This window comes from Benincasa hispida, chromosome 3 (genome assembly GCF_009727055.1).
Source record: "Benincasa hispida cultivar B227 chromosome 3, ASM972705v1, whole genome shotgun sequence".
Taxonomy (NCBI): Eukaryota; Viridiplantae; Streptophyta; class Magnoliopsida; order Cucurbitales; family Cucurbitaceae; genus Benincasa; species Benincasa hispida.
This window is the reverse complement of record NC_052351.1, coordinates 4708040-4780128: the sequence shown is the minus strand read 5'-3', so window position 1 is coordinate 4780128 and position 72089 is coordinate 4708040. Positions and strand designations below refer to the sequence as shown.

Genomic DNA, 72089 nt, shown 5'->3' with positions numbered 1-72089 from the left:
AACTTATCTAGAGGTTTTGAAAGTCATACAACTCATTCAATATAAAATGTTGAAGTAGATAGTATAGAGAGTAATGTTGTCAAGAAAATGAGATGTTGAATCTTATAAACGATTTACAAGTTCTAATTGAAAACGAAAATGCAAATGAAGAAAGGATTGAGAATGAAAGGTCCTCTAATGGTCAAGAAAGAGATACCACGAACTTATTCGAGGATTTAATGACCGAAGCACGTAATAAATTATACCCTAGTTGTTTACAATTTTCATCCTTGAACTTTTTAGTGAAGTCGATGCATATCAATCTTCTCAACGGCTGGCTACAAATCGTTTGACATGTTGTTGGAATTGTTAAAACCAACGTTTGCAGCTGGCACCGCTATACCTACTTCCTTTTATGAAACCAAGCGAAAATTGCGTGAATTAGACCTAGGTTATGAGTTTATTCATGCATGCAAATATGATCGTGTATTGTATTGGAAAGTTTGCAGATTTGCAATAATGCCCCATTTGTGGTTAGTCTCGGTACAAAGTTAATGTTGGCAAGGGTAAAAAAATACCACATAAGATATTGCATCATTTTTCCATTGATACCGAGATTAAAACGATTGTTTGAATCAAAAGAAGGCGTTTCTGACATGAGATGACATAAGGATAAGCGAGTTGAAACGGAGGATGTATTGCAACATCCAATTGATGGAGAGGGGTGGAAACATTTTGATCGTGAATTTCCTCATTTCACTTTAGATCCCTGAAATGTTCGTTTGGGACTAGCTTTAGATGGGTACAATCCATTTTGAAATATGAGCACTTCTTATAGTATGTGGCTTGTGGTGATAATTCCTTATAATTTGCCCCATTGGAAATGCATGAAGGAAACAAACTTCTTCATGTCTTTGCTCATACCTGGTCCAAAATCTCCTGGAAAGAAAATTGATATTTACTTGAAGTCGTTGATTGAAGAGTTGAAAGAGTTATGGACAACTGATGTGCGAACTTATGATTCTATTACTGGTGAGTTTTTTCAACTATATGCTACCTTATTATGGATGATTAATGACTTCCCTGCATATGGTGACCTATTTGGGTGGAGCATAAAAGGTTGTCAAGCATGTCCAATATGCAAAGAAGATAAATCGTCCTTCGGGATAAGAGGGAAAATATCATTTATGGGACATCGACGTTATCTTCCAGAGAATCATAGTTGGCGTCGAAGTAGGCAACATGATGGTAAAGTTGAACGTAGACCTCCTCCAGTCGTAATGAATAGAGAAGAGATCTTAAAACAAATAGATATGTTAAACTTTTCTATACTTAGCAAATATCCATGGAAGAGAAAGAAAATGAATTCTAAACTAGACTAAGAAAAGTATTTTTTTCCAACTTCCATATTGGTCCAGACTATTGTTACGACATAAATTTGATGTAATGCATATGGAAAAAAACATATGCAACAATTTGGTAAGCACATTGTTAAATATTGAAGGAAAGACAAAGGATACAACGAACGCTCGATTAGACTTACAAGATTTGAAGATGAGAAAGAACCTATACTTGATACAGGTCGATAACAAATTTGTAAAACTACACGCAACATACATATTAACTAAGGTTGAACGGATTTCGTTTTGTAAGTATTTGAAATCAGTGAAATTTCCTGATGGATTTGTGTCTAACATAGCACGATGTGTGAATGATAAAGATGGAAAAATATCAGGGTTGAAAACACACGATTGTCATGTGTTGCTTCAAAGACTACTCCCTATTGGTATTCAAGCATACTTACCGAAGAACGTATCCACTGCTATTGTTGAATTGTGTACATTCTTTCATGACTTATGTGCAAAGACAATATGTGTAAGTGATTTGAACATATTACAAGCAGACATCATAGTCATAATTTGTAAGTTTGAGAAAATATTTTCGCCTGCCTTCTTCGATGTGATGGTACATCTTGCAGTTCATCTACCATATAAAACCAAAGTGGTGGGTCTAGTTAGTTACAATTGGAAGTATCCTATTGAAAGAAGTTTATGAACATTAAAACAATTTGTATGGAACAAAGCACATCCCGAGGGGTCTATAGCGGAAGCATATGCAATGAATGAATCATGGAACTTCTACTCACGATATCTAAGTGGGATTGAAACGAGATTCAATAGAGATGAACGAAATGATAATAACATTCTCGATCATGAGATATTTGTTGAATTTGAATTATTTAGGCAGAGTGTACGACCATTAGGGGCGTCAACTTTATGGACGCTATCAGCGGAGGAAAAATGTATCGCTTGGTATATTCTCAACAATTGTAAAGAAATAACAAACTATCGCAAGTACGTTTTAAACTTTTTCCTTTTCTAACTTATAGGGTAAATCCTTTAATATAACTTTCAAATGATCAATTTTGTAGGCAACACTTGAGGTTAATTCATCGTGAAGCTCAAAGCGCCTCTGACTTATATATAAAGCATCAACGCAAATTTCATGATTGGTTCAAATCTTAGGTATACATAGTCATTTTGTAGGCAACAGTTGAGAGATTATTAATTTTTCGTAATAATTTTTAATGTATAATTAATTATTAGGTTCAACAACGGAACGAGAGAGAAGATATCTCCGATGATTTCTTTTCACTTGAAATGGGACCTTCGTCTAAGGTGCACTCTTACAATGCATGCATTGTTAATGAAATACGGTTTCACACTGTCGAGCGTGATAATCATCGAGCTACCAAAATAGTGGAGTCCTAGTGGCCGGGGAGATCAGTAGGAATGGAAGTGTGGATAACAATTTCTACAGTGTTGTAGACGAAGTATTAGATTTCCAATATTCGAACAAAAGATGTGTTTTTTTGTTGAAGTTTAAATGGTTTGACACAGATAACAATAAAAGTAATATGACACACGTGGATTTAGGATACAAACCGATCAATACATCACTCTTTTTGGTATGTCGATATGCCTTTCATCTTTGCTATCTAAGCACAACAAATCTTTTACATTGATGACATCAAATATGGTCGCAATTGGAAAGTTGTTCAAGTAGTCCAAAATAAGCGAATATAGGATGTACCAGAAGTGGATGATGTTGAAAACACACAACTAGATTTACTAGAAATTGTTGGTGGAGTCCGAGTGGATGAAACCATTGAGGAGGTTACTTTATATAGAGTGGACGTTGATCCTATAGTTATGGAAAGACCAATTATAGGACATGGCAATCATGACTTCATAAACGATGATGATGAAGAACAATTATCTCCCAATAACAATTCAAGTGTTGATGAATAATTTGAATTAGATTACGATGATGAGTAATGATGTATCTACTCAATTCTCTATTTACACGTATTTCATATTAATTTAATATTATTTTGTCTTTTTTGTGTTTATTGATAACTTGTAAAAAATACAAGTTATCTTTGCTCTTAAGTTAGGACAATTAGGGTTTTTAATGATAAATTCTCCTCATTTTTGTTAGAAACGCATGGATTTAAGTGAACAATAGCAAATTCATGTAAGAAAAGTTTTATCAATGATTATCGCGGTGCTAACGCACTGTCATCCAGGAGTTGAACGCAGAAACTAACATTAATGCGTTAAGACAAATGCCGCAGGGAAAACTTAAACGCATGAGCCATGCATCGAAGGGAACTCAACGCATAGAAGATTCATTGCTTCGGGCTGATTGTGTCACATCATCACTTGCAAGCATGGGCACCTGCAATAGGTGGCGTCTGAAAAGCTCCCAAAGGTCAAGCGGCCAACTAAGATATGGAATTTAATGATGATTAGGGCATGGACTTAAATGTAGCCCATCCTTCAAATGGACGAGACCAACGCCTATAAATACTTGAAGACCCTCCGAAATCAAGAGTTCGGACAATTAGATACTCCATACTCTCTGTAAACTTGTAAACTTAGTTTTAGTTGTAGAAGCTATGCCACGGTGCAAGCCTATCGAAGGAGCTAAGAACCACCACCACCACTGGCCAAGGAGTAGAGAAAGTCATTCTTGAGATAGATACTCTGTCCATTACTCTTAAAAGTGATTGTACACAACAAAGTTGAGCCAAAGAACTACAAGAGATTGTATTCTTTGGCTTGACGTAGTTTTCTTCTTAATATCATTTCCATTTCATCTTGATTGAATAGTTCTTTGTAAAGACTCATTTGATCCTTTATAAAATTCATATATTTGATCATCACTTTTGCTATTGTTTATCCTCTGTCTATCTTGAACGCATTAATACTTCATGCATAATTCTGTTATAACGCCTAAACCAACTTGACAACTTGGTGAAAGCATCTTTAACTTAGTTGTTTGAAAGAATAGCTAAGTTGCATTAAGAAGAACGCCTAGTACAGCTAGAGATAGACTTACTGGTGTTTCTTGAATTCTAAAGTTAGACGCATACATCCTAGAGATAGACTTGTATGTCATTTGCATTGAGAAATGTTAAATGAAGTCTAACGCATGAACAGAAAGATAGGCAAACCATCCCATTCCATCCACATCATTTAAGTTGTGTGCAATTATCTTTAACCGACGCGTCCACTTACTAAAATTCCATTCTCATATGAACCATCATTTTCCACTTAGCTCTTTTTGACTCGTGTTGCACAGGCATGGCATGCTAATGTAAATAATACATCTTTTGCATTGTTTTAGAAAACACCCCCTACTGCAAGTACGACGCATTTTCTGTGTTTAGTGAAATGAATCCCTGTGATCGACCCTGGACTTGCCAGGAACTTAGATTAGATTTATACTTGGGTTTAATCTAGGAAAACTTGAACGCCGCCATTTTAAGGAGTTGTGCGCTTTCTGTGAATAATTCTAACGCCCCGACGCGTTGCACATGTTTGGACGCATCAAGGCATAATACAGCACTCATACTTAGAATTTATTTTTCCAATCTGTTCTATTCTAGACACTCTTAACGCACCACACGATAGCAAGCGAACAAGTTTTTGGCGCCGTTGCCGGAGATTCAGCAACAAGAACTAACCAGAAATTTCGTTTGTATTTGTTGTACGAACACTTCAATTAAAGGAAGTATTACAAGCTACGCCTAGGCTTGTGAACGTGTATGAACAGGAATGACACTTCTGAATTCACATACGACCTCAAGATTGAACGAACCTTCCGACGTCGGAATCGATCCAACCGTCGACGAAGGTTAAGGCAACAATTACTCAGACAGCAAGAAAGGGAAAGAGCAATGGCGGAAGAACAACAAAAACAAAAAACTAGCTCAGCAACTGTCTCGAGCTGCCCAGAACCCAATCCTGATGGCAAATAACAGCACGCATCCTATGAGAGAATACGCGTCCCCTGTGCTATATGATTTCTCTCCAGGAATCATGTATCCAACGCCTGATGGAACCAGGTTTGAGATGAAATCTGTGATGCTCAACGCCTGATGGAAACACTTTATTATAAGAAAAGTTCAACTGATAATTATGTTCCAAAAGACACTTTACAGAAACTAAGTTTCTTTTTAAATCAGGAACAATAAATACATAATTTAGAATGAGAAATTTATTCTGTAAACATAACTAAAGACCTTCCACTGCCATAGTTGAAACAACTGCCCATTCAAACTCGCATTATCATCTCACCAGCATCAAGTTTCCACTAGGAACTAATTCTTGAAACGAAGAATAAACATAGTTTGTGGCCCTAGAGTCAATAATCCAAGCAGAATCGTCATTCTCCACTAAACAAGTTTCCAAAACAAGCAAATCACATTTACCTTATTTTGCCTTCTTCTTCCAAATATCTGGGACAGTTTCTCTTCAAGTGTCCATCCTGGTTGCAATGGAAATATTTTTCCTTGTCTACCCCTTGAAGCAGCAACTCCTGGGTTACCAGCAACCATCCCTTTTCCACCCTTCTTCTCCTTCCACTTTTTGGTACTGGAGGAAGAAGGTACAAACTTAGTTTCTGAGGTTGAACCTTTATAGAATTGTTTAGATGATGAAGCAACATTTGCTTCACCTTTATTCTCCTTGCTTTTCAACAAGGACTGGAAAGTTTGCAGCTCTCATTGAGCAGGGCAGACAGGTTATAGTCAATCTTGTTCAGAATAGCATTACTACGAAAGTGCAGGAAGCTTTCTGGTAAAGATTCCAGTATGATGCTAACCTGGCTGGCCTCATCGATGCTTGAACCGTTCATCTCCGCCACGTTGAAGTGGATCATCATGTTGAGAACATGTTCCCAAACAGACAACTCTTCTTGCATATATGAATTGAAGATGTACTTGAGAGCGTCGTGCCTGAGCTGTATGGACGGTTGTTCGAACATTCCCCTCAGGGACTCCATGATCTCACGTGCAATGACCATGGATCATGCTTCGTGGCCAATACTTTGTTAAGGTTTTCCAAGATATACACTCGGATCTTTTCGTTTACCCTTGTCCATCGGCCATATGCTTCCCGAATATTTTGAGTAGTAGTAGGAGGTGGAATGGGAGGACACTTCTACATCAGGACAAAACGTAAGTCATCGATGATTAAAATCGTGTTTATGGTGTTTCATCAATGATTAAAATCGTGTTTATGGTATTTTTCCAACCAGCGTAATTTTCACCAGTTAATTTATCGATGACAAGCAAACTAAGAGTAGTTGTAGCCATTTAAATTGCTGGAAAAAAAAAAACTTAATTAAGTCTACTTGCATTGAACCACTTTTAGAAAAACCAATCAAGTTTTAGCAAAATAGTCTAGTGTACCCTAAGTGACATCCATTTTGCAACGATGCTCAGTGAGACAGGACAAAAATCACCATAGGGTGATCAAGTGCCCCTTCACTGAAATGAGACATTCTCAACCATTAGACTGAAACAACTCCTTGTAACTGTAACTGATAGTCACTATTGTTCAGTCCATAATTTGTTAACATCCTTAACAATTTTGTATAAGTGTAACCCCTCATTTTAGGTTATAGAGTCCTGCCTTAATGAGCCAACCTTAGGAAAAAGCCAATTAGAACAAGAGACTAAAGCAACCCTATCCATTTATGGAGATCAAATAAAGCATAATGCAAAATTGCCATCCTTTAGGAAGATACCCATGATGCCTCGAGGCGATGCATGATAGTTTATCCAACCTAATGAGAGAGATCGGAGGATATATTATCACACGTCCCACTCTCAATTATTATAAACACTCTCTCCATTCACCTTGATATTGACCTACCCAAACACCACCCGCAGAAGGACACCCATGGTGCCTCGAGGCCGAGAGTAGAAGTCACGGTGTGAACTTTTAGAGAGAAACGTGTAAAGGTTAAAGTGAAGTGTCATATACCCTATTTTCCTCTCACGAGTGTTCTACTTAGGGTTAATTAACTTAGAAAATCTGGCTACTGATTTTATCTAAGTATTTGTTTAATTTGCTAAAAAACAACTCGTGTCTTTGATGATTAAACAACTTTGATTCAAGTCTTATTAAAATCTTTAACAGACTATCATCAAATTTGCATGCATGTAACAAATCTATCTAATTCACCTTTTCAGGTAGGTTCCTAGGTAAGGGTGCGACGTTTCCATCGACTTAAGTACCTCAGCCTAGCCATAACCAACCTTAAATAAAAGGTCCCTTATAGATATATTTGTTATATATTTAATCCTTTATTAGGAATCAATTTAATCCTATTAAATCGATTTAAAATATTAAACTTAGATTTCTAATCTCATCAGAAATGTGATCTTAGGTCTATCTCAATCAAATTTTAAAACACTTTTAAAAAAAGATTATAGCCTTAAATTTGCATGCAATTCTTTATTATTGATTTTAATTCTAATTTCATTTATTATAACACTTATAAGTAAATGAAACAATTAAAACCAATCATTGCAAACTAGACATACATAAATTATTTATAACAATTACAAATTAACTTAAGGTAATGTCATGCTTCATGCAATGTTCATTCATTACCAATATATAACTTTTATATAAATAAGTAATGAACTATGCTATAGCATACATTCCATACAACCATTCAACCTTATATTATAGCATTTATAATATAAATGATGTATGGATATGCTATAATGCATGCGTACATATACTATAACTCTTATATTATATGATGCATGAGCATGCTTTATGTAATTTAAATCATGCATTCTAATATATTATAACATTTACAATATAAAATGATGCATGAAAATAAATGCATAACCTATGGTGGGTTTTAAAACTATATGATATACATTATGGCATATAAAATAAACATACATCACATATATATTTACACTATAGTTGATGGGCTGGAATAGACAATCTCTAAAACCAGAAATTAAAGGCTAACGTATTACAAAATTTTGAGTCCACCGGTTTGGAACAAGTGAACCAGGTCTTGAACCACTCCACCAAAAACCCGTGCAGCTTATCGTGTAGCAAACTCCTGATCGTCGAGCAGTGAGGCGTCGAGTATAGACAATTGTTTATATGCGATCATGTAGCTTTTGACTATGTGATGAGCATGAAAGTCTACACAATCGTGTAGCGTGCATTGAGTATCATATACCATGCGATCGTGTAGATAATGATTATGTGATGAGCATGATAGTCTTCACGATCGTTTAGCACACACGCTTGCGTCGAGTATCATATACTGTGCGACCTTCTATCCATCGAGCGCCTTTGCGATCATGCAACCAACGCAACACGATCGTGTAGCAAACTCTACACGATCATGTAGCATTAGCTATGTGATCGTTTAGCAAATGTTACACAATCGTGTAGTAAACTCTACACGATCACATAACAAAATCTAAACAATCGTTTAGCTCTAGCTACAGATGCGACAACCACTGTTTTGTCTTCTCCATCGAAAAACATTGCAACCCTTCTTCTGAAGCCTCACGAGCGACTCAAAACTTAAACAAATACATACTCTATTGCAATTTATTGCCCAAAAACGCATGGCCCCTTACAAATTAACTTTATCAAATCAAATAGAAAGTCATAAACAGAGACTTCTATCCCATCAACAAACCATCCACATACATTTATCATATAAACGCAATGCAGAAACTAAAACCCACCACTACTGTAAATGAATTCAATACAAAAATGGAATTTGGAATCAGAACTACAACCTGGCTATGATACTAATTGAAGGAACTCGTATTGAAGGAGATCCTTGAGCGAAAGTGGATCGTCCAAATTCCATTTTTATTAAAAAACTAAATTTACAATAAACATACAAGATATGCATTCAAAATATATTACAGTATGCTTAAACAATAAATGGTTCAAGAGATATCACATTTGAAGAACCTTTCTTCGTGTAATTCCCTTCAATAGTTACGAGCCTCGAACTCAGCAACTTCTTGAAGACCTTCTTCAAGAACTTCACGAACCAAATAGATAGGATACTACCACAGTAAGCCTTTGGTATTCTAAGGGTGAGAACCCAAGAGTGGTGGACTCTGACTATTTTGGTTAAGAGGGATTGTTTGAGTTTGAAGGAGGAAGAAGATTGAAGAAACACACAAAATGATTGTGCAAAATTCAATTGTACAGCCAATTGCAATGCTCAAAACGTTGAGGAAGAGGAAAAAACTATTTTTTTATTCCTTTTGCCACAAAATTGAATAACCACCCATTAAGGTGGTTGGAAAGAAAATATGATAGATATTATTCAAAAATAATAAAATAATATAAATAAATATAATAACTAATTTATCATATTATATTTATATTAAACTATATGTTATATTAAATATAACATATAACCTCTAGTTTTAATATTGTATCATATATAATATAGACTATAGTTTTTTTTTCTCTATTTCATGGCATTTAATATAAATCATATTTATATTAAATTTAACAACTATGAATCTCATTTATAGAAAATATATTTGAATCTCATTCAAATACTGTTTCCTCCATTAAACTATAATGTATCAAATACATTATAACAATTATATCATATATAATTGAATCAATTTAATTGTATTATATATAATGAAATTCCCTCTTATTAATTTGAACAATTCAAATTAACCAAAAAACTGATTCTCAACTAAATCCTTTAAGCTACCAAGGGGACCTTATGGACCTGTAGCTTGAAACTCCAATGGTACGTGAATAATTAATTAAACTCTTTAATTACATTATCCACCATCCGTTAACTGTCGGACATCCCACTAAAGATCGACAACTGCATTCTTTATACTACAAATATATTTATGTGTCAATTGGATATAACCAATCAACAGTACGATGACCATTCACAAATTGCTCGTAAGTACAGCTGGCCAAATTACCGTTTTTCCCCTGTAGTTACATCTAACTCCTTAAGTACCACTGATCCCTCTAATGAACAATGGATCATAGTCTTATTGTGACTAAACCCCTATCGGGCCAAGAGAGGGTGTGACATCACATTGTTCAAGACCCGAAATTAGCCCTTAAATGAGCAATTTATCTACTTATCCATACTCCAGGGAAGGAGTGAATTCCATCGTGTGTAGTTGTATTCCTAGCTCCCCAATCAGACGAATCTCCAAAATGGTAGGTTTGTTGAGTCGACAATCTAGCAATTCTCACCCATACAAATCAAAGGACTGCCCTCATAGGCAGGAGTTTACAACTCACTTAGGATTTAGGTCATGTTACCTATGATCATTATGGTGAAATGAAAGTCTCTATTATGAACGGTGTTATATAATGAGACTAAACATTTTGTGGTCGGTCTTATAAAAACTCCTTTGTATAGAATATCCCCGTTCGCATGTCCAATACATGAATGATTGGGATCGGATCATTTGTAGTACTTTACAACAATTGTAACACCTACAGAGCGGGTCATACTCGTAGTGTCACTAAGATAAGGTACCCAACCTTATCTATATACTACATACCATTTAGATTATCACTTAAACATGATCCACCTATAGGTCTACATGTTTAAGTTACAAGGATAACCTTGGATGTTAGTTTATTGGTTTGTGATTAATGCAAGTTTATTGGTTTGTGATTAATGCAACTAAAACATCACATATTTCATAGACAAAGTGAATAAAATATCATATATTATTAATCACATAAGAGTTTGTTCATACAATGTTTACAAACTATAGGACCCTATGAGATTTAGGCCATCAACCCTAACACTATCATCAAGTCGTCATCTATAGTCATTGAGGTTAAGCTATGAACACAGAGTTACTTGCTATGGAAACTAATAAAACCTAGACTATTGTTCCATTACCAAATAGCGATCATTCTATAAGGTGCAAATGGGTTTATAAGGTTAAACACAAAGTCGATGGTTCGATAGAGAGGTATAAAGCTCGTATTGTAGCTAAAGGATATACTTAACAAGAGAGACTTGACTATATTGAAACTTTTCTCCCGTTGCCAAGCTTGTCACTGACAAGTCAAGGTTTTACTTAATATTGTTGCATCGATGAATTGGCCTTTAATTCAACTAGATGTGAACAATGCATCTTTACATGGAGACATAATAGAGGATGTTTATATGGATTTACCTCTAGGGTACAAACATAACATGGCTGCTAGAAAGGAGAGCACTTTTTTTTTGCAAATTGTATAAGTCAATATATGGACTTAAGCAAGCTTCTAGCCAATGGTTTGATAAGTTCTCCCATGTCTATTGTTGATTGGTTTCTTACAGTCAAAGTCCGACTATTCATTATCTAATCGTGGTACCAATGCAACGTTTATTGCTCTCCTTGTCTATGTTGATGATATCATAACCATTGGGGCTTATTCTGATGTTATCAATACCTAAGATCTCGACTCATTGAAGTACTTTTTTGGTTTAAAGTAAGCTTGTTCTTTCAAAGTTATTGCTATTTCTCAATGGAATTATGTTCTCCAACTATTGAAAGATACAAGTTTACTGACTTTTAAACCAACCTCTCTGCCCATGGACCCTTGTTTAAAGTTGAAGTCTAATGATAGTAAACATTTGATTGATGCTTATTCCTATCAGTAGTTGGTTGGCAGATCACTTTATCTCGTGATTAGCCGGCCAAATATCATATTTATCGTTTATAAACTCATCCAATACGTTGCTCTTCCATGTCAGTCCCACATGGCTGATGCTAATCACTTGCTACACTATTTAAAAAGTACTCCTAGTTAAGGATTTTTTATTAAGCTCTTACTATCATTCCAGCTTCAAACTTTTAGTGATGTAGATTTGGCATCATGCCTTGATTGTCGGAAGTCTACCACCGGTTTTTGTGTCTTCCTTGGTAATTCTTTGGTTTCTTGGATGCCTAAGAAGCAAACTACAGTATCTCGATCTTCAGCTGAAGCCAAATATCGAGCCTTAGCCGCCACTACAAGTGAAATCACTTGGCTTGTTCAACTTCTGAAGGATTTACAGGTTCCTATTGCTTCCTCTTCACTCATATTTTGTAACAGTACTACGATTATACATATTGCTTATAATCCTACTTTTTACGAGCGCACTAAACATATTGAGCTAGACTGTCATTTTATCTGAGATCAAATCGTCAAAGGTGCTGTCAAGTTGCTACCAGTTTGAACACATCATCAACTAGCTGATATTTTCACCAAGACACTGCCTTTGTCTTATTTCAAGCTTTTGTTGTCCAAGATGGGCATTATTGGCACTATAAGGCCATTTTGAGGGGGAGTATTAAGATATAGTTTAAGTTTTTGTTAGTTTGTTATATTCTTGTTATTAGTGGTCTATCCACGTGTACTGCCATTGGTTATTTATAGTCCAAACTTTTCATCCATAGGTTTTTGAGCAAGTTAATTTACTCTTGAGGTGCTTATAGTACTGAAAATTTAGAATTAGATTGATACGAATCCTAAACTTTACTAAACTTGAAAGCTAATCATTGAATTTGTATGTTGTTAAATCACCATTGAATGTTAAATTCGTAGCCAAGTCGGTAAAGTTTCCATTGAGGTGACTCCTTTTAAACAAGTTTAAATCATGGCCTTACCTCCAACCTTTTGCTTTAGCTTTCAAGCTGTATTTATGCACACTCTATTGCTGTTAACTTTTAATTGACCGCTTTATTACCGTCCAAAACTATTTTAAAATTTTCACTTTCAGAACTCCTACGAACTTCAAGTCATGTTTTATTTGCACATACATCACAAAATCATATAAAAAATAATAAGGATTTCATTTACGTGTGTTGAAGTGCAAACATAATTTTACCTCAGTTATAAACATGAGCAAATGTCAATTTACATCTCTAACCTTAGGATTGTACAAATAAAAAACATTAATTAAAATTGTATAAATTTAAAACCTGAAATTTCACAAGTATATGAATTTATATCATCCTCCATAATTTGTTCGATCAATGTAAAGTCGCGTAAAATTTATAATTTAAGTAGATCAAACTTCTAACTTTTCATTACGTAATCAATTTAGATCATTCATCAGAATTTTTTATGAAAATTATCAATGCATTAATTCTCGAACGTGTGTAGACTTATCTTCAAACGTCGATTTTACAAAATGAATGATGGTAATTAACACATGGATGAGTTTTAAAGAAAATTTTATCTAACAATTTAAATTGATTCATTTATGGTTAATAACTTAATTGACACAATTAATTATAAGTTTGACACCAAGTTTTTATAAAACGAAACATAATTAAGGATGCAAATCGATATACTTATAAAAATTCAAGATATAAATTTAGATAAATATATAATAGTTCATGAATTAGATTGATACAACTCCTAAAATTTAATGATATAAAGTGATATTTTTCAGGCAAACAATATAAAACTTTTGCAAAATGGGCAGAGTCAATACATTATACTGATTCAGTCACATTATCCTTGGAAAGATAGAAAAATGAATACAAACTTATGTATATAATAACATCATAAAATACTCGGGAGAAAAAAAGGTTGCAAAAACTCTGGAAATAAAGTCCAACGTCGTACTTGCATGGTAACATAGTTGGGTCAACTAAGTCAAACAAACATTCATTACATTGTAAAAATATCAAAATAATTTTCTAATAATCCATAACTTAGGTTAATAACCCACAATTTGTTTCTACTCATTTAACGAGGTGTTTGATGCACATTCTAAGAAGTTAATAAAACATGAAATTGACGTTATTTAGTTATGAGTCACAGATTATTTTAGATAAAAAAAATAGTAGAATTGACAACTCAACGTCTCGTAAACTCTCGTATAAATCACATATATTGTATTGATGGACATTGATATTAAATATTTGAATTTAAAATGTATGAGATATTAATGTCGTGTTTAAATATGTAATATAATTAATGTAGTTTAATGTATGTGTTTATTTTTTCCATTTTTTATATGGAAACAAAAATTAAATAATTACAGATGAAATATTAAATTAATATAAATGTATAATGCATGTATGGAAATCTTTGGCAAAACATATGAAATAATGAAGGCTTTAGAGTTAGCAATTAACATTACAAGTGTCCTTACCTTTGATATCTGATGTTATATCTTTCGAATCAATTTGTGATGCAACTCGGTTAATTGATAATTAAAAAAGACAATCAACTTGGAATCATCAAAAAACTAATGACGATTATATATGAGATTAAGTAGGGGTGTTCATCGGTTGGGTTAAAAGACTTTTGAGACCCAACCCAATTGTTCGGTTTGTAAATTTCTTCAATCCAAATAACCCTCATTAAAAAATGAACTCAACCGAGACCCAACCCAATTGTTCGGTTTGTAAATTTCTTCAATCCAAATAACCCTCATTAAAAAATGAACTCAACCAAATCCAACCATGAAATATTTAGGTTGGGTTGGTTCGGGTTAATCGGGTCATTTAATTAAAATTTTGTTCTAAAAAGAAGCATAACGTAAATATGTAAGAATCTTATTTAATTATTTTCATATATTGAACTAAGATTAACAACTCAATTTGAATTTATATAGTGAAAATTTTCTTTCTAAAGTACAAAGAAACTACTTTTAAGAGTTGTTGAATAATAAATTATTAAACAAATATTAAAATTAAATAAAATTAAAATCAATATATGTATAAATAATTGTGTTATATGTAATAAAAAAATATTAAAGTTAATAATAAATTCGAGTTGGTCGGGTTAGTTTGGGTTATATTAGGTAAACTCATTAACCAACCCAACCCATAAAATTTGTATTTGTCCCCACCACACGAGTTGGATTGGGTTGATTGGTTTTTTGAACACCCCTAAGATTAAGGTAATTATTAGATGTAGCATGGATATTAAAGTGTACTCAATATATATATATTTTTAAATTGGAAGTTTAAATCTTTGTGTTGCATAAAAAAAAAAAGAAAATCTAATTCCCAAATAAGATCAACTACTCCTAATTATTATTGTTATCGGTATTTTAAATCGAAGTGTCCAAAGTTTACTATATTAAAAATTAGAAGTAGAATAAATTAAATTAAGAAATCACAATTAAAAATAAAAGACAATTCACTTGAGAAAAAAAAAAGTTGTTTTCTAGGAAAATGAAAAAAATATTTACAAATAATAACAAAATATAACGATTTATTTATGATAGACCGCGATAGATAACAATAAATTACTATTTGTGTCTACTTTAGTTGTAAATATATTTAACAGTCTTGACATTCAAAATAATTTATTTGAGAAAAAAATATTTTTTAAAGAATTCATTTTATTTAAACAACTTTTTGCAAAAACGGATTAAAAGGCATTCGAAAATCTATTTTGAATAATTTAAATGCTTCAATTTCATTAAAAAATAATTTATTTTTTAAATCAAAATGTATTTTAAGAATACCCAAAATAAAATTAAGAACTCAACACATTCACATAATTCAGGGATATTCAATGCAGTCAAGAAAAAAAATTGGAAACAATAATATAAAACAAGGGTCAATCATGTCACATGCACCAAAGGAGACAAATCTGTCATTTGAAATTTTTGAAAATTAAATCATCAACCATGGTTGCTAATTCACCATACCAACTCCATACTTTCAAATTACGGAAAGAAAATAAAAATAAAAAAAATCCCATAAATCCCAAATAACGAGTGAATGACATTTTATTTAACTTTGTTTAAATGGTACAAATCACTACGATGATAGTTATCATTATAACTTAAAACTTTGAATCATAAAAATCGAATCCTCAAACTTTTATAAGTATTAAAATGATTGCAGCTATCACCTAAATCACATCAATAAACTCTAGAACTTATCCCTGTTTATCAAATTTTCAATTTTTATATTGTGCGGGTATGTATACATACACTATACATGTAACAAAAAGTTCATAGACTATTTTTATGATGGGTAAAGTTCAATACCAAACTGATACAAAATTTTGAGGGTTTTTTTCTTTTTTTTTTTTTTTCTTTTTTTTTTTAAAATTTTAGTTGTAGATGAATTTGCATTACAAATTTACTGGATAAGATTTTAGATGTGTCTAACTAGTATGTAATTTCAATAAAAAAAACTAATGAAAATGATTATATGTTTTCAAATTGAAAAAAAATATATTTTAAAGGACAAAACTGTTGAAAATATCTATAAGTAATAGTAAAATATCAAAATTTATCTTTGATAGATGACTATTGTATATAGCATGATCTAAATATTTTGCTATTACTTGTAAGTATTTTGATTCATTTTTTATATATTTGAAAATAACTAAAAAAATATATGGATACTTATATAATTAAACAAAATAAACAACTAACGAAAACAAATGAATGCTATAAAATTTTATAAACACCATTTATATACACTCAACACGGTATAAATTGGCCAATATAGATATCAATTTCGAGATTTGAAGTTCGATCTCATCTTATGTATGGTAAAATTAGTATAAAAGTACGATTTAAAAATGTACCAAACTTCTGCAAAACTTACAATCTTTTTCTTTGTTTTCTCGAACTATATAGGCAAATATTCAAACTTTTGATTTATTCATTGATATATACATCTTATAATTAAATTAACAATTAATTTGATAAGTTGAATTACGTTATCGTGTAGAGAAGGCAGTTAAATAATAATAAGAGAAGCGATAGTGATGAAATTTAAAATAGGATTTGAATAATATTGGAGAAATGCGAGTGCTGTTAATTTGAAAAATGGGCATTTGGGAACTTTTCCAGGAGTTTGATTTGAAAACGCCGGTGGCCTGATTTAAATAATCTCAATTAATACAAAAAGAAAATCCAACGGGCAGTTCAATTAGATCAGTATCCGCTCCCCTTCAAGTCTCACTATAGTCTTGTTTATAGCTTTGTTTCGGACCCCACCAGAGGACCCTACAATTTGAACCGCTCAACCATTGTAAAATTCAATATAAATTACATCACGCGCTAAGAGGAATGTTGGTAAAACACGCGCTTTCCACTGCCACGCTGTCACTTTTGATTGGTTGGTACGGACACGAGTGCAGGCCGACGAGTGGGAATGGCTTTCCCCAAATGCGTACACCCGAAAATACCCTTCTGTCTCACAGAGAATGAGAAACGAAAAAAAGGAAGAGCAAAATCTCTTTCTTCCACTCTCCCCCCATCGCTTCTTCTCTCTCCCTCCCCCTCCCCTCTCTGTCTCTTTGCTCTGATTTAGGGCATCGCTTCGCAGCATTTCTTCGTCGAGACTCGCGTGTTCTACCTGTTGCAGGTATTTGCCGTATAGGAATATAGAGGTAGAGACAATTCTGCATTTGCTTTTTTGTAGATAGGATCAATAGTTAGTAAAAATGTCGGAGGAAGAGAAACTGCTTAAGGAGGCGAAGAAACTACCGTGGGAGGATCGGCTGTCGCACAAGAATTGGAAGGTCAGGAACGAAGCCAACATTGATCTAGCAGCCGTTTGCGACTCCATTACGGATCCTAAGGATTCTCGTCTCCGTGAATTTGGTGAGTCCACTTAGGTTCATTTCCACTTATTAGATCTGGTATCATGGCTTTGTAGCTCAGTGTTGACGATCGAGTGCACTGATTGGTATAGATCTTTGCTCATGCATTTTGTTTCTGATTTCTTTAGGCCCGTTATTTAGGAAGACCGTCGCGGATTCTAATGCACCAGTGCAAGAGAAGGCACTGGATGCGTTAATTGCTTACTTACGAGCTGCTGACGCAGATGCGGGGAGGTGGGAATTCTTTTGTTTCTCTATCTGAACCCGTAACTTATTTTGTCATCCACATTTGTGTTTCTGGTTCTTTAGAGTTATCAGTTAACATTCTGATTGTGTTTGCTTTTTGGAAATTGTCGTTTATAGATTTGCCAAAGAAATTTGTGACGCAATTGTTGCAAAATGCTTAACTGGTAGACCTAAGACCGTGGAGAAGGCCCAAGCAGTGTTTATGCTATGGGTAGAACTCGAAGCCGTGGATGTTTTCCTGGTATTTTTTTATGCATCCCATAGCTTCGATCGTTGATTTCAGCATGTAGCCTTTTGATTTCAGCTGCTATTCTTCCATGGTGCACGTTGGATAGTTAGAAAGTGTACTTTCATTATATACAGTTTCTTGAGGATTGCAAGTGGCTTATATGAGACCCATAGAGAATATTACTTTTTGGATGTGTACATATGCTTCCTCCTAGATTTTCATGTTATATATGGAGGTTTTGGTTTTTATTTCTTAGGGGTAAAACCTAAAAGTTTCTTTGTCAGTTTAATGTAGTAATCGATGTTAATTTTGAAACTACTTGTATATTTCCAATAATAATAATTATATTGTTAATAGCATAAAGTATTCATATGTCATTCCACCGGAATTGTCTCCACTGTGAGGGTGTAGTTTCATGGTGGAGGAGGAGCTTCTTCATCGGCCCCCTTGTGTGAGAAGGGTGCTTCCTGTGGTCTGCTATCCTTTGCTATTTGATGGGGCCTTCAGGGAGAAACACATAATGAAATTTTAGAGGGCTTGAGAGGCCTTATGGTGTGGCCTGGCTAGATATCAATCTTCTCTTTGTGCTAAGAATCCCTTGTTAGTTTAATTGGGCTCCTTGTCTTTCCATTTTTTTTTAAAAAAATAATGGTAAATTTTTGGTTTGTAATGTGCCTATTATTTTTTCGTTTGATCTTAATGAGAACGTGGTCTCTTATAAAGAAAATGATAATGATGTCTATATGCCTTCAAAAGATTTCCCTTTTATAAATATTCACAATAGACGAGAGTACTTGGAGAGTGAAGTGGATGATTAGCTGACGTCTAGTTACACATCCTTGATGACTGGAAACATAATCTATTGAAGATACCTTAAGAGAGTTTACATAGGTTGTTGTTTTCACTGAGGGTTAAGTTAAAAAATTGCTTCCAATAAAAGAGTTTCCCTGATTTTTTATGCTGCTAAAGCATGATAATATGAAGTCCATCTAAATGGTGCTATACTCACTTTGTCTGTTGATGGTCTCCTCGATTCAAGTGTGCTAGGATATATTTTTGAGTCTAGCACAGACTTATGTTTCTCAATCTTAACTATCTTGCTTTTATTTTTATTCTTCTTCTTCTTAAGTTTTTTCTGTGTGCTTCAGTGCTTGCATGATTCTTTTGGCAAACTGCACTTTTTTATTAGAAATATATATTTCATTTTTTTAAATGAAAAATAAAGGCAAACTGCAATTTCAATTCATTTGTAGATATATATGTATGTATTGAGGTCTATTCTTGTATCTCATTAGAAGGCTTATGATAATATAGGATGCAATGGAAAAAGCTATAAAGAATAAAGTTGCAAAAGCAGTTGTCCCTGCAATTGATGTCATGTTTCAAGCTTTGAGGTTGGTATTTGTATTTTATGATTTTATGATTTGTTTTTATTTTATTGTGCAAGTCATTTATGACTTTCCTCGTGAAACTAGTGACTTTGGAGCAAAAGTTGTTCCTCCAAAACGAATTTTAAAGATGCTTCCAGAACTCTTTGACCATCAAGATCAAAATGTTCGTGCATCTTCTAAGGGATTGACGCTTGAGCTTTGTCGTTGGATCGGGAAAGACCCAGTAAAGTCAATATTGTTTGAGAAAATGAGGGATACAATGGTATGATGAATATTGATAGCTAATAATTAATATAGCGTTCCATCAGTTCCTAAACGTAATGTACTTTCTAAATCTTGAATTTTCAGAAAAAAGAGTTGGAGGCTGAGCTTGTCAATGTCACGGGGTCTGCTAGGCCTTCTCGAAAAATAAGGTTAACATCTGGTCTCTTTACATTCTTGCTAGTGCGCTTTTTTTTCTTTATTTTTGCAAAGATATTATTATCATTGACTTGATAGTGATTAGGTCTTGCTCTCTAAGCTGCCGGTTTTCACGTGCCGTATTCACTTCAATGTTTCTTTCATTGGAATGGCTACCACGTCACTTAGTAATATGCTAGATCCTCTTGATTCTCTCTTCTTCTTTAACTAATGTAATATTTTGTTGAGGACCTGAGGTTGTAGTTTAAATGACAATTTTTATTTATTTATTTTATTTATTATTATTATTATTTTTTTTTATCAAGAAATAACTTTTCATTGATATATGAAAAGGAAGAAAAATATCCAAGATACAAGTCTCCTATGGAAACGGAAAAAGAAGATACATTAAAAGAGAAAGAAGCCCAAAAATAAAAGAAGATAAAACAATGAACAACGACTAACAAAGCAAAGGACACAACCGATAATGCTCCACTCTAACTAAAATTTCAGAAGCTTCTTATGGTGGGAAATAAGGAGGAATCCCTAAATTGCAGGTTTTCCCGGAAAAATAAATTCATGAATATCAATTTCCAACGATGCACTCCCTGCTGTAGAGATGGAAACCGAAGACTAATTTTACAATCCAAGTAGTTGCACCTATTAATGTAGTTCCTGACAAAATTCTTCATTACAACGGGCACTTACAACCAGCTTGAGCTGATCAGGAAAAAAAAGAAAAAGCTAGTCTTCAAAAGACAAAAACCAGGAATCATGAAAAAGATTGTCCCATTCCTTAGAAACAAAGATCCTGTCAAATAACGACGAGAAGTTTCATCCCCACCCTTGACCATGCGAATAGACCACTTAACAGAGGTAATTTCAGCATACCAAGATCTTCCATCAGAGTGTTCAACTTTCTCACGCCCTTCATTTGCCTTCCAACTGGGTCCAAGTAGATTTAACCATTTTTCTATCAACCGTTACAATATTTATCTTGTGTTAAAACCAATTCTGGGCACTGATTTTGATTTTGATTTTGATCTTGATCTTGAATTATTTATTTATTATTATTTTTTAAAATTTATAAAACCAATCGCTTTGAAGGAATCTAAGTCCTCTATGAAATTATCTTTATCGAGGGAATAACCAAAAAGAACAATTAAAACCTCTTTTCTGAGGTGACGAAGGTGAAATTGCACGAACAAGTTGTTATTTTAACTGGGATATTAGCAATTGGTTTTATTGGGTTTTGCTAACACCGATGGTAGTTTCGAGGTAAATTTTCTTTTATCAATTTAAATATATAATTTTTCTAATTGTAAATATGTTTACATAGTTATGCTGATAAGTTGAAGATTGTTGCCGTGTCAACAATTTATAGCATTGTTAATTTGAGGATAAATTGAAAATTTTGCCATTATTGAAGACTCCCTTGAGTTATACACGTGTGCATGCTTCTTGCGTTCTCTTAGTGGGCCTTGCCCCAAAGAAGCAAAATGAAAGGAAAAATGGGTTTGGGGGTGGGGGGTAGTTGACAGAAAATGAATGGGAAAAAGGTAAATGTAGAGTATTGTGGGTGGTAAACTTATGTGGTACTTATCTTGGATGAAGCTCCTTGCCACAAAGGTATATGATAGCATAATGCCACGAAAAAGACAGCGTCTAATGCTAATGCTGACAATGTATCATAATACTAGTGGTTTTCCTCCAATTAATTATTATTTAACTCTTTCTGTTGCCCTTCCCTCTACTTCGTTTCTAAACTGTTCAAATGATTTTTTAAAATTTTATTTTTCAAATTCATAAATTTGGAACTTCATTTTATTTTCCAATATCAACATTTTCTCTATTGATTGCTTACCAAGATGTTCTTTGTTGTTTAACAAAATGATCTCTAGTCTGTAGTTCTGGATTTTGCATGCTGTTATATGTTATAACTTATACGTTTTTTTTTCATCTTTTATATAAATCCCAAATTTGCTATTTTTATATCCAATTCTTTCATAGCAACCAATTTAGGTTTCCTTATTGTATTTGTGTTGAGATTAATTATGTTACTTAGTTAGGTCCGAGCAAGACAAAGAGCCAGAAAAGGAAGATACTTCTGAGGCTGTTGGTACAGGACCTTCTGAAGAATCTGTAGCTGATGGTATGCAGAAGTTTATATGACTATTTTACTCATTTATTGTGATTAAATTTTGTTTGTCTAATTCTATGTATTTTGAGCGCAACATGAACAAAGCATTTATTGATCACTAAAAGCTCTTAACATTCTAATACACTTCATTTTTGCTTATTTTGCTATTTTCCCTTTCACGGGTATTGTCTCTTTAAGCATTAATCTCTTTTCATTATATCAATAATATCATTTTTTTAAACAACATTCTAATACACTTCAATTGTCAGTTCCTCAGGAAATAGATGAGTACGATCTTGTTGATCCAGTTGACATATTGACTCCATTGGAGAAGTCAGGATTTTGGGATGGAGTGGTTGGTGATTTTGATCTTGTCTTACAATATATATCTACTTCTGTTCATACTCGCTGATTAATCTTAATGTTCATATCTTTGAACTTCACTAGTTTCGCTACCCCACAAACTTATTTGTTTATCCTTGTTTTTTGTAGAAAGCTACAAAATGGTCAGAAAGAAAAGAGGCCGTTTCTGAACTAACCAAACTTGCTTCAACGAAAAAGATTGCGCCTGGTGACTTTTCTGAAGTTTGTAGAACTTTAAAGAAGGTATGATATCTTCTCCGTGGCCCTATTTTCTCTCCCAGGACTTGAGTTGATTTCTTTGGACAGTCATATATTTTAATTTGTCTGTCTTTCAATTTGAAAATTAATTATGAGATTTCTCTGATTTCAATACCCTAGTCTGCAACTGCCCACCCAATGAATAAAAGTCACTTTTGCTGCTTTGGAGTGCTATTCTCTATTCTGTAGCATATATGTGATGGTGTAAAATTCTTATATGCATCAACCATGTTTTTTATTTTACATTTCTGGATTGTTAATGGAATCAGAAAGGAGAGAGTTTACGAAATTTGATTGCAACTTTAATTGTCGTGCAATCCATTATAGTTACCTGGATTTGCACACGTATTGAAGAAAGCTTTACTTGCATAAAAAATGGGTTCCACTATTTGACTTACCAACAAAAATTTGAACGAACATTGCAGCTGATCACGGATGTGAATATTGCTGTTGCTGTTGAAGCCATTCAAGCTATTGGCAATCTTTCCAGAGGCCTCAGAGCTAACTTTTCTGGGAGTTCACGATTCCTGTTGCCAGTTTTACTTGTATGTATATTAGCTCAACTTTTCCTCCAGTAAATTGTTATAAATATCTCAATCAAGATATTTGCCTGACATGCCACAACGATATTATATTTTTCTATGTTAGTGGTAAAATCATGTTAATGATAGTTTTTCCTTAAGGCTTTTGGCACTCACCTTCATAGCATGCTTAACAACTTGCTTTCGTTGTTTTTATAGGAAAAACTAAAAGAAAAAAAACCTGCTCTGATGGAGTCATTAACTCAAACTCTCCAAGCGGTGCATAAGGCTGGGTGCCTGAGTCTTTCTGACATCATCGAAGGTTAGTTCAATTTTTTGGATTCATCGATTAGCAAATTTTAGGCAATGTTTGGGTCATAGGGCTTTTATTATTTTTTTATTGAGAAAAACAACTTTTCATTGGTAAAAAAAAGTTAAAAGAATACATTATATCTTTCTCTTTGATTGTTGGGCTCCTTTTTTTGGGTAAGTTGTTGTTTTGTAGGGGATACCTTATCTCCCCCTCTTTTTGTATCTCTCCTTGATAATGAAAGTTAAGTTTCTTATCAAAAAAGAAAAGAAAAAAAGGGGGGAAAAAAAGAAGAAGGAATAACTACTGTAATAGGGACCTTTTAAACCTATTTTTCAAAACTGAGGAATTAAATTGGCCAAATCGAAACCTTAAGGACCAAATGCATCTATTCTTAAAAATTCAGGGACTAAAAAGGTAATTATCCCAAAGAAAAAAGAAAAGAATATACATGGGTATCCAAAAAATTGATGTCCACAAAAGGGAGTGCCAGTAAAGAAAAAGCCTCCAATTATTTTATTTAATGAATTATTTTACAAAAGACCTTTATCATTAAAGCCCAAAGCGAAGCATAAAATCTTGCAAGAAACTAAATATCATTTGGATCCCTTTCCAAACCTTTAAATATTCTATTATTCCTCCTCTTCAGAGATCCAATGACAAAGAACATGCCCCAACAAGCCACAAGAAACAATGTTTCTCCTTAAAAGGCGGATAGAGAAGGAACTTCTTGATCATCTCATTCAGGTACCTATGGTGGGCTAGTCAAACGCCTCCAAGACATAACTCGATCCTCCCAAAAATACGTTTCCTTCCCCTCCCTCACAAGATAGTGGACCAAATGAAAGGAAGAAGAGATCTCAAGGGAGGTATCCTTCCACAAGTTTGTGTGTGCCTTTAGTCCCACCTGTCAGCCACTCAAAGGGATGAAACCTGGCATCGTACGTCTTGATGCTACTGAATCATTTTTTTGTAGCTTTGGTTATTTTTTAAAAATGTTTTCCCCTTTTAAGGAGTGGCGGACTTAATTGTTTGGCTTTTGTATTGATCATCTATCATTTTTTCCTCGTTTTGTTTTTGAATATTTGACTCGGTTACTAAGTGTCTAAGATAATGCTCAAGAACTTTGCTAAAGAAAGGGTGTGGTTTTATTTAAGGATACAAAGCATTGGTTAACTTTGATTAAGCTTTGGTTAACTTAATTGGGATACAAAGCTTTGGTTAACTTAAGAATAAAGCTTTGGTTAGCTTTGGTTAAGCTTTGGATACAAACCCTATGATTCATAAGAAAAACTTTTCAGCTATATTCTTTGTGTATGCATCTGTTGTAAGAAATAAAAAGATCAGGAAAATTTAATTGGGAATGCAGAGACTTTTTCTCTCGGCTTTTTGCACTTTTGACACGGTCTAAAAGAATACTCAAGACCAATAGATATTACAAAGCATACCATCTCAATGTATGTGGTTGACTGGTTACCAATATTTATTCGACACAGTTACTAATACTTGTTTTTATTTTTCGTGGTAACTTGGCTGGACAAAAATACAAGAATATTTCCACCACTATTGGTTGGTCGAATAGTGAAAGGAGAAAGCTACAAAGCAAAATGTCTGTGAGGTTATAGGTTTAAATTATGGTAACTGATCTTTTAAAAGACCTTTTTACATGTCCCACAGGGCCACAATTGTTGTACTAAAAGAAAGTATTGTTAAAAAAGATATCCTATAAGTTTCTCTCCAGAAACATATTTCTATGGAACTATACGATGTTCTTGGTAAGTTTGTGTGGACGTTTACCATTATCCAAAAACCAGAAAAAAACAGAGAAATATGAGAATAGTTAACTTTCTTCTTTCATCCCTAATTAATTCACCTTTTTATATCATTTCCAGTTGGAGAGACATTTTTTGCCATTCTTTAGACGATGGAGTTCTTTCCTAAGTAGAAAATGGTGGCAATGATTGTGTAATCGATGTTTTTCTTGCAGATGTTAAGACAGCAAGCAAAAACAAAGTTCCTCTTGTTCGCTCGTCGACTCTAAGCTGGGTTACTTTCTGTATTGAAACTAGTAACAAAGCTGTTGTTCTGAAGGTGCATAAGGAATATGTCCCTATATTTATGGAGGTTAGTGAATCACATGCTTGAAGCTTTTCTATAGTTAAACTTTTTAGTGTACCTTTTCAGAATTCTTTTTATTTTCATCTTGTGCACTCTTAACTATTTCAGAATTCTCCATGAGCAATTTTTTTTTTCCTTCTTTCATGTTGAGGCCTGTGGGATGGGAAGTTTGGATAGGGAGAAACAAAACTGTTCTAAGACATGGAGTCATATGGATGGGATATTTTCTATTTTGTCCTTTTTCTTTTGCTTCCGTGTCAATTTATTTTGCAACTTACTCTACTTCTTAGATCATAGTCACTTAGCCAGTTAAAGCCTCTTTTTTTTGGGGCTTTGCCTGCTGCTTTTGATGTATATTATCCCAACAAACTAGTTTCCTGTTGGAAAGAAAAGCTATATCTCTTTTCAAATGTTTTGAACAAGTATCATCATTTCTTATGCATATGTGCAGTTTGCATAATCTATGTTGTTTATTGCTTATGTCATTCTCATGTGTGGATGTGTCAAGCCGTGGACTATTAACACTTTCTACTAGTATTATCTTCCTTTAGGCTTTACCCATTTGTTTATGCTATCGAGTTGTTTTTGTCTTATTGAATCTTAATATACATTGTTTTCCCTATTTTAGAGCCTTAATGATGGGACCCCTGAAGTGAGGGATGCTGCCTTTTTGGCTTTGGCAGCAGTAGCAAAGGTAAGTAATTTCAGTCAACTATATATTTTGTGTACTTTTCAAAGTTAATTTTTTGATACTGCGTGGTGTAGACCTAACCCAATCTTATAAAAGACCCGCACATTAACCCAACAGTAAACCCAATTAGAAGGAAAATAACAACCTAAGCTAGCTGTAACAGAATGTTTTAAAAGAGAGAACAGGGTATGGACTAAATACTACATCACTGCTGCTGTAACAAACTTTCTTCTTTGACTATGATAGTTGGTTGGCATGAGACCTTTGGAGAGGTCCGTGGAGAAACTTGATGATGTGAGAAGGAAGAGGTTATCCGAGATGATTATGGGCTCTGAAAGCAATGTACCTTCTAATGGCTCAGGTTATTGACATTCTAGTAATTAGACAATTGATTAATTATTATCTTATCAATTTTTCTTTCATTAATTTTCTAATTTTTACATTTCTCTTTTTTGCCCTCCTCTTAAACAAAAGTTCGTTCTCCTATATTTTATGTCAACTTTCTAAAGTATGTCTCATGGCAATGCAGCAAACCAAGCTCCTGGTGCAAGTGTGCCATCAGTTTCGGTAGGTCATAGATATTAAGAAGATATATTTCTACTAGTTCCCTGCATTATTTCCATATATAGTCTATGTAATGTTTCATGGAACAATATGTAAAGTATGTTATTAATAGCAGTCACCTTGAAAGGATACAAATTTTAACTGTTTATGAATCCAAATGAATGATGCATTTCTATATCATCATTTTTTTTTTATTATGAGAAGCAAATCTTTCTTTGGAACATGAGAAGGAACAAAGTTCCATTTCTATATCATATACAGATTGCATGACTTGGTGCCTTGATTAAATGGGTAGCTGTAAGCGCTCATATACTTTACGGTTACAAGTCGTAGCTTTAAACTATGGAAGTTGCCTTTAAGATTCATAGCTGTAAACCCGTATGCCTTTCTATGAATTTCTAGATACTTAATCCTGTAAATTTGGGCTGTCTTGTGGGATTTATTCAATGTGCGTGTAATAATATGAAAATCCATGATTTGACAAAGAACACATGTATTTCTGTTAAGTTTTTTTGATAGAAAATGGTCTACTTATAAAAGATAATAATAAAGAGTAAAAAGATAAGCTATATCATCAAATAGGTGAACTTTCCAGATTGAATCTCTCTCTCTCTCTCTTCCTGTTTTGGCATGTCGGTTCCTATTTGCATTGCCTTCATTGTGAACAGTTTGATCTTGTATTGGTTTGTCTCCATATGGTATTATCTTAGTCTTGTCTTCGTCCTATTTTCTCCTTTCCTATTCTTTAGTATCTCTTTTTTTCTCTCCATCAAATCTTCATGTATTTTTTTTATTCATTTTCTTAATTATTATATAATGGTGATGTATTAGATCTAACATTTATACAGGATTCAGATGGTTTATTTGTAAAAAAATCTGCAGCCAGCATGCTTAGTGGAAAGAGGCCTGCACAGGCAGCTGTGAGTTAATTTTACAAGCGTTCTGGTTTCAAAGACAAATACATTTATTCACTACTTACGCAGTACTTTCTTGTCATTTTAATATATTCTAATAGTTTTGTTTTTATTTCCCAGCCTTCTAGTAAAAAAGGAAACTCGGTGAAATCAGGCACCAATAAGAAAGCAGAGGGTAGTGTACCTAGTGGTGCACCGCCAAAATCTTCCAAGCCCATTGAAGTTCCAGAAGATGTTGAGGTAATCTTAAAACTTGCCCAGTGTGTGCTAAGCGATCTGTAATTCTATCTTCTTCATGGATTTGGTTGGTTAGATCATTCCTAGTGTTTTTTATGTTTCTTCTTTCGCTTCGAGATTGTTTGCAGTGGCATGATTCCGAATCAGTGTAGTTGTTTCTTTATACCAACAACTTTACGGTTGGCTGCAATTTCCTGGATTTTGGTTTTTTTTTTTTTTTTTTTTTGAGGCACTGAATTTTGGTTATTGGTTGAAGAGGATCTAGAGTATTTTTTAGTCTCGAGTTAAGACATTGGTTTGCTTGGGACGAGAGTAGGTTACTATGTTTGTTCCAGGAATATCATGTCGATAGTAGCTTTGTTTATCTCATATTGAATTTCAGGTGGAATTGTAATTTTTAATTTGTTGTAGTTTTGAGAAGATGGAAAAAGGTTCATTGTTTTGCTTCTTACAAAAATATATTTGTTTATGGTTGGCTGCTTTTTTATGTATCGACTAATCTTGCTGCTTTTATTAAACATTTGTAGCCGGCTGAGATGAGCCTTGAAGAGGTGGAGAGCAAATTAGGTTCTCTTGTTGAAGCTGATACAGTCTCTCAATTGAAGAGCACTGTGTGGAAAGAACGACTCGAAGGTTCTCTTATTAGAACTGTTGCTATTACCTTTATTCATCTATTTATTTATTATTATTATTATTATCCTAAAAATTCTTAATATAAGAAACAAATTTCATTGATGTATGAAATTTACAAAAGAGAGGGAAAAAGCCCAAACCAAAGTAGCTACAAGAGAGTCCTCCAATTGGTCAAAAGGGAATCTCTCTCTCTCTATATATTTTTTTCTGAAACGCAAACTAGAATTTTTCATTGAATTAATGAAATGAGTCTAATGCTCGAAGTACAATGAAACAAACAAGGAAAAAAAAGAAAATATAACATAGAAATCGGAGCAGCAAGAACAAAATAAAAGATAAAAGAGACCAATCCCTAAAACAACACCCAATAAACATAATTTCCAAATGAGCATTCTTCTAGCAAAGTACAAGACTTGAAACTCGAGTGCCATAAAGCTTTAAAAGCAGAGGAGACTTGAAATGGAACTCATAACCAGACTTATCTGCAAGCTGCCAACCTCAGAAACCAAGCCAACCGATCAAATACTACCATTACCACCATCCAGAAAAAGAAGATTATGGATGGAGAGAGAACACCAGATTCCGAAAATCAATATAATGCATTGAAGACTTGCACCACCTAACCAAAATACTATAAAAACTCACTGCTGAAACTGCCCAAGATAAAAACTTCTCCAAGCATAACACTGAAAGAGCATCCACAATTCAATCAAAACAACCTTACAACTATCGAAAGGCCTCATGAAAAAACAGCCACAACTCTTCTATAGCTCTTGAAACAAAGCTGCGACCGAAAACTTTCTTTAGAAAACAATGGAGTGCTTACCCAAGAAACCACATTTTTCAATCAAGGAGGAGAATTTAGATGGGATTTGAGAAGGGGATAACTGAAAATGCAACGAGCGAGGCTTCTGACAAGAATTTTTCTAAGCTGAACTTTGGAAAAGTGATGCAACATCTTCAACTATATCTTTATGAGAGTGAAGTCCTTCAGGTGCTGAATTTACTGTCAATAATTCATCTTCATCGCTACTCACACTAACAGTGGAATCTACATCTGAGTCTTCTTGAGTTCGGGAAACTTTTTGTAGAGGAAGAAATTGGCATTTCCTTGATGAACTTCACCTTTGAGTCTGGAAAGGAGATAATAGTTCTAAAAGGAACAGGAGGTGGTGGGTGAGGATTTGAGGACTTTGTACTTGTCAAAAAGAAGCTATATTGTTCTCAAATTCCTACGTCACTTCTACTCCTAATGAATGCTAAAAGACCAATTTGTTTCTGTAATATACCTTGCTAAATCAATAACTGCTTTTCACTTTTCTCTCCATTTCAATCCTAGCGACTAACCAACTTTAATTGTCTATAATTATGTTTTAAGCTTGATGCTTAAATGGAACAACACCTATTAATAGTCATTAAAAGAATCTAAGTTGGCCAATGTGGGACTGGCATATTGGCTCATACAGCATAATATTTCTAGCTCTACTTTTCAGGGTTGGTTTCCTATTGTGGATGTGCAACGGACTAATTTGTTATTGCATCCACTCTTAAAAATTTCAACTTATTTTTCAGCAATATCTTCATTGAAGCAACAAGTGGAAGGTTTGGAAGATCTTAACCCGTCAGTTGAGATACTTGTTCGTTTACTTTGCATTATCCCTGGTTGGAGTGAGAAAAATGTTCAGGTTTTATTCTAACTCTGCTACTTTACATTTCTTATTTATTTGCTTTGCTGGGTTATTTTATATTTATGCACTTCAGCTGAATGGATGCAGGTTCAACAACAAGTTATTGAAGTCATTACTCATATAGCCTCTACTGCAAAAAAATTTCCCAAAAAGTGTGTCGTACTTTGCCTTTCAGGTGGTTAGCTTGGACCCTTGCAATAGTTAAACATGTTTAATCTAGGTAGAATTATATTATTTTTTTAAAGCGAACTCATTTTCACTGATCCAGCTGATTAGTTACAAATTGATTAATTGTGAGAGAAGAAAATCTCACAAATCTCAAGATAAACTATATTAGCAATTAAATCCACCCTGATTTAAAGTATAACCAAATGTATATACCCAACCCTTAACTGACAAAATCTCACAAAAAATCCCGCTAATTAGAGTTGATAATAAAAGGAGTATAGTTAGAAAATATTTCAAAAAGGAATTACAGCGAAGACCTATGAAACTAAAGCCAACTCAGATTTCCAATCTCATTTCTTTGCATTGAAAATTCTTTAGTTTCTTTTCAACCAAATACCCCAGGCAAAGTCCTTTTTAGTATTGGCGTTGGCACTGAGAACTTTTGGCCAAACAATTACTGCTTGATTCTATCTTTAGATGTTCCATCAAGGACCTTGGAGCTTGAAACTGCTTTAATAACTGAAACTAGAAATTTCATTTATTTCAAGAAAAGCTTGGTTTCTTAAAAAAAAAAACTAGAAATTACAGCTTTATGAATAATAGGAAGGTTTCACTTTGCATCATTTCCCTTTTGTTTTACATTATTATTGTTATCACCTTTTTTGTGACATTTTATTCCACATTGTTAACCAGTGGAAATGTGAATGTGTTTATAGGTATAAGTGAACGTGTAGCAGATATTAAAACTCGTGCTCAAGCGATGAAGTGCCTTACTACCTTTTCAGAAGCAGTTGGTCCAGGATTTATTTTTGAAAGAGTATGTTTCTGTTGTTAATAAACCGGCAGTACAATTATGACAAAATTCATTTGCACTTTTGTACTTCTATACATCTGTCTATAGCGCTCCATGTTTGTTTTTGTTTGTGCTTAAAGTAGTTTAGACAGAATTCTCATGTAATTACGGTTTGTATATTTTTGTTTTTTCTTCCGTATACTAAGTTATCATTCCTTTGAACTTTTAGCTCTTTAAAATCATGAAAGAGCACAAAAATCCGAAGGTCCTTAGTGAGGGACTGTTGTGGATGGTTTCTGCTGTCGAGGACTTTGGTATATCTCTTTTAAAACTCAAGGTACTTGGCTCCTCTTCTTCTTTGAAAATTGGAATTCTTTTGTTCTTCTTTCTGAATATTTTATGGTCTCATTGTTATATATGATCTATTTATTAATGGATGAAAATAAATCTCACAGGATTTAATTGACTTCTGTAAAGAAACGGGTCTTCAGTCCAGTGCTGCGGCTACAAGGAATGCTACTATTAAGCTTTTGGGTTGTGTGCATAAATTTGTTGGACCAGGTGACTGGATCTTTCTTTCTGTTTATTGGACCATAACTTGAATCCTTGATGATATAATTCCACCTCTCTAATATTCCTTCATTTTTTGCAGATCTTAAAGGTTTTCTCTCGGATGTGAAACCTGCGCTGCTAACTGCAATTGATACCGAATTTGAAAAAAATCCATTCGAGGTATGTCAGGCTCTAGATCATACATACATGAATTATGGATTGGATTCTACCTTTTATAGAGTTTGTTTGTCTTTTATCTTTTAGGGTACTGCTGCTGCTCCAAAAAGAACAGTCAGGGCAGAAGAACTAACATCATCAACATCCATTAGCGGGATGGATGGCTTGCCACGAGAAGATATTAGTGGGAAGATCACTCCTGCACTGCTGAAGAATTTTGAAAGCCCTGACTGGAAGGTACTGCTATTAGTTTTAAAATTTGTAGTACACTGTGTTTGTTTGATGTTTTCTGTTTAATAGTTGACTTCGCGAGAAATTATTTATTTTACTGCTTATTGCTTAATACACGTTTCTTATATTTCAGGTCCGTCTGGAGTCCATTGAAGCTGTGAATAAAATGTTGGAAGAAGCTAATAAACGCATTCAACCTACTGGGACATGTAACCTACTTGGGACATTATCCCCCTTGTTTTCTTTTTTACATTTTGATTATTGGTGTTTGTTGATTATTCATTTGTTAATATTTGCCAGCGGACCTGCTTGGAGCTTTAAGAGGGCGCTTGTATGATAGCAATAAAAATTTGGTCATGGCAACTTTGGCAACCATTGGTAATGTTGCTTCTGCTATGGGACCATCTGTTGAAAAGTCAGGCAAGGTTTGTTGTGGATCCTTAAATATTTTTTTCCTTAGTTTCTTGACCATTAGGAAGTTGATCTTCAATAGTCCTTAATGGTTTTATCTTGTGCACAGGGAGTGCTGTCAGATGTCTTGAAATGTCTTGGTGACAACAAGAAGCATATGAGAGAAGCCACTTTGACTGCTTTAGATGCCTGGCTAGCTGCTGTCCATTTTGATAAAATGGTATGTCTTTTCCGTGTATGGTAAAGTTGCAATGAATATCTAACTTTATATGACGGTAGAACTTTGTCCTTCCTTCAGATTCCTTATATGATATTAGCTCTAGTGGACAATAAGGTCAGTGCAGAAGGGCGGAAGGACCTTTTGGAATGGTTGTCGAGGAAGCTTTCTGGAATCAATGATTCTTCTGATTGCATACAGCTGCTTAAACCAGCTTGCTCTGCTTTGACGGTACCTATATTGCTGACAATTTGGTTGGAATTTTTGGGCATATGTTGTACTTATCCTTCTGTAATTCCTTATGAAATAAAATCTTATTCAGGACAAATCGTCTGATGTTCGAAAAGCAGCAGAGGCATGCATTACTGAAATTTTAAGGGTTGGGCGACAGGAAGCGGTATGCATCATGAAAACTTTTCTGCATTTAATATTCTATTGAGGTCTGAGTATCCCCTGAATTTTCTGTCTTCCTTATCTATAGGTTGAAAAAATTCTTAAAGATATTAGTGGGCCAGGTCTGGCCCTTGTTGTTGAACGACTAAGACCCTATGGTGCTTTTCAAGGTATGTTGCTTGCTTGCTCTCTAGGTTACATTTATTTCTGTCTTGCTTAAGATTAAATTGTTGAACTTGTTTCTCGCAGAATCCTTCGAGTCAGCTAAACAAATAACCTCAAGCTTGCCATCCAAAAATGCTGTAAAGGTCGGAAAGGGCACTTCAAACGGTGTTGCTAAGCATGGAAATAAAGCTGTATCATCAGTATGTTTCTTTGGCTAGAATCCGTAGGATTTTTAATATTTAGGGACTAATTTTGCTACCCTATTAGTCCCCTTTGTCTGCCCTCAACAATGCCTTGCCCGTCTATTTTTACAGAGAGGCACCATTTCAAAGGGGAATAGGACCGAATCCTTAATATCTGCGCATGATTTGGCTGTTCAATCACAGGCTTTGTTAAATGTCAAGGACTCAAATAAGGTGCCTCCTCTTCTGGTCAACCTCCAAAATTGATCTTGTAAGTTGTAAATCAATTTGCTTAAGTTTTTCATTTGATTGACTTTGTTCATTTGCAGGAGGAAAGAGAGAGAATAATAGTTCGTAAGTTCAAGTTTGAAGAACCACGCATAGAGCAGATTCAAGATCTGGAGGTTTGAATATATTTGTGCTGTGTATCTGTACTTGTTGAATGGATTTTATTTTGTGTTATAATTTCCAAATGTTTACTTCAATATATGTTCTAATCTCTGAACTGTGGTTTGAATGCAGAATGATATGATGAAATATTTCAGGGAGGATTTGCAGCGAAGGCTGTTAAGCACTGACTTTAAGAAGCAAGTTGATGGTCTAGAGATGCTGCAGAAGGTGTTTTGCTATGAAATGCCGTCTTTTAATTTCATGGCATGTTCCAACATGTCATATTTACAAACTTCTATGACTTTCCAGGCACTGGCGTCGATTGGAAAGGATGTTATTGAGGTTCTAGATATTCTACTCAGGTGGTTTGTTCTGCAATTTTGTAAATCAAACACAACATGTCTATTAAAGGTATAGCTTAGACATCCCCTAAACACATTTTCTTTCCATTTGTTTGTGCACATATTATTTCCATCTGGGATGTCTAATTAGGTAGAAATGATCAGGTGTTAGAGTTTCTTCCTGAACTTTTTGAGACCTTGAAGGATGAAGGATACTATATAAATGAGTCTGAAGCGGCTATCTTCCTTCCGTGCTTGATAGAGAAGGTGCTTTCATAGTGCTCTGGATTTGCTTTCAAGTAGTTGATTGTATGAAATTTTATGTTTTGTTTTGCTAATGTTGAGATGCCAGATTGCTTTCATACATTGTTTGCTTGAAAGGTAGTTTTTTTGTTGTTTATTCTAATTTGTTTTGCATCTGGAAAAGACACTTACCTGCACTGTGCTGCAGTTGGGACACAATATTGAGAAAGTGAAGGAAAAAATGCGGGAGCTGACAAAACAAATCATACAGACTTACTCTGCAACAAAAATGTTTCCTTACATACTTGAGGGTTTACGTTCTAAAAACAATCGTACTCGGATTGAATGTGCTGACCTTATTGGATTCTTGATTGATAATTATGGATCTGAGGTAAAAACATGGAATAAGTTTTTGTGTAGGGAATTTTTTTGGTTTCTACTAAATGCTTGTTTTTCTCCCTTCTGTTTTTAGATTAGCGGGCAGTTGAGATCATTGCAACTTGTTGCAAGCCTGACAGCAGAACGTGATGGTGAAATTAGGAAAGCTGCTCTAAATACACTTGCTACTGGATACAAGATTCTTGGTTAGTCTTGATGTCTGCCTTTGCCCCATCGGGAGGGATCCAATGATAACGAAAACCCTTTTACATCTTTTGTTTTAAACCTTCATCTCATGTTTTCTAGAACCCCTAAAATTCTTAGCTTTATACTCGTGTTCTGACCAAATAGATGGTTGTTGTGTGTGTGTTTCAGAAGTTCTTTTTATATCCTTTGATAAGAAAATATATATGTTTTTCATGTATGCTTTTTCCTTCAATGATTTACTAATTTACATTTCAGTTTGTAATCTTGTATTGCATCGTTAAATAAAGTTCCTTAAAAGGAAGATCGAGAATTTTTTGCCAATACTTGATGGAGCTTTGGGAAGCCTATTCCAAATTAAGTTTTTAAGTTTGTGATTTGTTATGCTCTGTGGTATCTTTATATTTCTCTTTATTTTCTCTTATTCTTTTTCACTAGAGTTTGTATCCCTGCTTAAGTTGTCTCTTGTAAAAAGGAAAAAAAATGTATATCATTGTCTTGTTCATGCCTTCATCATTTTTCTTGGTAGAGATAGCTAGAGAGCAATGCTAATTTGGCGTCCTTTTCTTTTATTTATGCTTTCCATGCACAATTTTTTTTTTCTTCCGTCTTTTTCAGCTTTTTGCCTATCTTGTTGTGACAATGTTCGGCATAATTGTGTTGAATATTTGTTGTTCTTTGTAGGTGAGGAGGTATGGAGATATGTGGGAAAACTGACAGATGCTCAGAGAAGCATGTTGGACGATAGATTTAAGTGGAAGGTCTGTTTATTTGACTTGTATAAATCGTTATGCATACTTGTAAACACATTACACGCCTCTCCTGATTTAAGGAAAATAGGGATTAATTGGGTAATTAGGTAATATTCTAGGTTAATTTTCTTTTTACCCCACTTGTAGTAAAACTTTATAAATAGGAACTTTTCCCTCTTGTATGAAGAAACACATTATTCTTTCTAATAAAAGATTTACAATTTTGACTCTTGGAGGATTAATCCTTGGGGCTACTTAGGCTACATCATCTCCCCTCTTTTTTTGTATCTTTTGGATGAAAGTTATGTTTCTTATAAAAGGGAAAAAAACAAAACTATGAATAGCATGGTCTACCATGTTCCTATTTTCATTCTGTACTCATTCCAGGTTAGAGAAATGGAGAAAAAGAAGGAAGGGAAGCCTGGTGAAGCTAGAGCTGCCATGAGACGGCCTCTTAGGGAATATGAGTATGTACCCTATTACTACGCCTAATTATTTGTATTTTTCTTTTCAAAGGGTTTGATGTTGTGGCATTGCATGCGATGATTGTGAAATACCTACTAGAGTGAGTTTGTTTTCTTAAATGATTGTGGAGCTTGCTTGACAGTCTCAAGGGAATTTGTTTATGCTTCCTAGAGTGGGGTAGATGAAAGTGATGAGTGGAGTTTACTTGGATTTGTTTCCTGCTGCTATTGGTAGACCACGCAGGAAACACTATATTTTAAGGGGATTAAAAAGGGTGCTCTTCTATAGTGTAGGCGTTGGCTTACATGACAAAAGAAGCTATAAATTGGTTTTAAACTACTGTAGTAACGAACTCAGATCGAATAACGATCGGTTTGCAAGTTGCCTGTGTATCCTCTGTCCAAAGGTGGGGGAAGATTTGATCACTTGCTTTGGAGGTGTCAGTTTGTGAGGTCGGTGTGGGACCGCTTCTTCTAGGAGTTCGAGTTTATGCTGGCTCATTAGAGGGAGTTGGTAGTTCGATTTGGGAGTTCCTTCTCCATCCACCTTTTTAGGAGAAGGGTCAGTTCTTGTTGTCAGCAGTGGAGAGAAACAAAATAGATTTTATAGGGGTGGAAGAATCTGATGTTTTGGCTCTGGTGAAGTTTTAGGTTTCCATTTGGGCTTTGATTTCGATGACTTTTTATAATTACTCTTTAGCCAATATTTTACCTTCTCTAGAGGGGCTTTTTGTGGGCTTGATTTTCTGAATGCCCTTGTATTTTTTTATCTTTTCTCAATGAAAGTTGTTGGTTCTATAAAAAAGATTGGCTTCCTAAGAATTTCAATTTCAGAGGTCCCTGTTCATGTTCCTTTGACTAACGATTTCAAATGGACAAAGTTCTGCTTGAATATGAAGATAATTACCGGTGCGAGATGCATAAAGATTAGGAATTAAAATTGGAACGCTGATTATACTCATTGAAGGTTCTAAATACTTTCTTCATAAGGAGAGTGGAAAAAACTTGGACATTCTTTTTGGCTCTCACTTGGTGCAAAGAGTTCACCTTATGTTTATAATTATTGATTGTCGTCCCTTTTTCTGTACAGTTCATCTCATCTTTTAGCCAATTGAAGGTCCTTTTTCAAGTTTCAGTCAGCATGAGAAAGTTTCTGCCCTCTGTATAATTTCATGATATAAATGAAATGGATGGATTAATGTCTCATGAAAACAATTTATGCGAATAAATGGACATAAACACAACCATATGGCATGTTGTATGGCTGTTATGTTGAGTTTTCCAGTTCTGGGATGATTCTTTATCACAGAATTCATTGTGGTATGGTTTCTTAGTTCCTCCATAGTTTGAACTTCTTAATTAAATCTAAGTTTTTGTAATTTTATTCTAGATCTGACATAGCTGAGCAAAGTGGGGAAGTTTCTCGATCCATGTCTGGAACAATTTCAACAAGGTATTTGAATATTTTTGTATTTTGGGACAATAGGCCACATCAATGATGAGTGTTATAATGCATCTTGATGCCATGAGTGCTACGCCCTATTTTCTGGGGAAATAAAAAGAAAAATTGTGCTACTCGTTTTTCGGATGGGATGCCTATTTCTTTCATCAATTTCAAAAACAGTCCTTTATTTCTCCAGTTTTTCATTGTTTCATTGTACCATATTTGTGATACATTACTTTTTATTTTGTTGGACTTTGGTTCCTTATTGGTTATACAATTGTGTTTAGCTCCAGGAAAAATTATGGTTCTGAGCTTCATATGGAGAGACAATCGGTGCCTCAACCACTTACAACGGCCAATGGTCCCACAGACTGGAATGAAGCAATGGACATTATTTCTTTTGGCTCACCCGAGCAGGTGAATGGCTCCTTTTTTTTTTTTTTTTTTTTTCCGGATGAATTTTTTCTCCTGAGGGGTAACATTTTATTTCTTATCTGCAAGTAGATACTCTTTATTGATAATTGCCTGCAACTGAAGAAATCTTAATTTTCAATGACGTCCTTCAGTAGGGATTTTTCACATTGAAAAATGTTTGTAAATACTATATCCATGGAAATGCAACTGAAGAAATCTTAATTTTTAGTGACGTCTTACATTAGGGATTATGTTTCACACTGAAATATATTTGTAAATACTGTAACGTAAGGTCCATGGAAAATAAATCAGCTAGCGGAGTAGGCATCCACTTAAAATATCTTACAGAATGGAAACTGTCGAACTCCATTGTACAAAGCTGTAAAACAACAGTCAACATCTAGACCAAAGTTAGGCAAATACTGTTAAACATTCTCAAGCATCAAACTCGTACTGAAGTATTCTTTTATTGCATTTCAATCGGAATTGTTACAATTTAATCCAAAATCACTCTTCCATAGAGGTATACTTTTCCTTTATGCCACATCATCTATATTCTTTCCATTTTATCTTTTGATTCACATAAATCAGTTACACCTTACCTCGGGACCAAATTGGTTATTGGGCTGTCAAAATTGTTAGTATGTATAATATTTATGTATAATTCAGCAATAGGCTTTTCCACCATTGATCACTTTTTCAGATCAATAGTATTAGGCACCTAGCTTCTCTTCTATTATATTAAAATAATTGACAACCGATTGTAGTTTTCTTGACAGTTTATTTATGTGAGTTGTCAAAATCAATATTGGGTTCCTTTTGCAGTCCGTGGAAGGAATGAAAGTTGTATGTCATGAGTTGGCTCAAGCCTCCAGTGATCCCGAAGGCAGTTTAATGGATGAGCTAGCAAGGGATGCTGATAGACTTGTATTATGCTTGGCAACAAAAGTACGAACAAAGCTTCAGCCTCCCATATTTGGATTTTCTTTACCCAATTTGTGCATTGCTTGCCTCTTTAATCTGTTCCGTTTGTAGGTTGCCAAGACTTTTGACTACAGTCTGACTGGAGCTTCTTCAAGGTCCTGTAAATATGTTCTCAATACCCTTATGCAGGTGCTTACCAGTCAATTTTCATTTGGGTTCTTAGAATTATGCTTTTGTTAATTCTGCACAGGAGTTGTAGCAACTGAAAACATGCATTAAGTCTACTGAAAGAAATAGTTTTATATGAAATGTTCGATCTATTTTGTTTCAATGAGCTTTGTAAGATGAAACCTTTCTTATTAACTGAAAAGTTCATTTTTGCTGCAGACGTTTCAAAACAAGAGACTTGCTTATGCTGTGAAGGAAAAGACTCTGGACAGTCTTATCACTGAACTCCTTTTGTGGCTTTTGGATGAACGAGTCCCGCATATGGATGACGGCAGCCAACTTTTGAAAGCTCTAAATGTTTTGATGCTGAAGATTCTGGTCATTATTTTCTCAAGATGCTTCTTTTTTAGAGGGTTTTTGGGAAATTATTTAACTAGTTAAAGCTGTTTTTTTTCACTTTTGTTTTTGTTTTTTGTACAGGATAATGCAGATCGTACTTCTTCATTTGTGGTACTAATCAATCTGTTGCGTCCACTGGAACCCTCAAGATGGCCTTCAACTGGGTCCAAAGAGTCATTTGCTTCCAGAAATCAGAAGTTCTCTGATTTGGTTGTAAAATGTCTTATCAAACTTACAAAGGTATATCTTTATTATTCCCGTTAGTTTAATTACTCATTTTTGTATGTCTCTCTGGGTTATCAATTGACGGAGCTTTATAAAATATTTTAAGTTTGGGCCATTTCTCAAATTGTTCATGTCAGATTCTTACCCAGGCAAAAGGTCATCCTTGCAGAATTATTTCAGGGGAGTAAGGAGATCGATTCTCTAGATAGTGAATATTAGATATGGAAATCGAAAGGGATGGTCGTCTTCTCTTCATACCCATTGATTAATAAAACAGATCTGGATGAGTTTTATGGACTCTATTGCCTTGATAATAGAGTTTGACCGTTTAGTTTTTCTTGGATTTGTAGGGTTGTTTTATTTATTATTATTTTTTAAGGAGATGAGGAAATATGTTCACAATAGATACAACCGGAGAGGGGGTGGGGGTAGAGAAGACGCATCTCCGAAGCTCAACTAAAGGCTAATAATCGTGTAAAGGCTATAATTACAAAGATTTTTGTGTGAATTGTGCACCATTAAGAAGCACTGTGTTGTACATACATACAAAACAAATAAAAAATGAAAACTTATGGTGTACACAAGGGTGGAAAGAATACCAATTTTTATTAGATGCCATCGAAGTGGCAAGCTACCTTCATATTTATTGTAGGAAGGCAGGAACTAAATCAAACTAAAACAGTTAGAGCAGACTTAAAAGCTAACTAAACTAATTCTTAAAAGCTAAGTAAACTAATCTTTAAGCTAAATAAAACATGAACAGGGAATTGGTTACGATTAAAACATAACCCAACCGAATACAAGCTCTAAACAAGAAATAAAACAGCCGAGACTCAAAATAATACAAGAGTCAAGATTGACTAAAAATATACAAGAATGGTCAAGAAAATACAAGATTAGCCAAAAATTATAAGATTGGCTTATGTTCCTACATCAACTTATCTTCAAAGGTCCGTCGGTTTCTCTCTCTGAAAGATGCCACAAAAGAGCTCTAGTAGCACAGCATGAAAGAATCTTCTCTCTCCCTTTAAACCAGCCATCTCACACTTCTACAAGCCAATAGTTGATCTTCTTTGGAGAACAAAGTGACCTCAGACTTCTTAAAGATAACCGACCACCATTTAGAGGCAAAAGAACAGTTAAGGAGAATGTGATATAAGCCAATCGGGGGTCTTTTTTTTGCTACCTCTCAACTATTCAGATGTCTATAAGCCACTGACCAAAGAAAAACTTTGTTCTTCTTAGGGGCTTTGCACTTCCAGATTCTGTAATTTGTCCTTTATTAAAAGGAAACAAGACTTCCAATTTCTGTAAATAATGTTTTCTCACTTTCGTACCTTCCTTCAAACTCTGAACTCCGCTATCTGAATCATCTGAGTAGTCCCAACTCTTGTATTCTTTTTCTTTTTTTTCTTTTTCCTGGAAAACTATTCCACTAAATTCGTCTAGCTAAAAAGATCACTGGCTGGCTTGTACACACCCCATTGCACTCGAAGTGTAGTAATTTTTTCCATCTGTTTTGTCACAACTATAGGAACCGTTTGCAAAATAATCAAATAAATAAAAGAACTAGGGAGACTACTAAATACAATTAAGTTAAGGTAATTCAAACTCCTTGGAAGATAGCAATGCCTTCCCATTTTTCTACCTTACAATTCACTTCATCAACCAAAGAAGCCTCAGAGGAAGAAAAATGGCTTTTTCCACCAAGGGGAAAACACAACTAATTCACGGGAAACTTTCCCATTTATACCCAAGGCAGGATGATTACTCCACCTCTGAATGTGCCATATTAATGCCAATCAAAGCTGTCTTTCCTTTATTGAGCATGAGGCCAGCCTTAACTCATCTATCCAAATGTACCACATTTTCTGACAAAATTCTCCCGTCATGCCATCAAGACTGCCTTCTTGATTGCATCTCCCTCAAAAGGATCCATCTCCTCACTTATCTGACACATCTTAGAAGCCACTGTAGAAAGAGAAAAAACTCTGAAGTTTATTAAAGCTGAGGATTTGAACTCACGTCCAGCCAGTTAAGTACAGCATTTCTTCCACCAACTAAGCTGACAAAGCTCTTTAGTCCTTATATTTAAAACAAAATGTATTTTTTTTTTTTAATGCAGGAAAATCAGATCCTAGGGTTCCCGCTATGTCGGCGATATAGTTGATATTTCATCAATATTGTTGATACAGAAAAGAGAAAGATTTTTTTCACCTATCATTTTCGGAGTCCCAAAATATCTGATGCATTGCCGATATATCTACGATATCTGGAGATATTTTAATCCATGTATGAATGGGAATCCTGTGTTGTATTGGCAAGTTGTGATATTTCATCCCATTGACTTCTTCATTGACAATTTTCAAGGCTGGTAGATTCAAGGAGGTCTTTGGTGACATTTTCCTAGATAAAATTATCACTCACTCTTCTTGAGGGTTGTCGCTACCTTTATCCTCAGCCAAATCTTTATTATTGCTTAATGAAAGTATGTCTTCTATTAATAAACTTTTACACAACACCCTTGTGAGTATTCATTCCAATCTTGAAAGTGGGGAGTGGGACTTCTGAACGTTAAAAGAACGGTTAAAAGTGATACTGGTACAGTGCATGCTGAAGTATGGGAGGTTCTTCAGAATTACTTATTGGTGGCTGGCAGATTTCTCAGAAGAAAATTACAGAATAACTTTCTTCGAGATCTACAGTTTTACACTGCCCTTTTATATACAAAAAAAAGAATTCGAAAAACTTCACGATGCAGAATTTAGTATTATGGAATGGTGTTTGTTTTAATGCTCTGTGTTTGTGTATATGTATGCATATATTTTCCTCCAGATAAATTCTGGTTGTTCACTTTTGTGGTAGAGAGATATTTAGGAATTGGCTTCCTGGTGACGCAGGTTCTTCAAAGCACTATATATGATGTTGATCTTGATCGCATCTTGCAAAGCATCCATTTATATCTACAAAATCTGGGGATGGAAGAAATTAGGAGAAGGTATCCATTGTATTGGGCACATGGTTTGTTAATTTAACATACATCTTAACTTTTGGTTTATAACGTTGTATTTATCTGGCTTTTCTTCTTCCTCGTTGAAGAGCTGGAGCTGATGATAAACCCCTTCGAATGGTTAAAACTGTTCTACATGAACTTGTAAAGCTTCGTGGTGCTGCTATAAAGGGTCATCTCTCTATGGTTCCTATTGATATGAAACCACAGCCTATCATTCTTGCCTACATTGATCTTAATCTCGAGGTAGAACAATTTAAACGGTCAATTCTCTTATTATTATGTTATTGAGGAAGACTGCTAACTTTTGATGTCTCTACATCCAAGCAGACTTTAGCCGCAGCGAGAATGTTGACGTCAACTGGGCCTGTTGGCCAGACTCATTGGGGTGACTCAACAGCAAATAATGCATCTTCTGGCACACAGTCTGCTGATGCACAGTTGAAGGTATCGGGCCCTAGCTTACATATGATTCTTTTCTTATTCGACTTCGAAGTTAGCTGTCAATTATGTTTTAAGTTATTGCATTTATTTTATTTTTTCCTTTCCGACTTGCATCTTAAATCAATCATATTCTGATTTTGTGCATTTTACCGCAGCAAGAACTTGCTGCTATATTCAAGAAAATTGGAGACAAGCAGACATGCACCATTGGGTTATATGAGTTATATAGAATAACTCAACTTTACCCAAAGGTAATGGACTATCTTTTTACATTAATATTGCAATTGTAATATATGGATGTGTGCGTGATCTCTTGCTTTGGACTTGGCCTTTTGTATTTTGACTTGGTTTGCGTTCTTAAATATAAACCGAGAAGCTTCTGCTGTTTCTTTTTTTTTTTTCTTAGCATCATCCCTTGGTCTTCTCAGGTTGATATATTTGCTCCACTTCATCTCTTGCTTTTCTCAGGTTGATATATTTGCTCAGCTTCAAAATGCAAGCGAGGCATTCCGTACGTACATTAGAGATGGTTTGGCCCAGGTTTGTGTGTTTGTCCTTGCCACAAATAACTACTGAAATATTGGAATTATCATGTTAACAGAATATTTGAGGATTTGGGATGTTTTTTTACTTCTCCCCCAGGCTTATTGTTGGCCAATGTGTTTATTGACTTTGTTCTTGTTGTGGGTTATGAAAAGATTATTATTCCTCGTTATGGCAGAAAAACTACATTTATGTAATTCAATTTCATTGCAGATGGAGAGGAATGCAGCAGCCGGAAGAACACCTTCAAGCTTGCCGTTGTCAACCCCTCCTCCAGCTTCCATGACTTCTTCGCCCGAATTTGCACCCTTGTCTCCTGTACATACTAATTCTTTAACTGAAGCAAAATCACTGAATGTGAAACCTGAACCGACTAACTTTACTTTGCCACCATCATATACTGAAGACAATAGGATTATTACTTCAAGAGGTCCCACGCCTGATTACTCACTTGGAGACCAAAGGAATGACAAATACATAAGCGGAGGTAAAATATCACTATTTTTTTGAGTCCTGCTTCTGTTTTGTTTGTTTTCTTATGGGATCTGATAGTGGAGAATTTCCTGGAAAACTCAGTAACGAGTGGCACACTAGATGCAATAAGAGAGAGGATGAAAAGTATGCAATTAGCCGTGGCTGCTGGAAACCATGAATCGGGAAGCAAGCCATTAATGTCCGTAAATGACAATTTGCACTCAGGAATGATTGCTCAAATGCCCCAAGCATCAGAGCACATTGGTGTCGAGAATTCTGCTCAAACTGGGGTCCTTCCCATGGACGAGAAGGCACTATCTGGACTTCAAGCTAGGATGGAAAGACTTAAAAGTGGAACTATTGAACCTCTGTGAAACAGGCAAGATATAAGAGCTACCCAGATTTCAAAGTCTGAACACGAGCTGTTATCGTGTACGATAGAAGAGCAAGTGTGGATGCCGGTAATAGAGATTAGTACATCTTCTATTGGTTGCTGGTGCTTATTTTTCAAGGGCGCGAGTTTATTGAAATTTCAGGATGTCGGGTCGTTCGAAGTAGCCAGCTTTTGTAATTTGTGTTTTGAAGAATTGCTATTAAACCAATGGCAGTCACTTCCATTAAAATATATATTTTGAATCACATCAAATGTTATTCTTTTATCCCCATCAAACTACCCCACCGTAAGGGTAAGCTGTATTTTTCCCGCGCTTTTGAACGTAAATGAAAATTTACTTCCAGCGTCTGTTCTTAGTCATATTGTTCAGTAGCACCATCTCAATTCAGCATTTGATAGGTTGGATCAGAAAAATTGTTTGACAAGTAAACTAAAGTAGAAATGTAAGACTTGTTTTGTATGATTATATATATTGATGTTTTTGATCGAATACAAATTCAACCACAATAGTGATAATATAGCATTGGCATCAAAATTGCTAAATTATTCTGCGTGAGGCTTATCTAAATTCAATATTAAGCAATTTGCCTATTAATTTAGTTCCCTTTTGTCTTTGTGCTAATACTAAATATCAATGATTTCTGTGAGTATAGTTTACTAGCATGATGTAGATACATATCAATTATTTAGGCTTAGCAACTTTTCCCCTCATTTTGAATGCAAGGAAAAGGTTTAGCTTTTCTGTTCACAATTAAATACTTTAAAACAGCTCCTAAATCATTTCACAAGATTAACTATTCAAATTGATGACATTTTCTGGAACACCGGTGGAGCCATGGCGGACCCATTGGGCCCTGTGGGCTCAAGCCCTCACCCACATTCTTTATCTGAGTAAAAAAAAGTCTTGTATTTCATGTCTTAAAATCTGAATTTTTTCAAAAATGATTTTTAGGGTTGATTTTGGACCATTATACCATTTTTTTCATTTATTTATATCTATTATATATATATATATATATATTATTTTCGAAGCTACTTTCATGATTGAGAGAGAAAATGTATATTGAGAGAGAATGCATTTATTATAGAAAGAAAAAAATGCTTTCAATATAATTTTTCTCATTTATCAATTGGAGAGAGAGAATGATTTTTTTTTTTTTCATTTATCTATTTGAAAAAATGTATTTAATGAAATTTTATTTTTTATTTACATTGGTTTTCATGTATCAATTTATTTATTTATTTATAGATTCATGGTTATTTTAAATATATCTTGAACATTTTGTTAGGTATTTTAAAATATTCTAACCAATATATGAAATATAGTACATTTTATAAATTAGAGAATGACTCAATACTTGACATAAATTACAATATAAATCAATATATGAAATATACCACAGTATATAAATATTCATAAATTTCATTAACACCACAGTATATATATCATATATACTATTTAGATAGTCAGAAATCACAACAATCTAAATTTGTATATATCATAATACATGAAGTCTAAATTAAAAAAAAAATCTCATTTATATCAAATAAACGAATACATATACCACAGTATATATCAAATTTCCTACCAAAGACTAAAAAACAAAAACAAAAAGTACATATATATCACAGTATATATAAAAAATAGGAAAAAATAAAATTAAAAGTTGATACAGGTCCGCTGTTCGTCTGCTCCGAATCCTCCATTTTGTTGTCCACTCGAGTCCACCGTTCATCTGCTCTGAGTCTGCCATCGCCATTCATTTGCTTTGAGTCCGTCATTGTCTTTTGTTGCTCCGAGTCTGCCATCGCCATTCGTCCGATTCGAGTCCAATATCGTCATTCGTGCCCTCCCGTGCTCGCCCCATCGCCGGATCGCCCTCGCCGTCCATCTATCGCCCACAACTTACACCGCCAAAAGGAGAAAAGAGAGAGAAGAAGAAGAAATGATTTTGAAACATGTGAGAAAATATATGCATGTGGGATTGAAAAAATGCATTGGAAGAGAGAAAATGCATAGGGGAGAGAGAATAATATATATATATATATATATTATACAGGTAAGGGCTAAATTGTAAATAGCTATTGATATTAGTGAAAATAGGAAGACCAATAAGTCTTTTTTTATAAAAAAAAATAAAATGTTCAAGATTGGGCTTATTTTTAAGGTCTTTTATGTAGAAACCCTATATACAATTGTAATTTTCAGAAAAAAGAAATATTATTTTTCCTTTTTCTAAATTCTATTCTTTATTCAAAGTATATACTTTAGATTCTTTATTTGTTTCTTTTAAAAAAATTATGAACTGTTTTTCTTCGATAAAGTAATTTTTTTATTTTACAAATTTGAATTTATCGAAGTATACGATTATGCAGTACTGATTATTATTTAGTGGTAATCACAAATAATTCAATTTAATTTGTTACGCATTAAAAATTTAAAGACTTTAACAAATAAAAAAGCTTGAAGTTAAGTCCCATCTATCATAAAATTTTGGATTTTTATACTTCAATACTGATGTCAGTTATAAGAATCATTAGTTAGTTAATTTTTAGGTGCTGTAACTAATAGACCTTAACCAACTACCTTTTAATTATAGGTAGTTTGTAAAACAGTTTGTTTTTAACCCATGCCTATAAATAATAGACTGAGTCATATTCTGGACATGATAAAATCATTTGAGGGTTTTTTCTATCTTTAGTTTTACACCAATTGGTATCAGAGCAGAATTCTGGGAGCTGATGATAGGAAAAAAGCCTATCAATGGCAATGATTCCAAAGCCACAAACAATGAAACAGGGAGTTCCATCGCCTAATCACCAAGAACTTTAACGAGACGCATGTAGTCCATGGAAGAACCCACTGGTGGTCTCAAAGAATGATGGAAAGACTGATGAACAAAGTTGATGAAATCACAGAGGAGCTACAAATGATTAGAAAACAACCACAAAACCAAGAAAATAATGCAAGAATCAACAATCCCCCTCAATAAAGGCAAAACCCCAAAGTTCGACTTGGGAATCAACCAAGAAACATCCAAGATTGGATTGCATTACAACAAGAACGACCAAGAATGCCAAATTTTCAGCCAAGAATACTTAATTTCCAGAGAAGACAACGGCAGTAAAGTGACACTTCAACTGAAGAAGGAGAAAATGAAGAACACCTAAGGCGTTGGAGGGCTGCGGAACACCAACATCAGGAACATAATGAATATAGAGTAAAATTAGATATTCCCACGTTTAGTGGAAAAAGAGACATAGAAGACTTCTTGGAGTGGATCAAGAATGTCGAAAGCTTCTTCAAATATGCTAATACTCCAGAACATAAGAAAGTTCAGCTGTTGGCTTTAAAATTTCGTGGTGGTGCTTCAGCTTGGTAGGAGCAATTGGAAGTAAATAGGTATCAAAATGAGAAGAATCCTATCACAAGTTGGGAGAGGTTGAAACGGCTAATGAAGGACAGATTCTTGCCTACCAATTATAAGCAGATTCTATATAATCATTATCAAAACTTGCATCAGGGACCAAGATCTATGGTTGAGTACAAGAAAGATTTTCATCGGCTAGGTGCATGAACTGATCTACATGAAAATGAGCAACACCTCATTGCAAGATTCATTGGAGGGTTCAACAATAAAAAAAAGGTCAAGATTCAATCTTTGGGCTTTCTTTTTTATGTCATTTCTTTAGACGAGACTATGGAAGAAATGAATGATTCTCAAAATAAGATAATTAATAGAAGAAATCAATGGGATTTTACAACCACTAATACTAGGAAAATAGATTTCATTCCAACTCCAACTCAATTACCCTTCCTCCGGGACATCCAACACCAAATAGATTTCATTCCATTACAAAATGAGCCTGACAGAATATAAAATCTTGCATGATCATATTCAAGATTTGCTCCACAAAAGCTTCATCCAACCTAGTACTAGCCCGTGCAGTCCCAACGATACTCACACCAAAGAAGGATGGTAGTTGGCAAATGTGTGTTGATAGCAGAACCATAAACAAAATCACAATAAAATTCAGATTTTCAATTCCTCAGATTTGGGACCTTCTTGATCAACTCAGAGGTGCTAACATCTTTTCTAAATTGGATCTCCACAGTGGTTATCATCAAATTTGTATAAAACCTGGTGATGAATGGAAAACAACCTTCAAAACAAATGAAGGTCTATTTGAATGGCTTGTCATGCCATTTGTCATCTCAAACGCTCCTCATTACATTCATGCGCCTAATGGACAAGGTTTTTCTTCCTTTCCTCAATAAATTTGTTGTTCTTTATTTTGATGACATACTTATTTTTATAAGACAGTTCAGGAGCACTTGAACCATTTATACACTGTTTTTTCCACTTTATCCAAAAATCAATTCTACTTAAACTTCAAAAATGTGTCTTTTTAGTTCATGAAATTTCTTTTCTAGGTTTTATAATAGGAAAGAAAAACATCAAAGTTGATCCAAAGAAGGTAGAACCCATTTCTAGTTGGCCAACCCCATCAACAATTAAACAAATCCAATCTTTCTTAGGTCTAGCATCTTTTTATAGGAAATTCATTAAAAACTTTAGTAGTGTGGCAACTTTCTTAAATAATTGCTTACGCAAAAAAACTTCAAATGAGGCACAAAATATGTATATAGTTTTAAGGAAATCAAACACCTCTTAAGCCATAATCCTGTGCTCAAACTCCCAGACTTTTACATAATTTTTCAAGTGATAGTCGACGCATGTGGCATAGGAATAGGAGCAGTTTTATCCCAAAATGGTCACCTTATTGAATATTTTAGTGAAAAACTAAGTCCTCCAAAACAAAATTGGAGCACATATGGACAAGAATTATATGCCCTTGTGAGAGCTCTTAAACAATGGGAGCACTATTTACTTTATAAGGAATTTATTTTACTTACTGACCATTTTTCTTTAAAGTATATTCAATCTCAAAAACAAAATAGCAGGATGCATGCTAGTGTTAGGAAGAATGTCCTAAATCTCCTTGTAATCTCGTAGTTTGTAAACTCTGTATAAACATATTATTAATAAAATAAATGTTATTTTATAAGCATATACTCAATCCAATAAACTAAGATCTGAGATTATTTTATGTAATTTAAACAAGTATGTAGAGACATACAGGTGGATCTTGTTTAAATGATAACTTTAATGGTCTGTAGTACATGGATAAGATTGGGTACCTTATCCTGGTAACACTACGGATACGACCCACTTTGTAGCTGTTACAAGTATTGTAAAGTGTTACAAGTGATCTGATCTTGATTAATCGAGTGAAGACATGCGAGCGAGGGTATCCTATACAAAGAGTTTGTATAAGATCGGACCACACAATGATTAGTCTCTGTTATTAACTCTTTATATAACATCGTTAATAACAGAGACTCACATTTCACTAGGATGACCATAGATGACATGACCTGAATCTTGAGTGAGTTGTGAACTCCTGCTCATGAAGGTGGTCCTTTGATCTGTATGGGTGAGAGGGGCCAGATTGCCAACTCAACATGCCTATAGGAATTAGACAAAATGGAATTCATTCCTTTTCCAAAGCAAGGGTAAGTAGATATATTACTCCCTTAAGAGCTGATTCCGGGACTTGAACATAGTGGCCACATATTCTCTTTAGAAAAGAAGACTTAGTCAAGTAGGACAATGACTTATGTTCATTAGAAGGATCAGTGGTACTTAAGAAGTTAGATGTAACTACTAGGGCATAACGGTTATTGGCCGAGATGTACTTACGAGCGATCTATGAAGGGTTGTCGCACTCTTGATTGGTTAAGATGGACACATAATATATCTGTAGTAAGGGGAGTTTAGCTGTCGATCTTTAATGGAGTGCCTAGCAGTTAACGGATGGTAGATCTAGTGACTAAAGAGTTTAGTCAGTTATTCACGTACCGTTGGAGCTTCGAGCTACATATCCATAAGGTCTTCTTAGTAGCTTAATGGATTCAAGTTGAGGACCAGCTCTTGGTGTTGATTTAAAATGTTCAAATTAACAAGAGGTATTTCGATTATATATGATCTGATCGGTATGGTATATGAGATACATCTAGTGGAAGATTAATGTAAATGAGATTTACATTAAGGACCATGAAATAGAAAAAAAGCCATGATTTATATGTTTCATAAGATGAAATATTAAAACTATAGGTTATAAATATCGTATGGTAAGTTGGTTATCATTTATATTTATAATAATATTAATTCTTGGATAATTATCTCTTTTTCTCTAATAACCAATTGAGTTGGAGGTTATTGGTGGTTTCATGGTAACCGTGAGATAAAAAAAATGTTTTCCTAATTTTAGTTAATGTTGAATTGAGATTTTCGATCTCAGAAAGTTCTCACGAAAAGGTTGTCAAGTAAATAAGATTTACTAAACAACAACTTGGAGAGACTAGACGATCATGGAGAGTTTCTAGACGATAGACTCTTAGCTGGTCGATGAGCTAAACGATCACATAGCTTTAGCTAGACGATCACATAGCTTTTGTTAAACGATTGGGCATTGTCCTATACGATAGGCTTTGACATCTCCCACTTGCTCAATCATTTACACGATTGTTCTCCTCCGATCTCATTCTCTAACCAAATCCATACAGAGCCCACACTCTGGATTCTCACATCGAGAATACCAAGGTAATATTTTTGGTGGTGTCATACTCAATTCAACACTGTCGAGGTTCTGTGGAGGCCGTTCGTGGTCTTCAGGGTGTTCGTGATCTTGGAGACCATTCTGTTCGAGTTTGCGGTGATTGTGCAGTGTTGCGGTTATGCTGTACGAGTGTTCGAGTGTTATAGTGTTGCTGATTATTCGAGCGTTTATGATCAAGGATCTTGAAGATGAGTCTTCAAAGGTATGTGAATTCTTCCCTTGATCGTGTAATAAAGCATTCTGTAATTTCTATTTTGCGCATAGTCTGTTGTTTTCGTTTGTGACTGTAATTGTGTTTGTTCATATATGATTGAAATTTGGAAAGATCCTTCCGCTGTTCATGGAAATCTTCATATATGATTTTCTTCAAACGGATGGTGGATAATGAAATTAAAGAGTTTAATTAATATTCACATACCGTTGGAGCTTCAAGCTATAGGTCTATAAGGACCCCTTGGTAGCTCAAAAAGATTATGTTGAGAATCAGTTTTTAGGTTAATTTGAATTATTCAAATTAATAAGAGAGAATTTAATTATATATGATATAATTAAATTAATTCAATTATATATGATATAATTGATACATTAATTAGAGGAATAAATATTTGAATGATATTCAAATATTTATATTAAATGTCATAAATGTCATTTACATTAATTTAGTTTTTAGGTTAATTTAATATAAATATGATTTATATTAAATGTCATAAAATAGAGAAAAAGAACTATAGTTCATATTGTATGTGATGCAATATTAAAACTATACGATAGGCTCTTTTTGTCTATGCGATAGGAAGACTAATCTATGCGATAGTCTATGCGACATGAAGTTTTTGCTATGCAATAGCCTAAATGATCGAGAAGCTTGCTATGAGATAGTGCTTTTTCTTCGATCATCTTCCTTCTCCAAACTCCTCTTAACCAAAATAATCAGAGCCCACCACTCCTGGGTTCTCAGTCCGAGCATACCAAGAAATCTGATTGGTAGTATTCTCTTCACATTTGGTTCGTGATTTACTTGAAAAAGATGTTCAAGATCTTATTGCTGTTTGTTCGAGTAGTTCGTGACCATTCGAGGGTTACGAGAAGAAGTGTTCTTCAAAGGTGATTTCCTTTGAACTATGTATTTTATTTGTAAAGCATGCTGTAATTTACTTAGTTTGCATAATCTATTTGTTTTACTGTAAATTTATGTTTCAATCGAAATGGAATTTGGACGATCCGTTTCCGCTCAAGGATCTCCTCATGTCGAGATTTCCTTCAGGTAGATGGCTCTCGTTTCTACAAAAGTTTGACTTTGTTATCCACCACCAAGCTGGTAAAGATAACAAAGCAATAGATGCATTAAGTAGAAAGGGAGAACTATTAACTATCCTAGCTGGTGAGATTACTGCCTTTCATCATATCCCTGATTTATATCCAACTGACCCTGACTTTCAAGAGATTTGGTACAAATGCGCTAATAATATTAACTCCAGTGACTTCCACATTTGATAATTTTCTATTAAAAAATGACCGCTTATATATCCCTAGTACTTTACTTCGGGAATCTCTAATAAAAGATCTCTATTCTAGAGACCTAGCTGATCACTTTGGTATTTCTAAAACGATTGACCTTCTTTCAACTTGATCCTTTTGGCCCCAATTAAAATGTGATGTACAAAACTTTGTTAAAAGATGTTTCGTTTGCCAAATTGCCAAAAGAACATCTACTAATGTCGGTCTCTACACACCTTTACCCACTCCAACTTCTATATAGGAGGATTTGTCTATAGACTTTGTCTATGGACTTTGTCCTTGGACTACCAAAAACTCAAAGGGGAAATGATTTGGTAATGGTAGTTGTACACAGGTTCAGTAAAATGAGTCACTTTATACCGTGTACAAAATCTCATGATGTTGTATACATAGTAATCTATTTTTCAGAGACATAGTTCGACTTCATGGCATCTCAAAAACTATAGTTTTAAATAGGGATGTAAAGTTTCTTAGTCATTTTTGGAAAACACTTTGGTGAAAGTTCCATACTTCCCTCAAATATATCATTACCAATCACCCTCAAACAGGCAATCAAACTAAGGTTACTAATCGGACTTTGAGCAATTTCATATGCTACCTATATGGAGAACATCCAAAAAAAATGGGATTTAGTACTTCCACAAGCTGAATTTACCTTTAACCTTATAAAGAACAGATCTACAGGGAAGTGTCCATTTGAAATTGTATATACTAAACTTCCCTCTTTAACTATTGATCTCACTCAACTTCCTTCTTCTATTGATCTTAACAGTGATGCTAAAGAGATGGCTGACAAGATTGTCCAACTCCATCAAGAACTACAAGCAAACATTGAGAAAGCAAACACTTCAAATAAAAACGTGTTGAGTTTTATGTCCTAAAGCTCGTGGTTTGTAAACAATGGAAATTATTCTGAAAATTCCATAAGGTGTTATTAAATAGATGTTTTTCTTGATAGAAATCCAATAAATCTAAAAGTCCCTTGACTATTGAATGAGTACTCAAACTTTATGTGGAGACATAAAGGTGGATCAGGTTCGAGTAAATAGTCAAAATGATCTATAGTATATGAATAAGGTTGGGTACCTTATTCTCGTAATACTATTGGATGCAGCGCGCTCTGTAGTTGAAACAAGGAGTTGTAAAGTGCAGCAAATGAAGTGATCCTAATTCGTTCATGTTGGGTCATGAGGAGTGGAGGTTTCCTTGTGAAAAAGGGTTTGTACAAGATCGAACCACGAAATCAGTTACTCTTACTTTATAATGTTGTTTACTATTTCAAAGCGATGACCTAGGTAACCTGACCTTAATTCTGAGTTAACTATGAACTCCTGTTTATTTGGATTCATCCTTAGATTTGCATAGGTGAGGGTTGGCTCAACAGCGCCGACTCAATAAACCTCCCATTTTAGGGGTAAGACCGAATAAATAGCTAGGGACATAAGGTACAAGACGAAATTCACTCATACTCGCTTTAGGGATAGTAGAGAGGTTGTTCCCTTAAGTGTTGATTCTGAGTCTTGAACAAGGGGCCCTGCCCTCTCATTGGCCTGAGAAGGACTCAGTTTTGTTGATTGGATCACAAAACAATTGTTCATTAGGGGATCAATGGGGACTTAAGGAACAAGAGGTAATTTCGGGGTAAAATAGAGATTTGACCCAACCGTTATTACGAACAACCTATGAAAGGTTCTTACTAATCATGGTTATATCGAATGAACATAATATATCTACAGTGAGGGGAGTTCAACTACGGGCTTTAGTGGAGTGACCCATTAGTTAACGAATGAGGGTTAGATCGGTCTAATGAGTTTAGCCGATTAATCTCGGATCGTTGGAGCCCATGATCTATAGGTCCACGAGTTCCCTCTATATTAGGCTTAGAAATGGATTAGCTCTAGAGCAGCGTGATAAGTTAATTTGAAATGTTCAAATTATATAAAACAAAATTGGAGAATATATATTTAAATATGATTTAAATATATGAAGAAGGATTTGCGTAAAAACTAATTTAATATTGGATATTAAATTAATTAGAATTATTTAAATTGTTTAAGTAATTATTTATTAATTTTATTAGAAAATTAATTATGAAATTATTTGTAAAATTAATAAAATTTGATTTTAGAAATCAAAATATGATTTTAAAATCAAAATAAAGATTTTGGAAATAGAAAATTACACAAAAAAAGGAAAAATGGGATTTTTCAACTTCATCTTCAAACTAGCTCACAAAGAACCCATTATCTTCAACCTTCAATTACTCCAAGTAGGGTTGGCAATGGGGCTGGGGCAGGGCGAGGGAGGGTCCTCTGTCCAGGCCCCATGGGGGTAATTCCCCCACATCCCTGCCCCTGTCTCTGCATTTGAAGGCTGGGATGGAGGCGGGGATTCCCCTACTAATTTTCTATAGGATCCCTGTGGGGATTCCCCATTTTTTTTTTCTTTAATTTTTTAGTTTGGGCTTGACTTTTGGGCTTAAATTTAGAATTTATATATATTCAATATTGGACTCACAACACTATAAGTCTATAGTATACATTATAAAACATACATATAAATAAGTTATTTTATATATGTAAATATATATTTATAAAATATTAAAAATATAAATATATAAAATCAGGGTCGAGGATTAATCGAGGTCAGGGTCGGGGCGGGAATACCACCCCATCCCTGGACGGGGCCCTAAAAAAATTTCCAGTTTGACTCCAATCCCCGGTCAAACTGGGATTCCCCGCTCCGATTGGAGTGGGGCTCCGCGGGGACCCAACCCCGCGGGGAATTTTGCCAACCCTAACTCCAAGATGAGCTACATCCCATGCAGCAAATCTTTTTGCATGATAGTCTGCAATATATTGAAGAGATTGGAGTGATTTTGGAGGGTGGCAACCGAAAGAATTTTAGTTGAAAATTCATTAGAATAAGGTGTTCTTAATTGGGTTGCTACTGTGAGCATTCTCTAAGTTCCCTTTGATTTCAGCTTATTTTGATTCCCACAACTCAATCTAGAGTACCAAGATAATAGTAGGGAAGATCTTATGGTGGTCTGCACAAAGATTTGGAGTTAACAGCTGAAAATCAAGATTTCAATGGTTCTTCAAAGGTATGTCTTAAAACCCATTAAATTATGATTGAGCATGCTTTCATATTTGCCAAAATTAATCAATTAGAGTGCTTATCGATCCTTGTCGCTTCTGCTGCGTGTTGGTACCTGTCCAACAAAAAGTAGCTGACACACATCGACAACTCCAACAATTTCAAATAGGGGATTTGGTTATGGTTCATCTTCGAAAAAATAGATTATCAGCTGGCACCTATAATAAACTAAAAAATGGAAAGCTCGGTCCTTTCAAAGTCCTTCGAGCGTATGGTTCTAATGCCTATCGTTTGGAATTGCCTCCGGATTTACACATCAATCCAGTGTTCAACGTAGCAGACTTGCTTCCTTATCATGCCCCATTTGACTTTCACTTGGGAACTTAAAACAATAGTGGATATGATGGTTGTGCTAAGGGGGTGTCGACCTAGTTGAGATGCCCGGGTGCACTTACTAATCCTTTAATAATTCTTTTAGATTCTTCACGTTTAGGCAAGACAACTCGAGGAGGAGTTTTTTTGTAAAGGGGGGAGGAATATGATGTATCAGTTATAAGAATGTTTAGTTAGTTAGTTAATTTTTAGGTGCAGTAACTAATAGACCTTAACCAACTACCTTTTAATTACGGGTAGTCTTTGTAAAACAGTTTGTTTTTATCCCATGCCTATAAATAATATGTTGGTTTAGTATTTTGGACATAATAAAATCATTTGAGAGTTTTTTTCTATCTTTTGGTTTTACACCAAATACTTATTATTCTTAGGCTGAAAAGATTATTTTCATTCTTTTTAACTGACTCATTTGATTTTGGTCCTTAGATTTTTAATTTTATCTTAACAACTCCACTTTCTAAACACGTATAATGTAGATACCTACTGAAATTAAGTGAAGCTATTCTTTGAGGTTTGAATTAGCTAGATTTTACATTTTACCTTCAAAGTCTTGAAAGAAATTGGTTTTGATCCATGCCATTAGTTTCCCATAGCTACAATAAATGGAATCTAATTGAGTTTTTATTATATCAATTATAAAGGTGATTTCAATTCTTTCTGTCCTTTTAGTCCTTCTATGTTAGCCTCCTACAAACCCATAATCATTGAGGATTTGCAAGTATCCACCTATATAAAGTGATTGAGTTTATAATGTCTTCTTGGGATTCTCTTGAACTATTTAACATTTATGGATAGTTATTCAAATAAGATTCTCAATATATATATATTTTTCAGTATGAAAAGGTTTTTTATGAGAACTTTAGATAACTTTATTTTTTGAAACAGTGGTGTAAATTAATTTTAGATTTGAATGATTTGAGTCAAATAACAGTATAACAGTACAAAGAGCAGACCATAATATTCTCTAAAAAAAGTAATTTTGTCGGTGAGTGAAGGCCAAAGCAAAGCAAACACGTCTCAACCACTTTTCTTAATTTTGGGGTCTAAGTTCTAAACATCACCAACCTTCCCCATTGCTTTTATTTCTATATTAATTGAATGTACAATATCTATTCAACAGCTGCAGCCCCCCTTCTTTGAAATCAGTACAATCCCATTTCATTAATCCACCAAAAATACATCAAATTATCAACAATTCATCCTCAAAGAAAAAATTGAATAAATAAAAATAGAAAACATCTTTATCCCCACTCCATCTATAATTCAACTCTAAATTTGAATAAATACTCTCCTTAGTTAAGTTTCGATCTTTGTGAATAATTTGGTTTAGTTGGGAATGATTTTGTAGCTAAAAAGATTTTTTTCTTCTTCTTTTGATTGTTAGTTCCTTTAATCATGTTGGGAAGGATATGTGCTTTTTTAAGTTAGGTTTAGACATTTTAAAGTTTAGTCTCTGCCTTTTTTTCATTTATTTAAATTTGTGATAATGTTCGAGCATTTTTATGGTTGAACAATATTTATGGTATTATAAATATTATAATAAAATAGATACCAATTAATACCTATGATTAGTGTTCTAAAAGAGCATGTATAATTTTTCCATCACAACCATGTGTCCAAGTGTCTTATGAATACTCATCCTTAGTGTCTATTTCATTTTACCACCTATTTGCCAAATCGCGTATAAACAGTGACATTTGGTAGATCTTGGTAATTTACAAATTGGTGAGAAAAGTAAAGAAATGATTGGAGAATTTTAGACAATTTTAATTTGTCATATTTTCTATTTACATAATTTTTCTATTCTTATGTTTTATTTATTTTATTATATATTATGTTTTATTTATTTTATTATATATTATTGTTATATTTAATTATTATTATATTTTATTTTTTCTATATATGTATTCCTTTGTGCTCCCCAATTTCACAATAAGTTGTCGGCACTAGCTTCTGTTGTTTCCCTCGTTAAAGGTAGGTCCTAAAAGTATGTCGGTTTTCTCTCTTTATTATAATTAATAAATTAAATGTTGTTTAACATATTTGATATATATTAAATTTCTAATATAGATATAATATTTTATAATAGTGTTACTGTGAAAAATATTATAAAATTAGAATTCGTAGCATTTGATATTAATGATAATAGATATTTGTCATTAGTGCTTGATGCCAAAATACACTTGAATGCCATAAAAATGTGATCATCAGAAAACAATTTTTCTTCCTAAAGTTCATCATAAATAGATGCACTTGAGGCTCGAGGTAAGTAGATAAATTGTTCTCTTAAAAGCTAATTCCGGAGCTTGGACAATATGGTGTCACACCCTCTCCTAGCCCGAAAAGGGATTTGGTCATAATTAGACTATGATTTATTGTACATTGGAGGTATCAGTGATACGTGAGGAGTTAGATGTAACTATAGGTAAGACGATAATTTTCGCCTTGTTGTACTTACGAGCAATTTGTGAAGGGTCATCGGTTATATCCAATGGACACAGAAATATATCTGTAGTGCGAAGAGTACAGCGGTTGATCTTAGTAGAGTCACCGACAGTTAATGGATGTTGGGTAATTTAATTAATTATCCAAGTACTATTGAAGCTTCAATCTATCGGTCCATAAGGTCCACTCTATAACTCAACAGGGATAATTGAGAATTAATTTTGGATTAATTTGAATCGTTTAAATTAATTGAGAGAATTAATTATATATGATATAATCAATTAAATTAACTATATGTGATATAATTAATATAATGTATTCGATACATTATAACATAAAGTTTATTTTGAGATGAATTAAATATTTAAATGTGATTCAAATACTAATTTTATGGATGAGATTCATACAATTAAATTTAGTATAAATGTGATTCATACTAAATACCATGTATCATTAAGAGAAATAAAACTATAGATTATATTGTATTTGATACAATATAATAACTATAGGTTATGTGTTATATTTGATATAACATATATTATGATATATATATTACATAATAAATAAAGTAGTTATTATATAATTATATATTTTTTAATTAATTAAATTATTTTTTAAAAATTTAATAAATGAAGGAGTTATAACTCACTCCCTAGTTTTTCTCTCTGGATAGAACGTGAAAATAGTAGGAAGTTTTGATGAGAGTGTTCATCTTCTTTATAGAAGCCCACAAAGAAGGTCTTTGTGATTTTCACTCCCAACATTTTTCTCTAGAGAAAATCTCCCCTCTCAAATTCTCTCCCTCTTCCCAAAACTCATAGCCCACAACTCCTGGATTCTTATTCCTAAGAGAATATAGAGGTTGACCTCTTGGTGGTTGCCATGTGGTTTTGTTGGAAGCTTTTGGAGATCGAGATCCAGATAAAAGTGTTCGTGACCAGATCGAGGGAATACGTGAAGAATTTTGTCTTCAAGGGTAAGCTTCAATTCTTCTCTACTTACTTTTTCAACATGCTGTGAAATTATAATGCATAAATGTTTTTATTCTGTAAATTTGTGATTTTGTGAAAAATAAAATTGAGACGATACCACTTCCGCTGCGGAACTTCACCGTTCCTTCAATTAGTATCAGAGACAGATTCTTGATCCTAATTTTTTTTATTTTTTCATAATTTCTTTTACAGATTAATGGCAAGTATGTATTTTGTATTATTCATGTGATGAATGGTTGAACTTTCTTTTGCGATTTATGGATGTTTCGGGATTGGTCTGTAGTCTTTATTATTTCAATTTTTACAAATTGATTTGTAAAAGTCCGTTGTTTTGGGCATCAATTATTGCAATAGAGTATGTAATTCATTGTTAGTGTTGTTCGTGAGTTTTTTGGGGACGTATTGGTGAAAACGAGGCCCAAATTAGAGAAGAAATGACGCAAATCACAACTGTATATTGGCTACTATACAGTAGCGTTGCAACGTTGCGAAAGGCAGACGAATTTTTTTTCGTAGTATTGCAAGACTAGGTCACAGCGTTGCAACACTTCGAGACGAAAAACTCTTTTTGGTTGACGCGCGGTTTGATTCGTGGTTCAGCTGGTTAGTGCCCGATTCACTTGGTTTGAGCGGTTCATGGGCAGTTCAGGTACTAGGCAGTCCGATTCGTGTGGTTCAAGACTTGGTTCATCTGTTTTGAACCAGTTTGGCTATTATTTTATATAATAGTTAGTCTTTTGATTAATTAAATTAATATAAATTTTATATTAATTTAATTAATGGTTCAGGAGTCCAATCCCGATTCATGAATTGTTGTTTAAATTATGCATTTGATGTGTGATTTAATTTTATTATATATGTCATATTGTATGCCATATAGTAAAATCTCACCATAGGTTATGCATTATTCATGCATCATTTATATAATAAATGTTATAGTATATAGTTGCATGATTTAATTATAGTATGCTCATGCATCATATTATATGAGTGTTATCATATATGTGTGCATGCATTAAAACATAGTCATGCATAATTTATATTAATTATTTGGATGTATGGATATATGATAGTTTGGATGTATGGATGTATGTATGTTATTAATTATTTCATTACTTTAATATATTAGTGTTATGTATGTTTAGCAATGAAATGGGAACTGCATGATGTATGACACTACTTTAGGTAATTTTATAATTGTTATAATTTTATTAAGTATGTTAATCGTTGCAATGAATGGTTTTAATTTATTTCATTTGTTTTATAATTGTTATAATTAAATGAAATTAGAAATAAAAATCAATAATTCAGAATTGCATGTAAACTTAGGTAAAATCATTTTTTTTTAAAAAAAATAGTTTTAAAATATGATTCACGTAGACTTAATATCACAAACTTCTAATGAGATTAGAAATTAGTTTAATATTTTTAATCAGTTTAATAGGATTAAATTGGTTTATTAAAAGATTAAATTTGTAGCAAACGTATCTATAAGGGACTTTTTAAGGCTAATTCTGTCTAGGCCGGGGTATTTAAGCTGACAGAAACGGAATACCTCGACCTCAGAACTCATGTGAGTTAGATAGATTTGCTACTAGCATACAATTGTTGATCAAGTTTGTTAAAGTGTTTAACGAACATTAATCAAAATTATTTAACTATCCAAATTAAGTGTTACTGTTGGAAAAACTTAAACAATCACTTAGTAAAAATAATTAGCTATATTTTCCCTAAGTTAAATAAACCCTAAGTTAAATAAACCCTAAGCTTTTAAAATACCTAGTGGGAGGAAAAAGATGTATACGATACATCAATTTTTCACTCATGTTTCTCCCCTAATGTTCACACTGTGAGACTCATGCTTGTTGGGTAGTATGTCTTGAACATATTCTATATGCAATAAAGATGTTATTCATGTTTATTCAATAAAACTGTTATTAAATATGTAAATTGCACTTGTAAAGACTAAATCCAATAAATTAAGATCCATGGCTATTATATGAATACTCGGAATTTATGTGGAGACATAAAGATGGACCAGATTCGAGTAGATAGCCAAAACGGTCTATAGTATATGAATAAGGTTGGATACTTTATTCTGATAACACTGTTGGATGCGTCCCACTTTGTATTGAGTACAAACGATGTGATCCTGAATCGTTCATGTGGAGACATACGAGTGGGGGCACCTTATGCAATGAGTTTGCATAAGACTGGACCAATAACTAAGTCACTCTTACTTTATAACATTGTTTAATGTTTTAAGACTGATTATTTCAAAGCGATGATCAAGATAATTTAACCTTAATCCTGAGTTAACTATGAACTCTTTGTTTATTCTGGATTATTCTTAGATTTTCATGGATGAGAGTTGGCTCAACAACGTTGACTCAACAAGTCTCCCATTTCAGGGGTACGACCAGGTAGATAGCTAGGGACATAAGGTGCAAGATGGAATTAACTCCTAGCCGCTATTAGGGATAGTTGAGAGGTTGTTCCCTTAAGTGTTGACTTCGGGTCTTGAACATGGGGCCCCACCCTCTCCGAGAGGGATTCAGTTTGATGATTGAATCCCCAAACCAATTGTTCATTAGAGGATTAATGAGACAACAAGAGATAATCTCGGGGGTAAGACGCTATTGACTTAGCTATTATTACGAACAAACTATGAAGGGTTAACTTACTGATTATAGTTATATCGAGTGGACACAATATATCTACAGTGAGAAGAGTGCAACTATTGGGCTTTAGTGAATTGACCCGATAGTTAATGAATGTTGGCTAATTAGGTTAAAAAGTTAATCGGTTAATTTGGAGCCCATGATCTGTAGGTTCATTAGGTCCCCTAACTAGCTCACAAACGGAATAAATCTTAAAATAGCGTGATGAATAAATTTGAAGCGTTCAAATTCAAATTAAGGGAATTAAGTAATTATATGCGATATAATTACATGTTTAGTTACAGAATCAAATAAAATTGGAGAAGTATGATTTAATTATTAATTACATGAATAGAGATTCATGATCGTGGATTTGGTGTTTAATTAATTTAATATTTGATATTAAATTAATAAGAATAATTAAATTGTTTAAATTAATTATTAATTTTATTTAAAAATTAATTATTGAATTAATTTCGATAAAATTAATAAAATTAACACTAAAATTTGGTTTTAATTTTGAAAAGAATTTGAAAATTAAAGAAAAAATTGGTTTGGAAAAATCCACTAAAGTGGGTTCTTCCCACTTGCATGAAACCCAACTATATTTCACTCAAAATCCACCTTAATATTTGTAGTAGATGGTGTCTCTGTTGGGTTTTATGCTTTAAAACTCGTAGATAGTAAATGTAACTCTTGACTATTTATTAATAAATTATTATTGATGTTTTTCCATAAAGCCTTATTGTTTATATTATGTTAATCATGCCTAAATAACTCTAATCAAATAAACTAACATCCAGGATTGTTGTATGAGTCTTGATCTGTATGTGGAGACATACAAGGATCACTGTTCAAGATACAACCTAAAAGGTCTATTGTATAGAGATAAAGTTGATACCTTATCTTGTAACACTGTAGATGCAGCCTACTTTGTATTTGATACAAATAAAATGATTCAACATGTTCGTATAGAAGACATTTGAGTGGGAGTATACCATGCAATAAGTCTGTATGAGACCGGACCACGAAATAATAACCCCTATCTGTAACATCGTTGACTAGTTAGGTTTCTATTTCACTAGGATGACCTAGGCAACTTAGTCTCAATCCTGAGTGAGTTATGAACAATTGTTCACGAGGGATTGTCCTTTGACTTATATGGGTGAGAGTGGCTGGCTCGTCGACTCAATAGGCCTACCATTTTGGGGATAAAGTCGAATGGATAGCTGGGAACGTAATTTCAAAAGATGGAATTCACTCTTTTCCAGCTTTAGGAAAGTAGATGAATGTTCCCTTAAGTGGTGTTTTCGAATCTTGAACATAGGGTCATGCCCTCTCATTGGCCTCAGAGGGATCTCTGTTTGTTGGTTGGACCACAAACAGGTTGTTCATTAGAGGAACATTGGTACTTAAGGATGTAGAAGTAACCCAGGGGTAAAATGGTAATTTGACCCAGTTGGTGTTACGAACGACTAACTTGCTGTTATTGGTCTATATCCGTGGACACACTAATATATCTACAGTGAGAAGAGTGTAACTGTGAGTCTATGGTGGAGTGTACCCACAATTAACGAATATTGATTAACTCGGTTAATGAGTTTAGCCAATTAATCTCATATCGTTGGAGCTTCTGATCTGTAGGTCCATTAGGTTCCATTGGTAGCTCAAAAAAGATATTGAGGAAATTAAAGTAATTGGAATTGTTGAAATTAACAAAGGAAAAATAATATAATGTATGTTGATACATTATAACATAAAGTTTATAATTTAATTAAACTTTATGATATAAATTTATTTTTGAATTTGATTTAAGAATTAATTTATGGGAGAATTATATATTTGAAGGATTTTAAATATTAAATATAATATGAATTAATTTCATATTAAAACTATAGGTTAAAAATAATGTGCATAAAATGCACATTAAAACTATAGATTATACGAGAGAAAGATAATTGAATGTGGTTCAATTATAAGGTTAAATTAAATATGTGATATTTAATTTAATGATTAATTAATTGGATAATTAATTATTTTAATAATTGCATTTAATTAAATATGATTTGATTAAATTAATTGAATTGAAACTATAGGTTATGTGAGAGAGATGTATTAGAATATGATTCTAATACACATTTAACTAAATATAGGAGATAATTATTATTAATTAATTTAATTAATTAATAATTATTTAATAAATTAAATTCGATTTAATTTATTTAGTTAAATTAAATATATTTATTATTATTTAATTAATTAAAATAAATTAAAACTAGATTTGTTTATTTTAGTTAATAATTATAATAATAAATAAAGTTAAATAAAATTAGGCAACTCCCATGTTGAGGAGTTACGTTTTGATGGGGAGAGGGAGTCTTCTCCCTGATTTTCTTTCTCTCCCTCTGACTCTCATACTGGATGTATGGTTTTAACGAAAAAAAAAATCTCTCTCAGTTAGTACAGAGTTAATCTAAATTTTTTTCTCCCAAATGAAGAAAGGGGATCACACTATCCTGCCTTAGAAAACCCAATAAAGGATACCGATGAAGACTTTTTTGGGAGCGTCATTGATATCCAACAGAGAATTTTCAACAAGGTATGATTTCCTCTTTTTTATTTTGTTGAAAATGTATGTTTAGCCTAGGTTTATTTTCCAATGCTATTTTGTTTGATATTAAATTAGAGCTAAATCTGATTATTCCGCTGCGTGGGGCTTTAATCCCTGCAATCTCATACTGGATAATTTAGATTGCATGGAAGAATAAGGATAAAACAACTCTCATTCAACTGAAATTGAAGCCATGCAAGTTGAATTCTTTGGTTCTTCATAGTTGAAGAAGAGTTCTTCAAACTTGAAGAAACATCCAGCTCTCCTCACATGAAATTCCCTGAATTCAGTTCATTTTGAGTCCCACAACTCAATCTAAGATCCAAATAGGGAGGATCAAGTGGTCTACATCTTGTAGCTGAGAAGATTGCAGTTGATTTCGTGGATTGAAGTCTTCAAAGGTGAGTTATTAAGAAATCCTCTTGATACTATGAACATGCTTAGTTTGATGCTAAAAATTGATGCATTAGAATGCTTAATGATCATGAATTCTTTCGAAAATTGCTTGCTAACTCCAACAATGCTTGACCTTGAGGCACCTTGAGAACATTCCCTACGGATGGTGTTTGCATAGGTCAATATCAAGGAGAATGGAGAGAGCATATATAGTAAGTGGGAGAGGGATGTGTGTCAACATGTCCTAAGGTCTCCTTCATTAGTTTGTACCATGAGATTTTCTTGCAGGCCTCAAGGCGCCTTGGGAGCATCCCCTTTAGATGGTTTGTGCATTATGTCAATATCAAAACGAACTCTAGAAATGGATAGGATCACTTTAGTTTTGCCCAATTAATTTTTTCCTTCGGTTGACTCATTGAGGCGGAACTCTAAGGTCTAAAATGAAGGGTCACACTTACGAGAAATTGTTAAGCTAGTTAATAATTTCTTGACCAAATCAATGATGACTGATTGTTATAAGAATATGAGTTATTCTGGTGTAATAATTAGGTGAGAGTGTCTCAGTTCAGTGTGTCTTAGTTTAGTGAAAGGAAACCTGACTACCCTTCGGTGGCTTTTGTCCTAAATCACTGAAGCATCATTGCAAAAATGAGATGTTAATTGGGGTTCATTTAGTTTTTGCTAAAATTGATTGGATGTTTTAGAGTTAGGCTAAAATCTAATGTAGATCAATTTGTTTTTTTCAACAAAAATGTAAAATTATATTTTTTCTATTATTTGCCTCAACTTGTTTGACTGGTTTTAATTATACGATTTGGAACGTTTTGATTAAAAAAATTTTTGTGGTTAACGACCTCCACATCGTCTTGACTGAAGATTGTCCTTAAGTCTCAACTCCTGATGCAACACGAAATGTGGAAGAAGGCTAATGATAAGGCCCAAGTTTACATTTTGTAAAGCATATTTGATGCCTTAGCCAAAATACTTAAGAGCATGATCACTGCACATCAGATCGTACAATCGATGCAATAATTGTTTGAGCAAAATTCCTCACAATTCAAGCAAAATGGGGTTAATGATGATGAAATCAGTAATTTTAACTCCCTCGATAAACTCCAATCCATATTGAATGTTAAGGGACACATAAAGAAAGCAAATGTTGCCAAATCTAAGTGAAATTAATCAACAAGGATTATCCTCTGAGATGAAACTTGGAGTTTATGATCTGGATTATGGAGCTGATCCTATTACTCTCCAGAAAAGAAAGAACTTCAAAAAAAAAATAAATCTGATTTATTTGTCTTGAAGACGTGCTTAGTAGAGAATGATGATTTTGTCTGGATAGTTGATTCATGAGCTACTAATCACGTATGTTCTTTCTATCAGGGATTTAATTCCTGGAGAAAATTGGTAGCTGAGGAGATGACTCTTAGAGTCGGTACTGGTGAGATCGTTTCAACTGTTGCCGTAGGCAGGCTTAAGTTATTTTTGGACACAAAATAATATATGTTATTGGATGACGTATATGTAGTTCCTAATATCAAGAGGAACTTAATTTTTGTTTCTTGTCTAATTGAACAAAAGTATTCCCTATCCTTCTCTGAAAATAAAGTGTTTATTTTTAAAAATGAAATGGCTAAGCTTTGGTTCAATGGAATGTACTAAGGCCGTCAGTTACAAAAGTTGTGCTAAATACTGAAATGTTCAAAATAGCAACAACTTTTAAAAGATCAAGAATTTCTCCTAAAGAAAATGCTCATCTTTGGCATCTAAGGTTAGGTCACATTAATCTTAATAGAATCGAGAGACTGGTGAAAAGTGGATTTCTAAATGGTTTAAAAGAAAACTTTTTACCTGTATGTGAGTCATGCCTTGAAGGCAAAATGACAAAACAACCTTTTACTGGAAAAGGTTATAGAGCTAAAGAGACCTCAGATCTTTGTGGTCCGATGTAAGAGACCGAGAAGGGTATGAATATTTCATACCTTTCATAGATGATTATTCTAGAAATGGGTATCTATGCCTAATGCAACACAAGTCTGAAGCACTTGAAAAGTTCAAGGAGTACAAGATTGAGGTTGAAAACTTGTTAGGTAAAAAGATAAAAACACTACGATCTAATCATGGTGGAGAGTATATGGACTTAAGATTCCAGAACTATATGATAGAACATGGAATTACATCCCAATTCTCAGCCCCAGGTACACCTCAATAGAATGGTGTATCAAAAAGAAGAAATAGAACCTTGTTGGACATGGTTCGGTTTATGTGGGCTATGCTCAACTTCCTGACTCGTTTTGGGGATATGCAATAGAGACTGATGTTTACACTTTGAACAATGTTTCCTCAAAGAGTGTTTCTGATATACCTTTTGAGTTATGAAGAGGTTGTAAAGATAGTTTACTTCACTTTAGAATTTGGGGATGTCCAACCCATGTGCTAATGGAAAATCACAAAAAGTTGGAACCTCGTTCAAAAGTATGCCTATTTGTAGGCTACCTCAAGAAAACGAGAGGTGAGCACTTCTTTGATCCAAGTGAGAATAAAGTATTTGTATCGAGAAATATTACCTTATTGGAAGAAGACCACACGAAGGACCATAAACCACGAAGTAAAATAGTTTTAAGTGAAATTTCTAATAAAACTACTGAGACTTCAACAAAGGTTCTTGAAGGGGTTGATACATCAACAAGAGTTGTTGATGTCAGTTCATTTAGTCATTCACATCCATCTCAAGAGTTGAGATTGCCTCGACGTAGTAAGGGTTATGACCCCACCTAAACGCTACATAGGTTTAACAGAAGCCCAAGATATCATAGTTAATGATGGTGTTGAGGATCCATTGTCTTATAAACAAGCAATGGAAGATGTTGATAAGGATGAATGGATTAAATCCATGAATCAAGAAATGAAGTCTATGTACTCTAATTTTGTCTGGAAGCTTGTAAATCAACTTGATGGGGTAAAACCTAAAGGTTGTAAGTGGATTTACAAGAGAAAAAGAGGTATAGATGGAAAGGTGGAGACTTTTAAAGCTAGACTTGTGGAAAAAAGTTATACCCAGGTTGACTATGAAGAAACTTTCTCACCTATTGTCATGTTAAAGTCTATTAGATTCTCTTATCCATAGCCATATATTATGACTGTGAATATGACAAATGGACGTCAAAACTATCTTTTTGAATGGCAATCTTGAAGAGACCATCTACATGATCAAACAGAATGATTCATTGAACAAGATCAAGAGAAAAAAGTTTGCAAGCTTAATCGGTCTATTTATGGACTAAAACAAGCATCTCGATCTTAGAATATTAGAAGATTTGATACTGCGATCAAATCTTATGGCTTTGATCAGAATGTTGATGAACCTTGTGTTTACAAGAAAATCATCAACAGCTCAGTAGTTTTTCTCGTACTGTATGTGGATGATATCCTACTCATTGGGAGTGACGTAGGTTTTCTGACTAATGTAAAGAAATGGTTGGCCACCCAGTTCCAAATGAAATATTTGGGAGCAGCGTAGTTTTTTATAGGGATCCAAATCTTTGGGGGTCATAAGAACAAAAAGTTAGCATTGTTTCGGGCATGTATATTGACAAGATGCTTGTCAGATATTCGATGCACAATTCCAAGAAGGGTATATTACCTTTCAAGCATGAAATTATATTGTCTAAGGAGTAGTGTCCTAAGCCTTCTCAAGATGTTGAGGTAATAAGATGAATTCCCTATGCATTGGCTATTGGTAGCCTTATGTATACAATGTTATGTACCAGACCTGATATTTGCTATGTAGTAGGGATTGTTAGTAGATATCAATCCAATCCAAGATTAGATAACTAGACAGTGGTCAAAACAATTCTCAAGTACCCTCGAAGAATGGGGGACTATATGCTTGTGCATGGAGATAAGGATTTGATCCTTATAGGATATATGGACTTTGACTTTCAGACTGATCGAGAGTCTAAAAAATTCACATCCGGGCCAGTGTTTACTCCGAATGAAGGAGCTATAGTTTGGCGGAGCATCAAGCAAGGATGCACTGCAGTCTTCACTTTGGAACCGAATACGTAGTTGCTTGTGAAGCTGCTAAAGGGGTTGTTTGACTTAAGAAGTTCCTTACTGATTTGAAAGTTGTCAAATATGTCTTTGCCCATCACACTATATTGTGATAACAATGGTGCTGTGGTAAATTCTAAGGAACCTAGGAGTCATCAAAGAGGCAAACACATTGAACGGAAATATCACTTGATTCAGGATATTGTGTACCGAGGTGACGTGATTGTCATAAAGATTGCTTCGTAGCATAACGTTGTTGATCCGTTTACAAAGGCTCTCACAGCTAAAGTGTTCGAGGGTCATCTAGAAAGTCTAGGTCTATGGGATATGCAACATATTGTCTAGGGCAAGTGAGAGATGTTACTAGGGTATAGTGTATGCTTTAGTTTATTGTATTTTGTACTTTATTTGTATTGTACATTTGGCTCCTTAAGCTTTAGAACTAGTGGGAGATTATTGGGATTGATGTCCTAAATCTCTCTTACATTCTTGTAGTTTGTAAACTTTATATAAATAAATTGTTATTAATAAAATAATTGTTATTATGAGCATACACTCAATCCAATAAAAAAGATACTAGGTTATTTTATGTAATTTAAACATGTATGTAGAGACATACATATGAATCATGTTTAAATGATAACATAAATGGTTTGTAGTAGATGGATAACATTAGGTACTTTATCCTGGAGATACTACGAATACGACCCGCTTTGTAGATGTTACAAGTGTTGTAAAGTGCTATAAATGATCTTACCATGATCATTCATGTGGATACATGTGAGCGGGGGTATCTTATACAAAGAGTTTGTATAAGATCGGACCACGAAATGATTAGTTTTATTATATAACATCGTTAATAGTAGAGATTTACATTTCACCAGGATGACCATAGATGACATGACTTGAATCCTGAGTGAGTTATGAACCCTTATCTATGATTTACATGGGTGAGAGTGGCTAGATCACCGACTCAATATGCCTACCATTTTAGGGATTCATCTAATTGGGAAGTTAGGAACACAACTACACAATATGGAATTCACTCCTTCCCTGATATTGGGGTAAATACATAAATTACTCCCTTAAGGGATGATTTCAGGGCTTGAACAATGTGGTCACACCCTCTTATAGACCGAGAGAGATTTGGTCATAGTTGGACTATGACTTATTGTTCATTAGAGAGATCAGTGATAATTAAGGAGTTAGATGTAACTACAGGGACACAACGGTACTTTTGGTCCAGTTGTACTTACGAGCAATTTGTGAAAGATCATTGCGCTATTGACTGGTTATATCTAATGGAACAGAAATATATTTGTAGTACGAAGAGTGCAACTGTTGGTCTTTAGTGGAGTCACTGACAGTTAATGGATGTTGGGTAATTTAATTAAAGAGTTTAATTAATTATCCAAGTACCATTGAAGCTTCAATCTACAGGTCCATAAGGTCCCCTCTGTAGCTCAACAGGGACAATTGAGAATTAATTTTGGATTAATTTGAATTGTTCAAATTAATTATAAGTGATATAATTAATTAAATTAATTATATGTGATATAATTAACATAATGTATTAGATACATTATAACATAAAATTTATTTTGAGAGGAATTAAATATTTGAATGTGATTCAAATATTAATTTTATGGATGAGATTCGTAAAATTAAATTTAGTATAAATGTGATTTATACTAAATACCATGTATTATTTAGATAAATAAAACTATAGGTTATATTGTGATACAATATAATAACTATAGGTTATATGTTATATTTGAGATAACATATAGTATAATATATATATTATATAATAAAGTAGTTATTATATAATTATATATATTTTAATTAACTCGATTATTTTTTTAAAATTTCATAAAGGAGGGAGTACAACTCCCTCCCCTAATTTTTCTCTCTTGATAGAATGTGAAAATGGCAGGAAGTTTTAATGAGAATGATAATCTTCTTCATAGAAGCTCACAAAGAAGGTCTCTGTGATTCACTCCCAACGTTTTTCTCCAGAGAAAAACTCCTCTCTCAAATTCTCTTCCTCTTCCCAAAACTCAGAGGTCACAACTTCTGGATTCTTATTCTCAAGAGAACATAGAGGTTGACCTCCTGGTGGTGGCC

General features: G+C 33.9%; 1 protein-coding gene across 3 annotated transcripts; it reads left to right on the top strand.

Moving 5' to 3' along the window:
• The first annotated feature begins 17522 nt into the window (after positions 1 to 17522).
• Positions 17523 to 45468, top strand: LOC120072802 (protein MOR1). Of its 3 annotated transcripts, none has more exons than XM_039025312.1 (54): positions 17525 to 17907; positions 18035 to 18140; positions 18270 to 18393; positions 19696 to 19775; positions 19857 to 20034; positions 20121 to 20185; positions 22241 to 22323; positions 22581 to 22666; positions 22804 to 22917; positions 23358 to 23477; positions 23673 to 23775; positions 25751 to 25887; positions 26510 to 26575; positions 26819 to 26933; positions 27102 to 27139; positions 27985 to 28056; positions 28171 to 28290; positions 28815 to 28920; positions 30493 to 30605; positions 30696 to 30783; positions 31493 to 31593; positions 31799 to 31906; positions 32025 to 32130; positions 32222 to 32301; positions 32386 to 32535; positions 32663 to 32738; positions 32830 to 32954; positions 33050 to 33160; positions 33239 to 33388; positions 33480 to 33554; positions 33639 to 33720; positions 33800 to 33915; positions 34030 to 34131; positions 34227 to 34301; positions 34420 to 34515; positions 34597 to 34698; positions 34794 to 34895; positions 35080 to 35262; positions 35344 to 35455; positions 36138 to 36214; positions 36593 to 36672; positions 38060 to 38122; positions 38407 to 38530; positions 39353 to 39475; positions 39563 to 39640; positions 39839 to 39997; positions 40100 to 40258; positions 43144 to 43241; positions 43343 to 43499; positions 43584 to 43700; positions 43853 to 43948; positions 44166 to 44237; positions 44454 to 44727; positions 44817 to 45468. In XM_039025312.1, the coding sequence occupies exons 1-54, from the start codon at positions 17748 to 17750 to the stop codon at positions 45086 to 45088; spliced, it is 6075 nt and encodes a 2024-aa protein (XP_038881240.1). In that variant the 5' UTR covers positions 17525 to 17747; the 3' UTR covers positions 45089 to 45468. The 3 variants fall into 3 exon arrangements, with proteins under 3 accessions (XP_038881241.1, XP_038881240.1, XP_038881239.1); XM_039025311.1 differs by having other exon boundaries at positions 38401 to 38530; XM_039025313.1 differs by lacking the exons at positions 44454 to 44727; positions 44817 to 45468 and having other exon boundaries at positions 17523 to 17907; positions 38401 to 38530; positions 44126 to 44185.
• The last annotated feature ends 26621 nt before the right edge of the window (positions 45469 to 72089 follow it).

Excerpts from the sequence above, each read along its gene's own strand:
- LOC120072802 (XM_039025311.1), top strand. The coding sequence starts at position 17,748 with ATGTCGGAGGAAGAGAAACTGCTTAAGGAGGCGAAGAAACTACCGTGG. Across the intron at positions 23,478-23,672 it reads TCCTGTTGCCAGTTTTACTT|GAAAAACTAAAAGAAAAAAA; the intron begins GTATGTATATTA and ends TTGTTTTTATAG. Across the intron at positions 38,531-39,352 it reads CTTTTGGCTCACCCGAGCAG|TCCGTGGAAGGAATGAAAGT; the intron begins GTGAATGGCTCC and ends TTCCTTTTGCAG.